This window comes from Thalassophryne amazonica, chromosome 19 (assembly GCF_902500255.1).
Source record: "Thalassophryne amazonica chromosome 19, fThaAma1.1, whole genome shotgun sequence".
In the NCBI taxonomy this organism is placed as follows: Eukaryota; Metazoa; Chordata; class Actinopteri; order Batrachoidiformes; family Batrachoididae; genus Thalassophryne; species Thalassophryne amazonica.
The window spans coordinates 41,646,189-41,718,277 of record NC_047121.1 but is presented as its reverse complement, the minus strand read 5'-3'; the positions used below and the strand labels follow the sequence as shown (position 1 = coordinate 41,718,277).

Below are 72,089 nucleotides of genomic sequence, written 5' to 3'. Positions count from 1 at the left end.
GATTGTTGTTGACGAGAGGTGGAGGTGGACTCTCCACCCTCCATGTTGCTGGGTGCAGCCACATCCACACCTGACTGTTTCTGTTCCTTGCCAGCAGTACCGGATCCGACGAGCGGAGGCAGTGGCCACCTGGGAATTCGGGACTTGGCGGCTCCAGTATTCCCGGGGTTCGGTGGCAGAGGAAATCGGGTTGGTTCCGGTTCGACTTGGACAGACGTCTCCTATCGTCGAGCCTGCCCACATGACACCGTTGTAATTGAACTCAGTCTCAATATTGTAATCGGTTGTGTTTGTTGTGCCTGTTTCACAACAGTAAAAACAGTGTTATTTGACTCCTCCATTGTCCGTTCATTTGCGCCCCCTGTTGTGGGTCCGTGTTCCTACACTTTCACAACACTCTCTCTCTCTCACACACACACAGACTGATATCAGCCTGCTGCTATGTAAAGTGCTCAACTGCACACCGACAGCAATTTGAGGATTAAGGACCTTGCCCGAGGAATCTTACTGCAGTGATTTTAACGTCTGACACGCAATCGAACCGAGGATCCTCTGGTCTCGAGTTTGCCATGTTAACCTGTGTGGGGTAGAGGTGGGAGGATCAATCCTAATATCGATAATATCGATACCAACGGTGGTATTGATATTGAACGATTCTCGTGTAAAAAGATTGATACTCAAGCTTTTTTCTCTCCCGCACGCACTGACTGCTGCGCACGCAGATTCATCAAAGTCTACTCTATGTCTGTAAGAGCAGTGCTGCACTGTGCCACACAACATGGAGCAGCGCACCCTTATGTTGTGGTTTGTCAGCCCTCTACCTCAGGAGATTTTGTTTTAAGTTGTGTTGAGTGATATTTTTTTATTGATTGTGATAATATTATTTTTGTGGCTGATTGGTTAGGATAGCAGTAAGAAAATATAGTATTCCATTAGTAATTTCAGGGCTCTGCCCAAACAACGGAATAAAGGCACTGCACTATCATGTTACCGTCTCAGCACCATCATGCTGATTTTCGAATTTAGGGTGTTCCCGTGCTGTAATTATGCTCAAATTTGTCAAAATTCGTCAGTTTTCAGCCGCATTTTCCTCCGTCTCATTGGTTTCCTGTGAAATCTCATGAAGCTGTGTAAATTATTTTTCAACATGCGAGACGTGCATTTCATTGGTCGAGTTAACTGTAACACAAAAAGTAAAGCGCTCGTTATTGGTGGAATATCCGACCTCATGGTAAAGCCCATTTTCACAGGGAAAGTTTGACATGAACAACTTCAACTGACTCTGTTTACATCGTGAATCATGTTGAAGTGCAAACTGTACACAATGCTTGCAGATCAGAGGACTGTTTCGCCATTTATTTGTGGCTGTAACCACCGTCCATGTACCAGAGGATGAACAACCGGAGATACGTGGGAACCTTCAGGGAAATACAAACGGAGACTGCAGTGGGGAGGGGGGCACACAGACCCTGACCAGTACTGAGACAGAAGAACGTGGACTCCAGGCCACATCAGCGCTCACCACCGACAGGCCAGGGAGCACAACAACAATGCTTCGGCCCCAGTCACCCCAACAAAGACAAGAAAAGAAAACAAGAAACAAGAAAACAGCAGAAAGAAGATCAAAATTCATGAGGAGCTGTGACTTTTTGATTTTTATTTTCTCTCGTTTTTGGAGTACTCCATACCAGACCTGATTTCTTTAACCCCATATCAGTTATAGTAATGTTTGATTTTCTGGCTACGTGCTCGTGTTAAATCAGTCCTGGCACCAGTCCAACATCTATGGTGTACAGTGCCTTGCAAAAGTATTCGGCCCCTTGATATTTCACACATTTTAATCTAATTATGCCATTTCAAATACAAAAAGTAAATCAGGCTTCTCAATATAAAAAAAAAATAAATAAAATTATCTTCCTTAAACTCAAACTCCAAGCAAATCTCTACAACTTGATATAAATTAATTAAAAATATAAACGCCAAGATGATGGGTTGCATAAGTAATGGAACCCACACACGTGCTGAATATGGTTTGCACTGTTTGTCCTACTTTCAGGCTTCAGGTTATATTCTTCAATGGATTTCTTGTATAAAACGTACGCTAGAGAAGTGCAAATGTGTGAGAAAAAGCCTTGCATTTTTCATGGGTCCACATAATATGTACAATGCTGTTTTTGCTTCCTCTGTAGCCTAATAGTTCATGGGTCAATCAGGATTTCGGTACCAAACAAGGGGACTAAACAACACTTACAGTCCAGCCTCAGTATACCGTGGCCTACACAAAAATGTATGATAGTTAGGAAGGGATCAATGAAGATTACACAGGGGTTAACTTTTAAAAATGCTCCAATCATATGTTATTTGTCTGATCATAAAAATTTCAAGAAGGTATAGTTTGGGTTGCCTGTGACTAAACGTTATGGGTAAAAACAGAAGTGGTGACAGAGGTCATGGTCTGTCATGGTAAGTTGGACTTTCTGATTGTATGTGTAGGAACCTTAGTACTTCAAGATGGGCAACCAAAAAGAGAGGAGAAAAAAAGGCATTTCTCACACTGTTCGATTTCTTGCAGAAAAACTGTTAAAGCTATAGCGCTTTTCAAATTTCACAAAACTGAGAAAATTTAGTTTCTACCAAAATCCAAGCATTATGGTTGTCCATTCAGCTGCTCCTGGTTTGTGTTCAGGGTTGCCACAGCGGATACAACCAGATCCGCATTGATACTTGGCACAGCTTTTACGCCGGATGCCCTTCCTGACACAACTCCAGCGTTACCTGGAGAAACACACACAGCCGCTGGTGTTCCAAAGAGGTCTCCCATTCAAGTACTAACCAGGTCCCGCACTGCTTAGCTTCTTAGATCTGACGGGATCAGGCTTACACAGAGCAGACTGGCTGCATACCGAAATCCAAGCATTATAATGTAGGTTTATTTTTGTATAATGTTGTAAAATTACAGCTTATTTTAATGAAGAGGACATATTTATCTGGAGGAAATTCCACAGTGAATATTGTCTTTTCCTTCATTGCTGTCATGCAAACTAACTACAGGAGGAAGCGCATATGTCCATGCATGAGGTTTTGAGCTTACCTGTGACCCATCTTACAGTGGCTTTCCCATTGGTATTTCACACATTTTAATTTGTTTATGGCATTTCAGATACAAAAGTAAATCAGGCTTCTCAATATAAAAATGTCTAAAATTATCTTCCTTAGACTCAAACTGAAAGCAAATCACTACAACTTGATATAAATGAATTAAAAATATAAAAGCCAAGATGATGGGTTGCGTAAGTAATCAGCTCCTTTGGTATAATACCTGTAAATAATCAGTTTTATTGCCAGTATTCTTCAGACAAGTCAGGGGATGGATACATGAACATTTCCAACTCACTGAATATGCCTTGAACTTTATCTACATCAGTTTTGAAGAAATACAAACAGTATGGCACTCTATGGTAAATCTGTGTGGAGTAGACAGTTCCCAAAAACTGAGTGACTGTGCAAGAAGTAGAAGAATGAGGAAAGCCACCAAGACACCCAGACAACCCAGAAAAAGTTATAGGCTGCTGTGGCTGTGATTGGAGAAATTGTGCATGCTTTGCATTTTGTATCTCCAGTTATACAGCTTCATGATGTAGTGGTGTAGAGGAGGATTTTCTCCTCCTCTACACCACTTTTCACTCCTCTACAGAGCCCTCGTGAAAAAGAAGACCTGAAAGTTCAGCTACAATTTGCCAGAAGGTACATCTGAGATGCAAGTCAAGGTTTGATGTTTAGGTGAAAGAAAATCTTTCTCTGCTTTTTCAGTGTTCCCCACCATGAAATAGAGGGACCACTGAAGTGGACTCCATGCATCTGCCCGTGCTTATTTGTTTAATTTGTCACCATGCCGTATCAGCTTAATAGGAGGGGGACCTCAGCCAAGTATTGGCTTGTTTTCCACTAATTTTATTAAGAGGAAGTGACGATGTGCCTCCCTTAAAATGCAAAGGCCATAATTAAAGAAGAGGCCAGTCCATCTACACCTCTTCACTAACATCAGGATGGATGACTGAACTCCAACAAAGTATAAATCACACTACTGTCGGTATGCAGATTTGTTTTAGTGTTGGCAGTAGTTTTGCTAACTGTTCTTCTTTTTGCTGTGTTCTGGATTAAGTGGGCGGAGCCCAGCCTTGTTGGTTTTTGGGGGGGAGGGGGGGCACAGAACTTCCCGAGCCCTACGCTAGAGCCGCTACTGCACTGCTATTAGGATGCACCATCACAGCAGCCACAGTTACAGCGGATGTGAATCATCTTGTCTGCTGATCTTACGACATCCACGGCAATCCACCAAAATCAGCTAATGCAAGTGCACTCGTACAAGCTATCTGAGGGGATAATTGGGTTAGAAGCCGCTAGATGGCAGGCACAGGTCACAAGGGATGTTAGGTAATTTTTTTTTTACACCTGACTTTTTGAGATGGTTAAGGATGTGTGTCTTCCGAGGCCACCGTTTAAGAGAATAGGTAGGATTTCAAGATGTCAAAGTAAGACCGATGTAATAAGACAGAAACATCTGTGCTGTAAAAGGTAAATAAGAGCAATTAAATAAAAAAAGGAGAAGAAAGAGATTGACTCAAAGCGGTGATGTGCCACATCTCAAAACTCAAATCACAGCCAAATGGTGCAACCCTCAGTTCTTGTCATGGAGTCATGCTGACATTTTGTCCAACCTGCTTCCTTAGCCTCCCCTGTGCAGCGCGTTGGCATTTCAACCCTCCCTCCCCTTCCCCACCGCCCCTCCCCTCCCCGCCTGCCAATATGCCCTCTCTCTCTCACTCACCGGCTCTCTCTTATTCTCTCTCTCTCTCTCTCTCTCTCTCTGTGAAGCCAATCTGATTTACCCCAGGGCTTCTGTCGGCAGAAAGAGGTGATAAACACTGAAACCATGACAACCGGCAATCCAGACACATGCCTGGGTTCCTGTATCCTAATGGCTTTTCCTGGCATCCTCTCCTCCTTTAATTCATCAAGTCCAACCTTCACCTGAGCTGATATTTAGACACTCGGTGCAGTTATTCCACTACACTATAAGCCCGCTGTCCATCTGGGGCCTTCACGATAAGCTCGCGCTGCGTTCGTCACCGCGTTTAGACAATGTTATCAACAAACAGAGCCCCGTGAGTGACTTACAGAATAAATATTTTCTCCATCTGGCTAAAACTAACAGAAATGTTTAGCATATTGCATTAAAGCACTCAGTCAGAAAATGAAAGGCTTGACTTGGCCCTTTAATTTTTTACAAACATATCTTATTGATCACTAATGGAGCCCTCGTGAAAAAGCCATGAATGATGCTTTCAGAGCAAAGTTGTGGCATGGGCATTGCAGCGTTGGTGTAAGCACAGAGCCATTGCTGTTGAAATTGCTGGACTGAAGTAATGGCAAGGATAAGCGACGTATTAGAAGCGCGTGAAAGTGCTTTTACGTGACTCCGGACATCAAAACTTTCCGTGCAAAATGACAAGCGTATGTAGTTATCGTTTGGATGGGCCTCTGCAAACCATGAACCTTCCCTTTACTGCCGACACGTATGGCCTTTTCATGGTTAGGTATTAGCACAGCAGCAATGTGAGGCCTCATAATTTCAAATTTCTACACTTATGTGCCCTTCTATAACTGAGCCCGAATTGAAGCTGAGATCAGGCACCCCAGGCCTCCCCAGAAAAATGTCTCTGTGTAAAAATGCAATGTCGAATGCAGCCAGCTGAATCATTGTAGGTATTATGAATTCGTCCCCCTCGGTCAGCTACACGGAGAGTCATTGGAGGCAGAAGCAGCTCGAGTCTTTACCTTAAGATTCCAAGTGGGCAAGGTTTCCATAGTAACCGACTTGAATGTGAATTAAAACATTAGCTTTTGATTAATTTCCTCCAGCTTCATGATGTGCATGCCGCCTGCAGCATGTGGTGCGCATATGGACAGGGGCGTCACTAGGTTTTTGTTTATGTTTTTGAAGGGGTGGTGGGCAGGGTGTCTGCCAGCAGATGTAGCCATTACAGTGTTCTAAGTATTTTAAAACACTTAGGGCCCTATTTATTAAAGGTTTGTGTGTGTGTAAAAATGTGGACAAAAACCATATGTAACGGAGGCCAGCAGGTGTCGCTGTGCAGATGTAGTTAGTAAAACCTCACTCCCAACAGCTCAAAAGGATTCTCTGGTCACAAGGCCAGAGCCCTGGGTTTTAGCCTTCTGGTTAGAGAGTCTGACTCCCATGCTGGAGATCGCGTCCCAAGGGGAGCAAATGGGTGGAGTCATTACAACGCAACGCAGAGTGCAGCCACTACACATAGCACTCAAAAACAAGAGAAATCTGAGCTTTCTGACGGCCGCCAATCCAGATCTGGATCACCTCCAAAATTCATTGGAGTCTTCCATGCCCTAATATCTACCTGTAGTGAAAATTTTGTCAAAATCCATGCACTAGTTTTGAGGTAATCCTGCTAAAAGACAAACAAATAAATAAATAAATAAACGCCGATGGTTTTATTACGTCCTAGTGTGCTTGCCTAAGTGAAAATGCAATTTTGGTGTGTCTACCCAAGTGTGTAAAATTCTGGGTGGGAACATGCAAATAGGTGAAGTTTCCACTGGCAACATGATTTATCAAGGTCAAAAGGAAATTTAGCAAATGCTGATGGTGCGTCTATATTTGAAACCTACATAGCGTTTACACTGATACCTCGCATTCATCAGATGGATTTCTAGTTCAGATGGACTTGAAATAAAACCAAGGATCCTCTGGTCACAAACCCACCTCTCTAATCTCTAGACCATCACTGCTCCAGCAGTGTTCTGTCTCTGTCTCCTGGCTGAGTAGGAAGTCTGAGTCATGACAAACAGATCAAGAAGCTCAGTGAGGAAATAGAATCACTGAGGAAGAAACTCTGATTTGCTGGAGTGCCACCTAGTGGAGCCTGGCTCACTCAGGCAGGACTACGAAAATTCAGAGTCCAAAGTGAATATGCTGTAAAGACTCTGAAACAGGAGAAGGATGACATACACAAGCAGATGTTCTGCTCCTTATTCAAGCTCCTGCCTGGTCATGGTACAGAAGAATTTCCTGGATGGGGGACCTGGGATGTTCTTGGTGATGGTGAGGGAGGGCACCATCAATCTTTTGATGAGGGCTTTGGTGTGGAGTCTCCAGTACAGATGGTGAGTCCCACATCAGAACCATCATGGATCATGGACATATTGGGAACATTTCTTAGAACTAAACCTTAATTTCTTTGACATAAGTGAGGTTCCACTGGTGTGGTGTGACTTCCAGGATATTGCTTATCGGAATGATGGTGATCCTGAACTGAGATGTTTCCTGACTGTATAGGAACCTTTAAGTACAGCAGATGTCGCTTTAATGAGTGAGGGACATGAAGCAGGTGTGAGGCTAACTCCTAGATGTCTCATATGTGAGTTATTGGGACCCAACATTAGTAGGTGTGTAGTCCACATTCCATATATATCCAAGGAACATACTTGATGAGTGTGCCTCTTATGGCCACATACTCCTGCCTTGGTGACTTAATAATTCAAATCAACTCAGTTTAAATCACATCATCACCCCAAGGTTTTGTCTGGTTTGAATGCCATAACAGATGCATTGATTGTGTTCTGCTTGGGGTTTCTTCCTGTAATCGCTGAGGGAGTTTTTCCTTACCACTGTCACCAGTGTGCTTGCTCATAGTGTGGGTAATTGAGGTCTGGACATTACTTGTGTACAGCTGTTTGAGGTGATTTATGGTTTAGCTCTGCATGTATGAATTAAAGTAATTACTGTATTAATCAATTTAAGTATTTATAAATACATGTGATTAAGCAGTTGTGGTTTTTTTTCAAGCATTTCAAAACAATGGATTATTTTCTATTCAATCATTAGCATGTTCTTATAAACATTTCTGAAACCAGGAACTATTTTCTGAAGCAACTGGTTCTCTTTGAGTTTTGAACATTTCTAAACACTGAAGCTTTGCCTGAAGCACTTAGCTCCTTCAGTGTTTTGAGTGTTTCAAACCGATGAATTATTTTTGTTTTGAACTGAAGAATCATTCACTTCAATAGTTCTTTCATTTAGCTTTTTAATTGTTTTGAAGCAGTAAATAATTGTCTGAACAAAAGATTCCCCAGTGTCCACTAATTGTCATCATCTGAGCTTTTGAGCATTTTAGAAATAATGAGCTATTTTCAGAAACAATTGTTTCATGTTTTAAGCATTTCAAAAGCATTGAATCATTAAAAAAAAAAACCTACTGGTTCATTTAATGTTTTCAGTATTACCAAAACATTGAATCATATTCTGAAACATTTCTTTCATATGCCAGTTCAAGCTTTTTAAAACAGTGATTCATTTTCTGAAGCAATTGTTTCATTTCAAGTTTTGAACATTTTAAGAGTGAACTATTTTCATTCATTTTTTTTCAAGCATTTTAAACTCAACACTATTTTTAGACATATAATGCTTCAACTATGGTTTCAAAATACTGAATCATTTTCTGAAATAATCGGTTCACTTCATGTTTCGAGCATTTCATAATGACATATTCTAAAGCATCAAATTCAGCTGAAGCTGCTACACAAATTAAGATAATGATTTATTTATTCATTGTTTCATTTCACTTTAGAAGCATTCTAAATGTGTAAATCATTTTCTGAAGCAATTCAACCATTTTAAATTCTACACTATTTTTTGACGTATAATGCTTCAACTATGGTTTCAAAATACTGAATAATTTTCTGAAATAATCGGTTCACTTCATGTTACGAGCATTTCATAACGACACATATTCTGAAGCACCACATACAGCTGAAGCTGCTACACAAATTAAGATAATGATTTATTTATTCATTGTTTCATTTCACTTTAGAAGCATTCTAGAAGTGTAAATCATTTTCTGAAGCAATTAGGTCATTTGATTTTGAACATGGGGAAAAATGACAAACACAAGTAATAAATGACTGAAAAGCAAATATCCAACAAGACAGATAATTCATGTCCAAAAAGTAGGCTAGAGGAGTGTACACTTTGAAAGTATATATAAAAAAGATTTCTTTCTGCCATTTCTATGTGTGCAATATTTTATGAGTGGTTTCAAGCCAAAATTCATGTGCCTGGCTGCACTTTTATCTGTGGGAGTCGGCGTGTTCTTTTAAGTCATGGATGTTGGTGTATATGTAGCGTGCTGTGAGAGCGCATGTGCAGCGGTGCAAAATGAGGAGGGAGCTTTGCACTTTTGCATGTGTCTCCCCAGACTCGTGCATGTGTGTGCATTTGCATTTGCATGTGTGTATGAGTGTGTGTGTTGTATCTCCCAGGAGGTGTGTCCTTGCCTGCAGTATAGTTGTTGAATCAGAGGTGAACTGACCCCTGCTTCAATCTGGAGCTAATGACAGAACCACCTGCCCTCTTCCCACCTCTCATCCTCTATCTATCCTTCTATCTCCCCTCCCTTGCTCCTTCTCCCTTTCAGCTCTCACGATCCCTCAGCTGATTGTCTCCTTTTCACTTTCTCCAGCACAACCCACCTGTTATTTCTTTGCTCCCTCCCTCTCCTGATTGCGTTCCGCTTTTTTCCCCTGACCTTGCCTGCACCTCTGATTGCTTTATCCCTCTGGGTAACAAGAGACTAAGGGGCGCCGGTGTCCCAGAAGAAAGCAAAACATGTGTAAGTGAAACATTATGTGAACAACACATCGTTTTAAGGAGATTTCCTGACCAGTGGATTGTCAGGAGAGAAGAACAAAAGAGCAAGCCACTTTTTTTTTAAGCTCCTGTCAGCGTGTATGTCTCCAGTGTGGACACATTTGTTCAGTGTGCGACCGTATCCCAATAGATAGCTTGGGGAAAAAGAACATACTGTAATTGGAGAGTCCTACAAAATGGAATGACCACTTCCTGCAGCATGTCCACAGCAGAGAGAGGGAGGGAGATCAGGATGTAAAAAACAGGGAATCACAGTAAGAATGGACTATAAACCAGTTTGAATTGACAAGAGCTCCTAAGAGAATCAAAGTAAGAAAGGAAGAAGAAAGGGAATGGAAAAAATAAAAGGAATCTATGAATCTGAGTGAAATAATGCAAAGGGGAGAAAAGCAGGGCTTTGGAACAGGGAGAAGGGGAAAGTGGCTGAAATGAAACAGCATGAATCCCCATCCATTTCAGCACTGGACAGCTCCTCAGACAGCACTAGGCCGGTATAAATAGATCCCCTACTTTAGAGGCCTGTCAACACTCCAAAAAGTGCTTTATGTGCTCAGAGCGCCTCATGCCCCTGGAGAGTAGATGCACAGGTATCTGATGGTGCCCGATAACCATCTTCTCTCAGTTCCTCTCCGTTTGTTTTCTTAATTTACAGAGCCTCCATGGTTCACTGACAATGCGTTTGTGAGAAAAGCAAGCGTTTTTCTCCCAGATTTTCAGCCAGGGGTGTCATTTGCATTCTGCAGTAACTACATTATATCGCCTCTGGTGTGGCATCGCATCACCTCTACTACAGCTAAGACGGGAAAATAATATGGCGAAACATACAATAATAAGGCAAGTTTCATTTATGCTGCACTTTCATAATGCTGCAAAGGGATTCACAGCATCAGTACAAAAACAGTAATCAAATGCAAAAATCCAATAAAACAATGTGGAATTAAAATGAAAACATCTGAAATGTATGATTAAAATGATAAATACATATTTTATCATACTTTAATTTGAGCAGCATCTGTCTAGTTATCTTGCTACTCATTTTAACTCCTTGTCAAGTCTGTTTTATCTGTTTTATTGTTCTTAAATGTTGTTATATGTCACTGTGCTTCTACGTATGTGCTGCTCCAACCTGATTGCCCCTTGTGGGATCAATAAAGTTGTTTTGAATTTGTCTGTCTGTTACCCTACAATTTATTTTATTTATTTATTTATTTTTGGTCCTTTGGCCAATTTCCACCAAACTTGATATGGTGATGACAGGCAACCCCAGATTTGCCCTTGAAAGATTTGTTTTGACAAAGGTCAAGTTTATTGAGTCAACTCTCAAAATGTATTTTTTCCACTCTGACGTCCACCAGTCCTGGCACACATGTAGAAGGGTTGGGGAATTACCCAGACGAGATCAAATTTTCCATAGATCAATCACTGGGGTCAAAATGGCTCAAATGGTCAAAATTTAAGTTTTTCTCTCTGATTTGTACCACATCTGGCATATATAGGAGATAGGTTCCAAAATTTCCCAGAAAGGTCAAATTTACCAAATGTCAGTCATTGGGGCCAAGGTCATATCTGCTTTCCATTTTGTTGGCCTACTCCTCCCAGGTCCTTTTGCAGTTTTCTCCAAAGCTTGGTATTTCAGTGAAGGTTGACCTCATAATTTCTCTATGCGTGATCCACCAAGTAGTTCGTCAATGCTGAGGACCCCAGCAGCTGGAGAAGGCCAAGGGGACACCCACCTTTTACCTTATTGTGGCAGATAGATGGTTACTTGAGAGAAGTCAGGATGGACTGGTTGTCTGCCAAGATGGTTACCATCCAGGCCCTGGGATGGTGCGGTAGATGTGGTAAAGCCACAGCACCAGCACATGCCCCTGGTCCTGACCTCACTTTCAGTAGGTAAATTGTTCCAAAACAAGGGGGCACATGAAGATAAAACCCTACAACCCCCTATCCACTTTTTCACCATGACATCACCTTGTAGTCCTATATTTTCTGAATGCAAATCACAGGATACCTGCAAATATCAATAAGTTAAACAAAATAAGATGGCTCACCACCATTCATAAAATTCTATTCTTAAGAAGACTTTGAAGTCTGATATTAGAGTCATGTGCTCCGACTTGTTAGTCAAAACTCCTGGATGTGGCTGAATGGCATTACCAAGCATTACCTGGCCACAAAACATGAATCTTTCTAATGTCAACAAAGGTATCAAAAAGTTATAAAATTTTCCCCTCATTAATAGACTATTAGAATCATCACTGTTAGCTAGTAAGGTTGTTGTCAACATTAGCAGGTTTTTGGAGTTTCAGTATGCAGAATGTGTTCTCTATTTTAAAGCAAATTTTCTCTGAGACCCATGAAGAAGCCTGCTGCACCCCAAGGAAGCTGCATTTTATAAAACTGGCATTTTAGAAAGCACTAAACCAGATGTGCACAACTAAATGGAAAGTTGTTCTTCTGCAGCACTTTAGTTCAATGACTGTGATGCCTTCACCTCTACCAAGAGAAACTCTGCGGTCTTATTTTCTGTGAACAACAGTATGTTGTTCACTTAAAAGTTGGAGCTTTTGCCTTTTGATGTGTCAATGTAGTGGGCTAAGTCAGATGTGAAGCTGGTCATTATAAATCTCGCCTGGGATACAAATCAGTGTTCTGAAGTGAAACGGCCTCTGGGTAGGGTTTCAATAGGGCACCGCAGTCTCATTTGAACTCTGCGTGATATCACAGGATTTGACCACTTATGGGGACAGCCATTCCCATTGTGCAATAAGCAGCATAACTTCACAAGGAAAAATGATGTATGTTTTGTTTTCGGCTGCAATCACTGAAGCAGTCGCGAAAATTGTTTTTTTTTTTTTTTTTTTTGGTTCCCAGTGGAGAAGGGAAGAAGAAGCGAATGGAAGACATCATGTCGGTAAGTGTTAGCCTAGACAGCTAACCAGAGTAGCTGTGCTCTCTTGCCTACAAAAGCGCGTCGACATGTTTGAGCTCCGGGTCATAAACAAACCGCAACACATGTCCACTTTCTCACCACATCGTCACTTATCCTTTGCATTTTTACTTTGTTTACGTGTAATTTGCCCAAAACTCAGAGAAAATGCCATGTTTTCTCCCCCGGAAGTAGAGAAATTACATCATATTCGTCATATTTTACCCCTTTAGCGCTCGCCCTCAAATGAGACTTCAGTGCCGAATTGCAAATTGCTTGCCCTCCAAAAAATCAGAAGTTGCAGTGCCTTGCAAAAGTATTCAACCCCTTGGTATTTAACACATTTTAATTTGTTTATGCCATTTCAAACACAAAAACTAAATCAGATTTATTGCCAGTTATCTTCAGACAAGTCAGGGGATGGATACATGAACATTTCCAAGTCACTGAATGTGTCTTGAACTTTATTTACATCCGTTACAAAGAAATACAAACAGTATGGCACTCTATGGTAAATCTTTGTGGAGTAGACAGGTCTCAAAAACTGAGTCACTGCGCAAGAAGGAGAAGAGTGAGGAAATCCACCCAGACACCCAGACAACCCAGAAGAAGTTACAGGCTTCTGTGGCTGTGATTGGAGAAATTGTGCATAATGCATGTTTTGCATTTTGTATCACAAGTTATACAGCTACATGATGAAGTGGTTTAGTGGAGGATTTCTTAAAAAGAAGACCTGAGAGTTCAGCTACAAGTTGCCAGAAGGTACATCTGAGATGCAAGCCTAGATTTGATGTTTTGGTGAAAGAACATTATGTTCATGTATCCATCCCCTGACTTGTCTGAAGAAAACTGGCAATAAAACTGATTATTTCAGGTGTTACACCAAAGGGGCTGATTACTTATGCAACCCATCATCTTGGCTTTTATATTTTTAATTAATTTATATCAAGTTGTAGAGATATACCTTGAGTTTAAGGAAGATAATTTTAGAAATTTTTATATTGAGAAGCCTTATTTTTTTGTGTGAAATATCAAGGGGCCAAATACGTTTGCAAGGCACTGTACACCATAGATGTTGGCCTGGTGCCAGGACTGATGTAACAAGAGCACGTAGCCAGAAAATCAAACATTACTATAAGTGATATGGGGTTGAAGAAATGCACGAACGAACCTGCCTGCATCTCCAATGGACAATAGTGTTGTTGATGATTCTTTTTCCAAGTCCAACATAGGGCGTAGCAAGTAACTAAACTATGCACAAGCAGGCTTCATAAAATTGTGAATTCATGCAGACAAGCACGCTTTGCATCTTGCGTCTGCCGGCCTGTTTCCATTGCCAGTGAGCATTAAGTAGCCTTGTGGGGAAGCTGTAATATGGCCTAATGCACCTGAGAGCCTTGAAATCTATAACCATCATCTACATCTCCCTGATATTACTGGAACTGTCTCTGTTACTGTTTCTGTTAGGAATCTCTTGGGCATACTTCACCCTCTGCTGCAGGGAGAAGTACGGAGAGAGAGAGAGAGAGAGAGAGAGAGAGAGAGAGAGAGAGAGAGAGAGAGAGAGAGAGAGAGAGAGAGAGAGAGAGAAAGGGAGGGAGGGAGGGAGGGAGGGAGGGGAGATGCACCTTACTGTGTCCTCAAGGTGATTCACCTTAATGCACGTTGAAATCAATGTGAAATTGAACTGAAAATTGAACTTTCAGCCCAGTAATGCCAAAGACACGTTGTTATTAAATCGCTTCCTATAGTCGTGAAACGGACCTGAGTGACATTTGAATTCCTGTTTTCAGCAGCGTGGCGTTCCTGACAGAGACTGCACCATTGGTCCACCGAGACCCCAGGCCGTAGGAGAGCCACTTGGAGGCGGTATTGATGGAACAGCAGGCTGTGATTAGCTGCCGTTGGAAGCTAAATTCACTGTTGGTGAGGGGGAAGGTTCAGTCTACTTGGCATCTGTTGCACCAACGAACTCCATTTGGAGAGGCAGAAACAGCAGGTCATTCACACTTCACACTTACACTCCTTTCATCTGTGTGTATAGATAGATAGATAGATAGATAGATAGATAGATAGATAGATAGATAGATAGATAGATAGATAGATAGATAGATAGATAGATAGATAGATAGATAGATAGATAGATAGATAGATAGATAGATAGATAGATAGATAGATAGATAGATAGATAGATAGATAGATAGATAGATAGAATCTCCTCCTCACCCCCACCCCACCTTGACCTTGCCCACTGTAGGTCAAGCTTTTTGGACCTACTTGGGGTTGGAGCCTGGATATTGGTGGATGCTTGATGGCGAGCCACAGTCCACCAGAGTGGAACTACACACCCAAATGCATGCAGAATATAAAGGCTTTTGTTTGCATATACATGCAATCAAACGATCCTCCAGCACGGCAGGATGAGCAGCTGCCATTTCCACAGTGGTACAAACTGAGTTTTGGTCACAAGAACCAAGTTCATATTATTGATTTCAGTATGAAAATGTTGCGCACGAGACTCGAAGTCTAGAACACTTTCAGAGTTGCAATGGGTGTTTTGGTGACTTCCCACACTTGTCCCCTTCTATGGTGTCTTGGAAATAACCATGTAGTTATCTCCGAACTTGCGAAAGAAAACAAAAATGATGGATGATTTATATTTACTTTGTCCAATTACTTATGAACTCTGAAAACAGAGATTGTGCAAATGTCCAACTACTTATGGACCAACATGTCCGGATCCTCATTAAACAAAAAAAATCGCTTTTTTCCCCAACTAATGCTCTCCGCGCGTGTGCGCTCCTCTGTGCGACCAAGCCAGCTGGCACGGGTCGCCATGGTAACGCGCACCCGTTCTCGACATTAAGGGCAAACGAAGAGATGATGAATGAACTAATGAGATTATGAATTATTGTCGGTATTTCTAAGCAGTCGGGGGTGGGGTGGGATGAAAAAAAAAGATCGCACACGTGAGGAGAAAGTTTATGTTTGCGACTTTCTCGCGGCGATCGCGTTTTTAAATTTGATTTTTACGCATGAGCCACAAAAGTTGCGCGCGCCAAACTCGGGCTTAACGTTTAATCTGCCGCTCTTTTGTTAACTATACTTGTGTTTGATCTTCTTCTCCTCCATCATCACGCGGACTCTCCCTCTCTCCGCGCGTACGGCGGTCCGGTGGTGCCGCAGCTCCTCCAGGCGACACTGTGGAGGCGCGGAGCTGCATCCTAAAGCCGAGCGCTTTTCCCGTCTTCCTCTCTCTCAGTTTTTATCCTCCACCTCATTGCAGTCTTATCACGTCCCCCCCACCCTTGCTCCCCCTCCACCCTCCATCACCCCCCCCCCCCCCCCGCCCTCCCTATCCGCCTCAGCCGCTACAGGAGGAGAGAGAGAGAGAGGAGTGCGGCTGAATGTGAGCGACATGTCGACAGTCAGCCTCTAAAGTGTTTTCTCGGTCATTTCCTAATTCTGTGGCGGCGGACTGAGTAAGTATTTACCCGGATCCCTGCGTCGCCGTGCGGATCGCAGAGGCGATTTTTGGAGCTGAGGAGAGAGAGAGAGAGAGAGAGAGAGGGAGGAAGAGACAGACAATGTGGAATGCGATTGGACTGCGTTGCCCTGCCAAGGATTTTCATACATAGCCTGGTAAATGTCTTAATAGGTTCTGTTAATGACTTGGCATTTTAATTAGTCACGCTTTAATTCTTTTAATTCTCTTTACAGTTTGCGCGTGCACTGATGTCGGGCTGTGTGTGTGTGTGTGTGTGTGTGTGTGTGTGTGTGTGTGTGTGTGTGTGTGTGTGTGTGTGTGTGTGTGTGTGTGTGTGTGTGTGTGTGTGTGTGTGTGTGTGTGGGTAATTGATTTTCTTGGAGGTGCTGCTGCGTTTGATCACTGATGCTGCTGGTGCTGATGCTGATGCTCGCGCGGATGGTGCGGCTCCGTGCGGGGAGCGCGGGGCCCGCGCGCGCGTCGAGCCAGTTTGGTGATGGAGGCGCCGCGTGCGCTCTGACAGACAAGGAGGACAGAGACACACTGGAATTATGTGACATGAATAATGTGGCGAGGAAAAAAAGGCAGTGACCGTCATCTGTGGCACGCTTGCGTCACTGTGGAGAGAGAGAGAGAGAGAGAGAGAGAGAGAGAGAGAGAGAGAGAGAGAGAGAGAGAGAGAGAGAGAGAGACGAAAAAAAGTCAGAAAAGAGTTAAAAAGAGAGAGAGAGAGAGAAAGAGGGAAGCCACACCTGTGTCGGGCATGATTTCACTTGGACTGGACAGACAAACAGACAGACAGACAGACAGACAGAGACAGATAGATAGATAGAGGTGCAATCTGCAGGCACCACATTAGTCCTTTGCTTTCTGATTACCATAATGATGCAGAGCCATGCTGAATGCTGACTAGTCCACTCTTGCTGATTGGAGAAAGAGGCTCGACTGTTGAATGTGTTTCTTATTAGAGAGATGGCTGTCCACTGGGGGGGGGGTGTCCAAACTGGAGTCTATGTGGACTTGTTATTGATTTCTACTATGCAAGGGAGGCTTCAGGCCCAGTGATAAACAATACATTTTACTTGGATGACTGTGTCTCATTCGCAGAGCTCGGACTGTGATGGTGCTGTATTCCAATTTGTCCAGTGTGGTTGAGTACTTTATTAGTTGAGATTTTTTTTTTTTTTCTGAATTTCTTGTGCTATGAAGTAGAGGTGGGCGATACTGGGAATTTTGGTATTGATCGGATACCAAGTAAATACAGGCCCAGTATCGCCGATATCGATACCGATATTTTTTCACATTTAAGCTTCACAGATCCAAAGGATCCAAAAGACCTAGGATAGGATTTCGCCAAACATTGTATGTGACAACAAAATACTTTATTATCACCGTCAACATTTTTGTTTAAAAAAATATCACTCAACACAACTTAAAACAAAATCTCCTGAGGTAGAGGACTGACCAACCACAATACAAGGGTGCGCTGCTCCGTGTTGTGTGACACAGCGCAGCGCTGCTCTTACAGACAGAGAGTAGACTTTGATGAATCTGCGTGTGGAGCAGTCAGTGAGTGTGGGAGAGAAAAAAAGCTTGAGTATCAATCTTTTTACCCGAGGATCGTTCAATATCAATACCAGCGTTGGTATCAATATTATCGATATTAGGATCGATCCACCCACCTCTACAATGAAGCTATAAAGTAACTTGTGTTACAGTGGAACAGTAATCTTTGTACTGTAGTTCTGGACATGCATGTGCATTGAAAAACTTGGATCTTCCTACAACATTACTACCCCACAAACTACTATGTAATACCTACAATACTTGCACACTTGGGTATTGGGTATTGTAAGACAGTATATAGTAACGGATAGGAGTATAAGACCCACCTTGTGTAATGTACATCAGTGGATGTGGGGAGATGTTCTACATGGGATTGTCAAGTATTCAACGAATATTTGATGAGTAGTATGAGTATTGTAATACCTACGTTTTCATGTGCATGTAGATCAAAAAAGTGCGTTATATATCCTACTTGGGATGCATGCTTTGGTGAGTATTATGGGTATCGTGAGCATTGTTAGATAGTGATATCATAGTGAGATAATATTTTAGACCCACATCTTGTAGCAAAAGCAAACATCAAAAAATGTGGGCTTTGTATACAATTACTGTGGGTATTGTGACTACTGTGGGATAACAGCATTATAGTGAGTTAGTAGTACAAGATCCTTATTTTTTAATGTGGACACACATCAAAATATGTGTCTTATATACTACTTGAGATTCTCAAGTACTCATTATTTTCTAATGAGTATTGTAGGTAATCTGGGATAGTAGTATAGTAATAGGACAGTCATATATAAAACCTTTTTAAAAAAATTTAAATGTGCATGCCCATAAAAAAAGTGGGAGTTGCACCATGGGATTCAAAAATATTCATCAGACTTTGATGAGTACTGTGGGTATTATAAGTATTGTGGAATAGTAGGATAGTATAGTGGGATAGTAGATTACAAGACCTACTATTTTTAATGGGCCCACACATAAAAAGGTGTAGCTGATGTACTACTCGGAATTCAAAAATATTCATCAGACTTTGATGAGTACTGTGGTAGTGATGAGTATTGGGGTAGTAGATTATAAGACCTACCTTTTTTTTAGTATGAAGTATTGTGGAATAGTAGGATAGTATAGTGAGATAGTAGTTTACAAGACCTACTATTTTTAATGTGCCCACACATAAAAAAGGTATAGCTGATGTACTACTTGTAATTCAAAAATATTTGTTAGACTTTGATGAGTACTATGTGTATTATATGTGGAACAGTTGGATAGTATAGTGGGATAGTAGATTACAAGACCTACTATTTTTAATGTGCACACACATTAAAAAAAGGTGTAGCTGATGTACTACTTGGAATTCAAAAATATTCATCAGACTCGGATGAGTACTGTGGGTATTATAAGTATTGTGGAATATTAGGATAGTATAGTGGGATAGTAGATTACAACAAAGACCTACTATTTTTAATGTGCCCACACATAAAACAGGTGTAGCTGATGTACTAGTTGGGATTCAGAAATATTCATCAGACTTTGATGAGTACTATGGGTTATTAGTATTGTGGGATAGTAGGATAGAATAGTGGGATAGTAGATTACAACAAAGACCTACTATTTTTAATGTGCCCACACGTTAAAAAAGGTGTAGCTGATGTACTAGTTGGGATTCAAAAATATTCATCAGACTTTGATGAGTACTGTGGGTTATTAGTATTGTGGGATAGTAGGACATAATGGTGGGATAGTAGATTACAGCAAGACCTACTATTTTTAATGTGCCCACACATAAAAAAAAATGTGTAGCTGATGTATTACTTGGAATTCAAAAATATTCATCAGGCTCGGATGAGTACTGTGGGTTATTATAAGTATTGTGGAACAGTAGTTTAGTAGTGGAATAGTAGATTATAAGTCCTGATCTATTACTTGGGATTCAAAAAAATTTCATCAGACTTTGCTGAGCATTGTGGGATGGTATAGTATTGGGATAGTAGATTATAAGACCTACCTTTTTTTTTTTAGTATGAACAAAGATCAAACGTATGACTGATCTCCCACTTTTGATTCTCAAGTCCTCATTCATTTTATGAGTTATGGGCATTTTGAGTACTGTAAGATAGTAACATCATAGTGGGATAGCAGTATGTTAGATCATATTACGGTCACATACACATAAATAAAGGCAGGCCTTGCATTCTATCTGGGATCCACAAACACACACTGATGCATTATTGTGGTTTGTTGTGCACGTATGGCAGCTACCTGTATCTACACGCAAAATGAAAGGCAGCTGTTTTTTTTTAGATGTGGTTTGACCTTTCTCACATTGTCTTCACTCTGTGCACACGCATATGTTTCTTGGCTTCGGTGCGTCTTCTCGGAGGCAGGCGTACATTGTGTGCAGGGTGAGAGAGGAGGGATTTGATGTGATCAATATCAGATTTCAGCTGGTTCGCTCTGAGCTCTCATCCTGAGTGGCAGCCTTGACTGACTTCTTACAGCTTATGCAATCCTCTCTTCTCCTTCCTCGCCCGTTTCCTTACCTACCCTTTGACCGTTACTCTTGCTCCATGCCTGCGCTTTCTCTCATTCCTTTGCCTCGTTCTGCCTCCCCTCCTCCTCCTCCTCCACCCCTTTTCGTTTCCACCTCTCCCTTCATCTTCCCCATCATAATCATTGCTGTGATTGCTCTTCCTCTCCAGGGCGGTGATGTTTTCACTGCTGCCTCCTTGTCTAACCCGCTGATGTTAGATTATTGCTGTGTGATTACAGCTACCATACCATCATGATCATTATTGCATTTTGCATAGCAGCGTTCAACACTGCACCACCAGATCAAGATGCTTTATTCAATTTAGATCTCATTAAGACGTGAGAGCAAATATCCTCATGCAGGACTCGTATCACGGCTGTTTTATTTATTTCCAACATTCCTGCACCCGTTTCCATTTTGTTGTTACTGTAGTGCCACTCTCATCATTACCATCCGGTCACATATTTGCTTGTCATTATACTGTCTTCACTGCAGCTCGACACGTTCCCTGCACTGTCATTATCACAGTAATGATCATGACAACACTTGATGGCTGTTGATAACGTCGAACACGTTTTTCTAATTGATAGTATGTGCTATTTTTTGCATCACCCCTCTGTTCACTGATTGCAGTTCATGTTATTAAATGGTGCAGTTCATTAGACGGCAGTACTCTGAATCATGCTGCATACGTTAAAGTGTGTGGGCGCCCAACGCTGGTCCCTGCAGAGCACCTGTCTGTTTTCTAATACAGGCTGCTGGAGAGCATCAGAGTTAAATAAGTGTGCATAGAGCAGGTAAATACGTAGGGCAGGCGCAGGCTTGGACACCCCTGCATGAAAGCAGTGTGCGGCTGACATTTCTGCTGCACATAAGACAGCACATGTTTCTCTTCTATTTGTGCAAATAAGCCACTCTGAAAATTATCAAATGCAGCAGCGACTGACTGTTGAATCTAAAATTTCCTGCTTTTTAAAACTGTGAGGTCAAACTGCTTTTATTGTGCTTTTACATGCCACACACATGCATATTTAATGTGATTCCGCTTGTAAAACTGTTTCCTCTGACCTGTCGTTAAGCTAAATTTCATTATTCCTATCTAATGCAATTCCTGCCTTTGTGGCGCTGCTCTCTGTGTGATTTAATTTTTACTTTCCACATGCTTTAGTATGCTTGTGATGTAATATCAAAGCAGTTCATCCACACCTTACTTCTGTTGTTGCCTCCCTGGCTGTTTGCACTCTTTTAATAATCTTGTGTGTGCGCGCCAGATTATCTGAATGCATGTATGTGCCACGCAGCACGGACAGGGGCCGATGCCGGGCCGGAGCCCCAGGCTGCTGAGCTGAGAGGGAGAAGCAGGAGGATGCAGTGGGTCACTTTGGCGGTGGCCCTGGGGTGCGTGCACCTGTCCGGGGCCTCGCACTCCCCCACCCCCACCCCCACCTCCACACACACCCCTCTAGTGGACAACTCCGAGGAGGAAGTAGACGAGCCGTGCTTTGAGCCATGCACGTGTGAGGTCAAAGAAGGCGTGCTGCACATTCACTGCGACGGCCGAGGCTTCACTAACGTCAGCCAGGTATCGCTTATCATCCCATGCACGTGAAACACGCGCACTCTCTCATTAACACCGCATATTTTTAAGCCTAACACCCCGTCTGTGTGTCACTTTTGGGTGTTTCTATCTTACATTTATGGAGTTAATAAGATAACTCATCAGAGCAGTATTTAATCTTTCAGGTGTCACAGTCGTGGGTCCGCCCTTTCAAACTCAACCTCCAGAGGAACTCTCTGAGACGTCTCTATAGCAACGGGTTTCAGCACCTTGGCAACGCAGTCTCGCTAAACCTCGGCAACAATGCGCTCCAGGATATCCGAGTGGGAGCTTTCCACGGGCTGGCCAAGCTCAGACGTCTGTACCTCCACGAAAACAAGCTGGAAGTCTTCAGAAACGACACCTTCTCCGGTTTAGAGGCCCTGGAATACCTCCAGGTAGGCGCGAGATGATAAACCATATCGATTATCTGTGGTTGGCAGGGTAATGGACAGATATGCCTCAGATTATTGTAGATTGCTGTGACAGTAGTGATTAATAGCAGCAGGTGGCCCCAGCAAAGCAATCTTCTTGACACCTGTGTGTTTTTAGATCATCCTCAAATGAAAGAGTTGCCATCTTCCTCGGCGTTCCCGCTGTGCTCTGTCTATTTTCCAGTTGAAGCAGTTACATCTTTATCACAGTGTTTCTTTTCTACCTGCAGGCTGACTACAACGTGATCAAACGCATTGACAGTGGCGCTCTAAGGTTTCTCTACAAGCTCCGGGTCCTGATCCTCAATGACAACCTGATCCCCGTCTTGCCTGCTCATCTGTTCAGGTTAAATTTTGATTTCGGTGCTCTGACTTGTGAATTCTGTAAGAACTGTAGAAATTGGAGTGTCAGACACAATTAGCCCATCTTTAGTGCTGAATTAATGTTCCTGTGTCACATTATTTCATGTAATAAAAGATGGATTAATCATGAAATAAGAACAGATTTCTCCGCAGTGGAAAGTGTGAACCTTTATTTTCACTTACTATCTCATTGTCCTTTCATCTAGCCTAGCTAACGATCCCCCTCCTCCTCCTTCTCCTTCTCCTCCTCCACCTCCTGCTGCTGCTCTAGATCTGTTTCTCTGACTCATCTGGACCTGCGGGGAAACCGTCTGAAGAGCCTCGCATATGCTGGTACGCTGGAGTATGTCGGCCGTTCCCTGATGGAGCTGCAGCTCGAGGAGAACCCCTGGAATTGTGGTTGTGAAGCGGTGCAGTTGCAGCAGTGGCTGGGGCAGATCCCGTACACGGCTGTGGTCGGGGACGTTACCTGCGAATATCCCTTCCACCTTCACGGCAAGGACCTGAGGGAAATCCCTCGCAAAGAGCTGTGCGCTGACCTCCCGGATAAAGAATTACAAGGAGAGGGAGGTGTTCCATCAGGTGGCTCACAGCCCCAACATTTGCCCCCAAACTCTAAGCCGAACTCTCATCCAGGGCGAGTCAGACCGACTAAGCCCTCCTCCATGGTCCACGGCTCCCGCCAGAATACTCACAGCTCGTCCACTTCGTCCTCTTCTTCCTCAGCAGAGCGCAAAGAGAGGGAGAGACACCCAAAGCCAACGAAAAGGCCTCGACCCTCCAGAACATCCCCCACCGCCCGCAGTTTGATGCCCAACCACAACCCCCCTGTAGCTGGCTACCAGACGCGACCCCCTATCCCCATCATCTGTCCGTTGGGCTGCACGTGCAACCTGCACATCACAGATCTGGATTTGACTGTCAACTGCAAGGAGAGCGGCTTTCTCAACGTGTCCCAGCTCACGCCTCGGCCGCTCAATGGACGCAAACTCTACCTTAGCGGGAATTTAATCCAGAGGATCTACCGCACGGATTTCTGGAACTTCTCCAGCCTGGACCTGCTTCACCTGGGCAACAATCGCATCTCCTATCTCCAGGAGGGGGCGTTTTCCAGTCTGACGAACCTGAGGAGCCTCTACCTGAATGGGAACAATCTGGAGAGGCTCGGCCCTGACATGTTTCTGGGGCTGCAGAACCTAAGGTAGGTTTTGTTTTTTTTGTTTATTTGTGTCACTGCATATTAAACCAAGATGAAATTCCATGTCATCTTTTGCTATTTACGCATTTCAGCGTGTGAAACTTATTTTCTGGGATTGTGCAAAGTTGAACATTGGTTTTGAAATGAAAGGTGCCATTCTTTCTCTTTCTTTTAGTCATACTGCTTGATGCCGCGCGTCAGTTGAGGCGCGAGCCGAGTAACAATGCAAGGCAACAAAAAAGTCCGGGTTTGTTTTTTTTTTTTTGTATTTGCACACAGAAAGTGTTGATAATGCAGCAAAAATATCTGGATGATAATGTTTCTGGAAAACATATCAAACTAATCTTGCTAAGATTTTTTTTTACAAATATTATGTACAGTTCTTTAAAAATATCTTGTCAGTAGATGCGTCAATAAACGAACCGTCGCCTGATAGGTCATCTTTTGTGTACTATATTTAAAAAAAACAGCAGAGCAATGACAAGTCGTTACACGACATCATCATATTCAGAACATCATTTAGCCTTTAACTCTCGGCTCCGCTGTCTCTATTTAAAAGATAAGGCCACGAAAATCTGCAGGCTCATTCATTTGACTTTCAATCAATAATAAAGACCCTCTTAGGACATTCAGAAAGTCTTCCTCTTAACCTCTCGTTAGCCTTTGTTAGTGACTCTTGTGCGACTGAGTGGCATAACTCATTTTAAACAGTTCTCTTATTTCTTCTTGTGGCAGCTATGAAATAACGGATGATCAGCACATGAGGAAAAGTCTCCAAGGATAATTAATTTGTTCCGAAATTCAGCCCAATGAGCAAATGGATGGAATTTGTATGAGTGAGAACAGATGGTGATTGAACATGATGATCCGGTGCGCACAGTCAAATGTGTGAAATGGATATCACCAGTGAAAGATTACACAGTGTTGCCGGACTGATCAGGGAAAGGACAAATTAAATAAGTATTCTATTATTTACTAGGGACGTCCCCAGTCGCACTGTCTTAGCCTCTCATTTGAGTCTTTGAATAATGTATTTTTGTAGTACTTACCGATACTGTAGAGGTGAAGAATGTCGATCTGAGGGCACACACACACACACACACACACACACACACACACACACACACACACACACACACACACACACACACACACACACACACACACACACACACACACGCACACACGCGCACAGCTTTCTTATTGGTTTCTGATGGGAGTTAGTGTACAAACAACTTCCAACAAGAGTTTAATCTGAGCTTCAATCATCAACTCTCGCTCTGTGTGAAAAGTGCCACATTTTCGTCACGGCAGCACAAATTCATTTTAATTCATTCCGTGATGGCTGCATGAAATTATAAGTTAAGGGGGGGGGGGGGTTATGGTTAGGGTTGGGGAAGGAGTAGGGGTAGTATTAGAGAGATAAAAAAAAACCCTCCCGAAAATTTGCCTCATTTCGTGACGGGAGCATGAAAAAAAAAACGTGAGACTGGGCTGGGAATGAAACACCGAAGTTTGGATTTGGTTTTAAATCCGTTGCCGCACTTTAACAAAGTGCTGTAACAGAGAAATTCATTCATTCATTCATCTTCTACTGCTTAGTCCAATTAAAGGTCGCGGGGGGCCGGAGCCTATCCCAGCAGTCATAGGGCGCGAGGCGGGGTACACCCAGGACAGGACGCCAGTCTGTCGCAGTAACAGAGAAACTAAACAGAAAAATAGACACTGGTCGCTCAGTGTTGTCCGTAGAGTTTTGTGATTGCACGTGAAGTGGTGACACGGTTTTAGCAATACTGGAGTAAACAAACCAAGGATTTGGCTTTACTTAGACCAACTAAGTGAAAAGACGAGAAATAAGCCCAACTAAAGTAAACAAAAACAAGTATAATCTGAGAAAGTGACCTCCCACAGCGCCATCTTGAGACAACCTTTATAAAAATTATGCCTGAATAGATATCCATGCTCTTGATCATCCCTACTGCTTACAGTCACTTTAGTTTTAGGATGTGACTTGTAAATTACTTAAACATTACCTGTAAAGACTGAGTTCAGTCTTTACCATTTTTCAGAATATAGTAATAGATTCAACACGCATGTTCTGTTGAGTCTTTAAATCTTGACTCAGCAGAGCTTTTCTCAGTTTTTTTTATAGGTTACCAAATGGTTTCATTTTGTGGATGTATAATCAAGTCCTTGTAACATAGTTATACAATTTTTAAAAAGGTGTTCTTACTTTATTAATGAATGTTTTAACATTTTAGTTTGATGTCTTTTATTGTGTTGTTGTTGTTGTAAAGCATTTTGTAATGTGTTCGGAAACCACTACAGCATTATTATTATTGTCGATATTATAATAGCCAAGTGGCATCTGTGTGTGCGTGTGTATTTCTTTGATCACGCCAAAACCGAGGACAGCTGACATTTGCTGTTTGGTATGCTTATGTATTTTTGGTCAAGGATGAATGCTGTGAAAATGGAAACTTGATAGGACAAATATGTTTGGAGAAATTAGCCTTTTTATCTTACCAGTATACAATGGATGATGTGTTTCAATACACCATGGGAGTTCAGGGTTTAAATGTTGTTATTGTGGTTCATGTTAGTTTAACAGTGTTGTTAGTGTTATTGATTTATTGTGTTTTTCTAGTTCAACTGGTTTAGTCAGTTTAGTTATGTCTCATGTTGCTGTTACCATGAGTGAGTTAAGTCTCATGTTGCCAGTACCATGACTGAAAAATGTATTGCTTTTGATGTCTTCTGCCACCCTCTCTGTTTGTCTAAAATTAGAAGCACCTGCTTGCAGCAGAATGTGGGAAAGACAAAAAGCTCTGCGTGCATGCGTGCAGCCAACACGCTAGTTATTATTATTATTATTATTATTATTATTATTATTATTATTATTATTATTATTATCCCTTTTTGGAATAACTTCATGCATTTATTTTTCTGTAGTTCAAAATGGATAGTATTTTGCAAATGTTTTGGCATGTTAGATGGGATGAAGAGCTCAAGACCATTACCCCAGAGAAGGATTTGGGGCTTATTGTGGTTCCAGCTCTGACCTTCAGCTCTCATTGCGAGGAACAAGACAAACAGACTTCTGTGCACGATTACATGCTCCTTCACATTAATGGCATGGTGACTAAATGGTGAAACTCTTCACATTATTGGTCAAATCCCATCTACAGTTTTGCCAGTGCAGCGTATTATCCAGTGTACAAGAAGGATATCAACCTTTTGGAGACTGTCCAGTGTAGGACGTTATACTGGTGCCTGGCTTCATGACCCATGTGAAATGTGCCTCATGAAGCTGAAGCTGCTGAATCTCCAATATAGAAGATTTCTTTGGTACCATAACAGGGTTGTATAAGCACACAAGTGGTGTGTATCAAGTCGGAGGTGGAGGGCTGCTATATCAAGATGGCCAATGATTTGGCCAGAGGAAATGATAAGATGCTGACAAAACAACAGGAAACTAAAAATTGTGAGATAGAATTTTTGTGTGACACTGAGAAGCACAAACACCAAATATCTCAATTATAATACACAGTGTCAAATCCTTACTAAAACTGTGTGTCTGCATAGAGGCTAAAGGTGTGTGATTTTCATCATTGTTATTCAGCGGTGCGTGCTTGGTCCTCTTTTAAAAATCTTAGTTGCCACAAATTTTAGGCACATACAGAAGTCTGCTTTGCACTCCCATCTTTAGCCCTTCACAGGATTATTTCTAGGGTTGGGACAACTTGTCGTAATAGTCGACTGTGACCAGCTAGTTCCCAACTACTCAACTATTTTTCTACTCATAGACTTGTCAGGTGATCCTGGCTAATTGCCATGATTTTCCAACAGCTTAAGGGAAAATCATTATAAAAACTGCTCTGCATCGTAAGGGTTTAATTATTCTTGCTTTTTTGTGCATTTTAATTGTTTTGTGCATTTTTTTGTTTGGTTTTTAATTTGTGATATGGGTATCTTTGTGGGCGGCACGGTGGTTTAGTGGTTAGCACTGTTGCCTCACAGCACAAAGGTCATGGGATCGCTTCCCGCCCTTTCTGTGAGGAGTTTGCATGTTCTTCCCATGGGTTTCCTCTGGGTGCTCCAGCTTCCTCCGACATCCAAAGACATGCAGGTTACGTGAATTGGAAACTTTAAATTGTCCGTCGGTGTGCATGCAGGTGTGAATGTGTTTCTTTGTCTATATGTGGCCCTGCGACAGACTGGTGTCCTGTCCAGGGCGAACCCTGCCTCACGCCCTATGACTGCTGGGATATGCTCCAGCCCCCCTGTAAGCAGTTGAAGATAAGTGAGTGAGTGAGTGTCAACTGAATTGGTGTCTAGTAACTGTTGAGGGGATGTAGGCTTATGGCTTCAATGTTTGTTTTACAGAGACGGAGTAAGGTGTACACTTCCATTGTTTGATTGATTTATACAGTGTTCAACTTGCAAAGCAAATGTTTGCCCATCCAGCCACCTTAGTTCCATCAGAGAGATGAGTTTCCACTGCTGGCAGCACTGTTGCCAAAGACAGAGCATGTCTGGACCCAGATACAGTGGATGAACATTTGTTCCTGTACAGTTGGCAAAAAGACATCGTTGCACTCAAGGCACAAATCAAGCAGGAACCAACCCAGTGTCCCAGAGAACCAACCCAGAGTCCAGGACTCACCAGCACCCAGCATTGCCTTCACTTAAGGGCTTGGAACAGATAATCTTGCATGACGTGTCGTACTACCACAAACATCGTCCCCAATTAGATCACTGACTTATGCTATGTTCTGTTGTTGCAATGGCAGTTTTTCACTTTCAAAATAGTCAATTTGAGAGTTTCACTGCTATGGCACAAGAAGCACATTTTCACAAAATGTGAAACTGAGACACCCACTGGAGAATTGGAGAAAAAAACTCTGTTGAATTATATAAATATCTATCATAGTTTATAATGAATATTTGTAGTGCCCCCAAATCAACAAAACAGACAAAGAAATAATAAGAGGACTGATCAAATTTTAGATATATAAAATTATTTACATTGCAGTTTGCAAATGTTATACGTTGTTTTAGGTCTGGTCAGCTCTGAGAACATGTGCTGATGCCACGCATTTCCACATCCACCCACAGTGTGGAACCACCTTGGGTCCCGGATAGAAAAAAATGGTCCATCCTCACTTCTTGAAAGTATCCATCTCTCTTCCACAGCCAGGTCAAACATGGGTGTCCCCTTGGCCTTCTCCAGCCATTGAGGTCCTCAACACTGAGGCAGCTTTTCGCTGGTTCTTGAATGGAGAAACGCACCGCATGCTAATGTGATGGAAGCCAGAAGGAGTCGCTGTGCCATAGTAGTCAGTAGGCCTCACTCCCTTGACACTCAGGCTAGAGCCTGGGGTTTTAGCCGACTGGGTAGAGTGTAGGCCTCCCATGCATAAGATCGTGAGTTCGCAGGGGACGGGAAGGGGAGGAGTCAGATTACAAACACAATACAGACAAGAGAGAGTACAGCCACCTGCTACACAAACACCTTCTCCCCATGCAAATCATACTCCCTGTAGTCTCCCTTGTGGTAAGGCTCCTCAACAGAGACCTCAGACATCTAGTCGTCACCTGAGACGGCTGGTATCCACTCATTCTCACAGCACAGGAAGTCTGGACTGGACAAACACTTCAGCCGCTTCAGCCTCCAGTCACTGTATCATTTCCATAAAAGGGAATGTTTTCATGCAGCTGTATCAGATCTTCTAATAAAGCCCAACGTTAGACAAAAACAATACTAGTAAAACATAGTCAAGTAGAAAATCTATTTCTTGCAAACTCACATTCACATATCAAACATGATACTAAATGCTCAGTATTGTAATATTTATGTAGTGGTGCTGTAACACGGTCCGCTCCTCTCCTTAGGTACCTCTACTTTGAGTACAACGAGATCCGTGAGGTCAATCCTGGAACTTTTGACTCCATGCCCTCCCTCCAGCTATTATTCCTCAACGCTAACCTCCTGCGGAGCCTCCCGCTGGGCGTTTTCTCCGGAGTTAATCTAGCACGGCTCAATCTGAGAAACAACCACCTTCTACAGCTTCCTCTGGAGGGCGTTCTGGAGCACCTCACCGGACTGGTGCAGGTTAGTCTGCTGGATTAGTTGGAAATTTTGCAGTTGTTCTCGTGTAGTAGTATTTTTTTTTCTTTTAATCTATTATTGTGTGTGTGGAAGTGAACCTAGAAAGGTTGGAAAGCACATTTAGGGCACATTACATGTGCTGTGTGGTGTGAGAGTGGCAGGCTGGAAAACGGAGATTAGTGAATTGGAACACCCGCTGTTGATTTGCTTAACAAAAAATGTGCATAATTATACCAAGTGTATTTACTTCAAATGTCAGACGATGAGATGAAAAGAACTAATAGATTGCCAACTCATATTATATTATCACAGCTTGATGAAGTAAACAAAACAAACTGGAATGTTGGACGGAGCCAAACTTGCATTTAAACCCTCTGGCAGCCCCCTGATCTCCGGGCCTTTGGCACAGCTGCACTTTTCTCCCGTCATCTGCATCATCTGTTGTTTTGAGAGTGCGCTGCCGTGGCATGTGGGACTGTGCCTCAGGTATTCTAATTGGGAAATTGCAATTGACTCAATTTGCATAAGTGGTCATAATAAATCAGCAACTAAACTGGAGAAAGCTGAACCCGTTACATTTCGGCGCGTAATTTTCATTGACACACCTCTTTGTAAACCCAACCTGCACGCTTTGAGAGAGTGTCAGATTGACAAGCGAGTGTTAGAACCTCGTGCCTTCCTGCAGCACTGTGCGAGAGGACACAAAGCGCAGATAAGAACCAAACCACAGCATTACATTTTCTCATCCGGCCTCCTCTCACTTTGGCAAATTTAGTGTACCAGGCTTTTCTTAGACAGCCAGAGTAGAAACAAGGCAAGGTGGGTGTGGATTAGCCGGAATGTCTTTGTGAATTTTACTTTGCACCGTGAAAATTCCTGATCCGAGGCAGTGTGGGTAACGCTGGCAGTTCACAGGCTGTTTTTAAAATGTTAGCTCAGGGGAAGGGCGGCAGGAGGAACCGTGCGGAAGTGTATTATGTTTTTTGTGCCGTTATATGCCTCTGATGTCCTGAAGCATAAAAGCTTTCACCAAATGCAAGCACACTGTGGACTGTATTCATAAAGCCCAGCGGTATCACCATTGTGGCGCTCCGATCTGCCGAACGGTAATTGAATTCTTTCATTTACCGGGGTTGTTATTACTCTGACAAAGCCACATTAGCGCTGCCCATGGACTGCAGAAAATAATGAGACAATGATATCACCTGTTGACTTTCGACGTGGCTGTTTGAAGCTTGGGAGGTGGGATTTCTGGATAATAAGCTGTAATTTGGGAGTTAAAGTTTACACAGTGAAATCAAAGGCTAACAGACAGAAGTGAGTGTTAACTAGCAGTGAAAACTGGGGCAGTTTTATTCATCATAACACAAGCGCAATGTGCACCTTAGATTCATTGTCGACATCAAAACCACTATTATACAGTCACTCCTACTCACTGTACGTGCACCGCAGTGCAGGGAAATACTTCATCAAGGTCGGAGTTACTTTAAAAAATGATGAAAAGTTGCTGAATTTAAATAAAGGATTGAAATGATTCAGTGTTCGCTTTGAGAAGATAAACGTGAGTTGGATGAATCATCCTCTGAATAGCTGCCAAACATATGTACAGTTGATTATGATTTCATGGTACTTCATCAGCAACCAGAGGAGCCTCTTCAGCCACAGGCTGCTCCTTCCCAAGTGCAGGACCAACAGACTGAATAACTCCTTTGTTCCTCAGGCCATCAGACTGTACAACCTCTCACTCAGGGGGAGGAGGAGTAACAAGAAGACAGAGGACGGGAAGGAGAGGAACAGTAGTAGCCAGTAAACCAGTAGTGAGCAGTATTTCTGGTATTTATATTTGTATATTTATATTTATATTGTTTTTTACTTTCACTTTTGATGCTCTTTGTGCTTCTTACCCTGTGTGCTGCTATACAATGCTGCTGAACCTCAGTTTCCCTGAGGGAGTCTTCCCAAGGGATCAATAAAGTTCTACCTAATGTAATCGAAGAAGAAGCAGAAGAAGAAGAAGAAGAAGAAATCATTAGTGCTGTTTGTGATTTTCATAAACAGGATTTCAAGGCATAGAGGTTGGAGGGAAAAGGGTGGATTGTCCCTATGTGTCAGGGGAGAGCTACAGCCCCAAGTGCAGTTGTTCAAGTATCTCAGGGTCTTATGCTTGAGTGGGGGTATGATGGAGCCATCTAATTTGACCCCATGCTGGACCATTGTGGTGAAGAAAGCCATAATGCAAGGCTCTCAATTTAGCAGCTGATATATGCTCCTTTCCACACCTATCGTCATGAGCTTTGAGTAGTGATCGAAAGAACAAGATCACAGATACAACCCCTGGCAAAAATTATGGAATCACCGGCCTCGGAGGATGTTCATTCAGTTGTTTAATTTTGTAGAAAAAAAGCAGATCACAGACATGACACAAAACTAAAGTAATTTCAAATGGCAACTTTCTGGCTTTAAGAAACACTATAAGAAATCAAGAAAAAAAGATTGTGGCAGTCAGTAACGGTTACTTTTTTAGACCAAGCAGAGGAAAAAAATATGGACTCACTCAATTCTGAGGAATAAATTATGGAATCACCCTGTAAATTTTCATCCCCAAAACTAACACCTGCATCACATCACATCTGCTTGTTAGTCTGCATCTAAAAAGGAGTGAACACACCTTGGAGAGCTGTTGCACCAAGTGGACTGACATGAATCATGGCTCCAACACGAGAGATGTCAATTGAAACAAAGGAGAGGATTATCAAACTCTTAAAAGAGGGTAAATCATCACGCAATGTTGCAAAAGATGTTGGTTGTTCACAGTCAGCTGTGTCTAAACTCTGGACCAAATACAAACAACATGGGAAGGTTGTTAAAGGCAAACATACTGGTAGACCAAGGAAGACATCAAAGCGTCAAGACAGAAAACTTAAAGCAATATGTCTCAAAAATCGAAAATGCACAACAAAACAAATGAGGAACGAATGGGAGGAAACTGGAGTCAACGTCTGTGACCGAACTGTAAGAAACTGCCTAAAGGAAATGGGATTTACATACAGAAAAGCTAAACGAAAGCCATCATTAACACCTAAACAGAAAAAAACAAGGTTACAATGGGCTAAAGAAAAGCAATCGTGGACTGTGGATGACTGGATGAAAGTCATATTCAGTGATGAATCTCGAATCTGCATTGGGCAAGGTGATGATGCTGTTATGTGCCGACGCGGGTTGAGGAACGGACCTGCGTCTGACTGAACCCAGCGCTAAATAACCAGAAAGCGGTTCCAAAAAACAAAACAATTTTATTATCCCCCTCTTGTGCAAAACTCGGTGTACAACATAAAGTGCGTTTGTCTGGCGGAGTGAAGGACGGCGCACTCTCCAGCGCCCAAAGGGATCGAAGCCCGGCGCTTCTGGACTCACATTCACTGCCGAACACCCCCCAGGTGGACACGACAAACTGACTCTGTGAAGGATAGAAGAGGTGAGGTAAGTCAACAACTGCAACTAATATCCTTCAAAGGCACACACTATCAGCAACACATTCAGGTCTGAATTTAAGCTTTATGTAAATGAGCAGCTTCTCACAACAGGTGGAGGATCATCTGTCCGCACGCCACGGCCGTGAGAAGCGAGCTGCACAACTCTCATCAATATTCACATATACTGCGTAACAAAATACCAAATTACTGTTAACACTTATTCAGACAATCAATCACCTCTGATGTGTGCTGACAGCATGTGTCCCTCACCCGTCCTCCTTCACAGGCACGATGTGTCAAACCTAGGAGCGGTCCTCAGCATCTCACAAACGAACGTCACAAGGTCGAGTTCCCGGCAATTCTGCTTGAATCACTCATGGCTTAAATGCAGAACGCCATCTCATTATTTGCTTCAGCTGAAAGTCTTTAAGGTTGCACGTGAGCATCATCCACAGGTGCTGCACATCATGCTGATGAGGGTGAAGGACTCATCTGCCAGCACCTTCTCCACAGACAAAAACCAGTTTGCATACCACCTGGAGAGCAAAGAAAAGAAAAGAACACCAAAATGTCCAGCCAAACCCCCCAACACACAACAGATGCTGGAACTTTTGTTTGGTGCCGTTCCAATGAGATTTATAAAGATGACTGCCTGAAGAGAACATGTAAATTTCCACAGTCATTGATGATATGGGGCTGCATGTCAGGTAAAGGCACTGGGGAGATGGCTGTCATTACATCATCAATAAATGCACAAGTTTACGTTGATATTTTGGACACTTTCTGATGTTTGAGGATGATGAAATCATTTTTCAAGATGATAATGCATCTTGCCAGAGAGCAAAAACTGTGAAAACATTCCTTGCAAAAAGACATATGGGGTCAATTTCATGACATAGGGTCAATGTCAACGAGCAGATGTGATTTGATGCAGGTGTTAGTTTTGGGGATGGAAATTTACAGGGTGATTCCATAATTTATTCCTCAGAATTGAGTGAGTCCATATTTTTTTCCTCTGCTTGGTCTAAAAAAGTAACCGTTACTGACTGCCACAATCTTTTTTTCTTGATTTCTTATAGTGTTTCTTAAAGCCAGAAAGTTGCCACTTGAAATGACTTTAGTTTTGTGTCATGTCTGTGATCTGCTTTTTTTCTACAAAATTAAACAACAGAATGAACATCCTCCGAGGCCAGTGATTCCATAATTTTTGCCAGGGGTTGTACAAGCAGCAGAATTGAGAATTCTCTGTTGGGTATTCAGGCTTACGCTCAAGGACAAGATGAAAAATTTAAATATCTGAATATCTGGACGGGACGCAGAGTAGAGCCACTTTTAATTTGCACTGAAAAGAAACAGCTCAGGTGGTTTGGACATCTGGTCAGGATACAATTGGTCATCTCCCTAGGGAGGTCTTCCAAGCATTTGCAAGTGGGAGGAGGCCCTGAAAAAGTCCTAGGACATGCTGGAGGTTTTATATCTCCCAACTGGCTTGTGAATGCTAGCAATCCCCCAGGAGTAGTTAGAGAGCTTGGCTGAAGATAGGGAAGTGAGGGATGAGCTGCTTAGTCTGATGCCAGAAAATGGGTAAATGAAGAACAAATGTTTTGAATCATTCCAGTTGATTTGCACTCTCTAGTGTTGAACTGGATTTAACAGGGTTTCTGAATTTCATATTTAAAGGCTACAGTCAGCATCTGGTGTTTAATAACAGCAACATAGTCTTTTCCAGACAATTGGCCCAAAGTGCTTCACAATATTTTTGAAAAAAGATTAAAGTTCATCATTTAGCAAGATTTTTTGATAATTAATATAAACAACAACAACAATAATATATTATTATTATTATTATTATTATTATTATTATTATTATTATTATTATTATTATTATTATTATTATATACAATATGTAATATATTAATTACAATCAAATTATAATTATAATAATGTCATTTTTTTTCTATAATTTGAGATGAATTTGTTTTGATTGGTTTCGCATTCCACCATGAGCCGGAGCCAGATAAGCAGCAGGAAATGAATGAACAAAGGAACGAATGAATGAATGATACTCCAAGTACCACAGAGTGATGTTCTATATCGAACATAACCTTGCCTCCTGTGTATCACAGAAGTGCTACATAATAATGAAAATAATAAATTGTCTTCCTTTGTGTGGCAACTTGCTTGTTTGACCCCCAGTAGCTACACAGCATCTCATGGGTGCTGTGGAACCTGGGCGCACTAAAGGGCCTGATCAGTCAGAGAATGGTGGTGTTGAGAAAACAGGACGTGGTTCTACAAATTACCTGAGGATCTTTTTGGAGGAACAACTTAAATGTCGAATTAACAAAATAGTGGACTGATTTTCTTAAAATCTGACCGTATGATAGAAACATGACCCCTGTAGGGCCTTGAACATAAGCACAGCTCTTCAGTCATCTGACCATTAGCAATGTTTGAATGCCAGTAGCTTTGTGCTAAATATGCATGTTTAACTGCATTTAGCAGAAAAGATGGAATTTTGTATCATTCATTTGCATTGATGCAGATGGTGTCAGAGAGAGAGGTTAGGTCTGGAATTCTGCTTTAGCATCAAAATCCAATAATGCCACTTATCCTTCTGGCACTGCACAGAAAGACAGCTCCGTTTTCAGAACAAAAGAAAAATGATCTCTGAAGAAGAAAAAATATGGGAAGTACAATATGATCCTTTTGTTATTTTTGTTTCATTATTGAGGAAATTAGTGTCACCTTAATATTGATTCATGACAGTATTTGTTGGTTTTGGAAAAAGGATAGGAGTTGGGCTGCCGATATATAGACCTAAGTTTGATTCTCAGTTGTGGTACATGTCTGTGTCATCCATCTGCATTGTTCCCATCTGTCCGTCCCTCCATCCATCCATCCATCCATCCATCCATCCATCCATTTTCTAAAAACCCACTCATTCCAGTTAAGGGTCACAGGGGGTGGAGCTTGTCCTGATGGTTATTGGGTGAGATGTGACGAACACCCTGGGCAGGCTGTCAGTTTATTGCATGGCCAACACATATACATAGAAAAACTCTTTCCCACTTTCAGTCATTTTCAATCCATATAAACATGCAAACTCCACACAGAAAGGACCAGGTTGGAAGCAAACACAAGAGTTATTTACTAGACGACAACTGTGCTAAGCACTAAGCCACCATGATGCCCTGCCCCAGTCCACCCAGCTGTAAATGGCTACTGGCCTTGGAAGAGAAAGTAATGTGTGATGAACTGGTGTCTCATCCACAGGGAGTTGTAGACTCTCATCCACTTCACACTACGGTACGCAAGGATAAGCGCTGGCACCAGTGGGCCTTGTGGCATGTGTATGACTTACTTCAGTGAGAACCCCCATCTTACAAGTATTGATGCACCAGATCAGTCAAGGGCCCTTAGTGATTTTCTGCTCTGGTGGGGATTTGAACTGCGGATCCTTTGCTTTCACGCCCACCGCTTAAGCACTAGACCAGAGGTCACCAACCCTGTTCCCAGAGGGCACCTGCCCTGCATGTTTTCCAACTCTCCCTGTTCCACTCCCAGGCAGTTAACTCTATCAGAGTGAGCTCAGCCAATCAATAGCTGGAAAACACCACTTTTTAAAAAAAATCAGGTGTGACTTTAGTAGGTAGACGTGGAATCATGCAGGGCAGGTGCTCTCCAGGAACAGAGTTGGTGACCCCTGCACTAGACCATCACCTCCCCCAAACAAACAAGTCCAAACAAACATGCAGACAGGATTTTGGATTAATTTGGCAACAAAAGATAAAGAGAGCATAGGCAGTGGCTGAGTATGTTTCACGGTAAGTGGGTTCCATTTGAGAGAAACCATTTACGAAACATAGCAGAGAAACATAGCACTATTTTAATTTTATTGATTGATAGATTGTCACAAGTCCAGACAGCCCTGCCAAAAAGAATTTTCTATGAATCGAGTCATGAAACATGAAGAGATCAAGGGTGAAGGTTGAGTGAGGTATACAATGAATGAGGCCTGTGAGAGAGAGAGAGAGAGAGAGAGAGAGAGAGAGAGAGAGAGAGAGAGAGAGAGAGAGAGAGAGAGAGAGAGAGAGAGAGAGAGAGAGATCGACTGCATTTATGTATATAGCACTTTTCCATCTGCATCAGGTGCTCAAAGTGCTTTTACACATCAATGCATCACATTCACCCCGATGTAAGGCTGCTGCCATGCAAGGCGCCCACTACACACCGGGGGCAACTAGGGGATTAAGGACCTTGCCCAAGGGCCCTTAGTGATTTTCCAGTCAGGCTGGGATTTGAACCAAGGATCCTCTGGTCCCAAGCCCAACGCTTAACCACTAGACCATCACCTCCCTTGTACTGAAAAACTCAAATAACAAAGTTACAGGTCCACACAACTCTGCTGAAAGGGGTTTATATGGAATTAGTTACAAAAGATGACGAGAGCAAGTGTGAGGATGTGCACAGAGAATGGGGCCTGTGTGTGTGTTTGAGAGAAAGAGAGCATTTCCTCAATACGAGGTCTATTAGAAAAGTATCCGACCTTATTATTTTTTTCAAAAACCATATGGATTTGAATCACGTGTGATTACATCAGACATGCTTGAACCCTCGTGGGCATGCGAGAGTTTTTTCACGCCTGTCGGTTACGTCATTCGCCTGTGGGCAGTCTTTGAGTGAGGAGTCGTCCACCCGCTCGTCGATTTTTTTCATTGTTTAGGAATGGCTCAGAGACTGTTGCTTTGTTTGATAAAATTTTTTTCAAAACTGTAAGGCACAACTGAGTGGACACCATTCAATAAATTCAGCTGGTTTTCGGTAAAAATTTTAACGGCTGATGAGAGATTTTGGTCTGGTAGTGTCGCTTTAAGGACGGTCCACGGCGCCTGACGGCGATCTACGCTTCAAGGCGGCAGCGTCTCGCCGTTTCAAGTTGAAAACGTCCACATTTCAGGCTCTGTTGACGCAGTAAGTCGTCAGAGAACAGAGAACTTTCAGAAGAAGTCGGCATGAGGAGTTTATTCGGACATTCCATTGTTAACGGTCATTTTGTAATGAAAGAACGTGCGGGCAGAGTCGCATGTCGGGCTGGACCCGACCGCGGGGGGTCGCGGCAGGAAAAACACCTCTGTTGGAAATCTTAACGGGCAAGTTGGAACATGCCCAAGCTGTTAAACAATTTCTCAGTTACTCACTTGTTGAAAGCCATTAAAAGCCGCCTGAATTCTACAAATGGTTTTCAACACGGAGGTGTTTTTCCAGATTTGCCGAGTCGTCACGGAAATGACTTGGCGAATTTGCGCGTACGTCTTTCATTAAAAAAATGTCCTTAAACAGTGGAATGTCCGCATAAATTCCTCATGCCGGCCTCTTCTGAATCTTCTCTGTTCTCTCACGATGTCCTGGGTGAATTAAGCCTTAAATTAGGATGTTTTCAGCTCGAAACAGGCCGACGACAGCGCCTGGAAGCGCTGCAGGACGTCCCGCTCCGTAGGAAGTCCTTACACCGACAGAAACACCCCATAATCTCTCATCAGCCGTTAAACTTTTCACAGAAAACCAGCTTAATTTCTCGAATAGTGTCCACTCGGATATTCCTCACAGGTCCAGAAAAAATTTTGATAAAGCAACGCGCGCCGTCTCGAGCAGCATGTGAAACAAAGGAATTCAGCCGAGAGGGCGGGACCACATCTCACTCAAGGCCTGCCCACAGGGAAATGACGTCACCGACACGCGTGAAAAAACTCACGCATGCGCACGAGGGTTCAAGCATGATTGGTGTAATCGCATGTCATTCAAATCCATATAGTTAAAAAAAAAAATAAAAGGGTCGGTTTATTATCTAAGAGACCTCGTAAAATTGACTAAATTAAAGAGATACGGGTGAGCCCCGTTAACTCGTGCACGCGTAAGTCACCATTCAGCTTTACTCATAGTCAAGTTGTGGACCACAAAAATTTAGACTACCTATAAAGTCAATTTTTATTTGACCATTTCTGGGAGGGATCATCAGTGTGGACAATGGTTTCTTCTTCCTCCTCGATCGGGCTGCTGCAGGCAGTGATGAGAGCGGACGATTCTGTGTGCGGCGGGCACGTGTATCGATTCTGGCCCAATCTGAACTGGCAGTAAGGATCTAAAGAGTCACATCAGGAATCTTCTACACAGACGTTGCCCTCATCGCTGACCTGCAGGCAGCTGGAGGAGGAAAAAAAAGATTCTGAACCCACTCCAGATGAAGAAATCATCACCATCCTGGATGCTTCCAATGGTTAAAACTATTATAATATGGCAAAGTAAGCTAATTTTGTTTTTTGGTCAACTTTTCTTGCCGTTTCAGATAACTTGTGGTCTAATTTTGTGGACCCCAACTCACTCACCTGTAGGCAACAAGGTCACAAGTCCACACAACCCAGCTGAAAGAATTCTATATGAACGTAGTAGAAACAGACACTTCTTCCTTCTCTCTCTGGCTCTCTCAACATGTGTAGTTTTAAAGTTAAATAGTGCTTGAAATCCACGTGCATGCTTCTCAGTTGCTTTAATTTCCAACGTCTACATCTGGTGAGCACAGACACTCCCACTGTTTGTTCGCTAATTACGAGGAACAGTGTAGAAAAATTCTCACTGTTAAAAAAGAAAGGGGACAGCGTCGCAGAGCGTGTTTCCAGATCCATTTTCGTTGCCAAGTGTTGTAGTTGCAGATAAGTAAAACACAGACATCATGCTCTGCCTACATATTTACTGCACAAATTGAACTTAAAAAAAAAAATCCAACTATCCAGCACAGGAATCAGTGCTTGTTTTCCCCGCAGAATAAAAGATCAAGGGCTTGTTTCTTGCATCACCATGTTGCACTGATGTTCAGCAATCACACGGAGGCAAAGACGCCAATTTCTCCTCTGACATGGAGCCTCAGTGGACCACCGCCTCTTGCACTTCACCATTGCTGTTACGATCATGCACTCCCCCCGCCTTCACGAAACACAAACAGCTGGATAGAAGACATTCATGTCCCTTCTCCAGGGGTTGATGGGGAAATCACTATCCGAGGTAAAAGTCGACGAGGCAGGTCGAAGGAGCACAAGCACAGTGTGGAAGTAAATGACAACCGTAAGGTGCTCAGCTCAGAATGATGAAATTTAAGAGTGTCAGAGAATCCAGGAGTTCTTTCTTTTGATGCATTTCAGTGGCTCAGTCATTAACCAGGAAGGCATTTTTCAGAAGCACATTATTTTAAGCACAACTGAGCACATACTACCGATTTTTTTCCCCTTCTCCAAATGGATTCTTCTCATTTTTACTGAAAAGACAACGAACTGCATTGATCAGCAGAGCAGGCGCTGTAAACTGACGCTCAAGGGCATCAAGACGCCAGCGAGTGCAGAGAAATCCCTGCATCACAACTTCCAGACAGACTTTTATTGACTCGTACGCAGACTGACTTCTGACGACTGACAGAACGCTGTTGTTTGTGCAAAACGATCAGTTATTAGCCAGAGAACAAGATGGGAAGATTCCGATTCTTTCCCTCCACCTGATGGGATTTTTTTGTGTGGCTTGATCTTTGATTTCTATCATAATGATAAAACCACAAGACGTCGCTGAGTCCATTGTGGCTACAGCGTGACACCGTGCCGTTGCCAAATTCATTGTAGAGAACGTTTCACTCATCGCTGCAGCATTTAAATCAGACACCTGTGGGTGAAATTGTCTGTCTACACTCTGAAATAGAACGCAAGGCTAAAATACCCTCAGCTGTATGAGCATTGTGTTCTTTATAATTTGCAGCTGTTTAATTAATTATTAAGATATATTACGTAAGATACATGTGTAATATGTCGCCGACATGACGAGCGAAGCTGTTCAGCATCTTCCATGTCATTTAGGTCCTTCAGACTTTTTTGAGTAAATGCTTCGGTAGAGCATGAGCATGGCTAAAACCTTCTGGGCATGGGCGCAATTTGGTGGAGGATAGGGGGGACATGTCCCCCCCCACCACCTTTTCAACCAGGGGGGACAGAATATGGTATGCCCCCCCCACCTTCTGACATATATGTGTGTACTTGAAACATGCTATTCCAGTCTTATGTGCAAACCATGTCGGTCTTATGTGCAAAACCATGTCAGAATAGTATCTTTGTTTCTGCAAGTTTGTATTTTTAGCAGCATTGACTTGTTTACAACACCTGTTTCTTGTTTGTCACATTCGGAATTTTCTTGGACTGCATTTGCCCAGATTTGAAACCAGAAATAGTTGCCTCTAGGGACTAATGTCTACACATAAGTATCAATGCTATCAATATGCTAATTTACTAAATTCTGAAAGTTCGAAAAGGAAATCAGAAATAAATTATGATCTGTTGTTTTTTCAAACTTATGCAAAAACAAATCTTGAGAAAAAAAATACAGTATGCAATAGTTAATAATTATTAAGAGCCTGTTCTTTCATATTTATGAATACATTTTACCACATTGCAGTTGTTTTTTTAACGAGAACTCAACCTGTCATTCTTTTTGAGTTCTACACATGTGGTGATACCTTATTTACACCAGGATGTTAATAAAATCAATGCTGGCTATTCTCAGAATAAAGTACTTATATCCAGTTTCAAATTGCATAAGTCAAATGGTGTATCACTTTATATTCTTCTCAAAACATTAAAATTACTGTTCTGGATGCTCAGAATGCATCTGAGCTTATCTAGAAACCGTTGGCTTCTCGGGGCCTAAAGCCCCCGGCCTATGGGCTTCGGCCCTGCGGGCCTCGGACTTTGTCCCCCCCCCCAGTTTCTAGTTCTAAATTGCACCCTTGCTTCTGGGGGAGGGGCTTTATGTTAGAAAGATTAAAAACAAAATAAGATTATAAAATCAAACCTTCACTGTGCCTTGTGATAGAATCACTACGGTGCAAAATGGCGGCTGCATTTCTTGCACCTCAGCAACCAATCCGATGTCTCTTTATAATGTCATCTTTATAATGTCTGTGTTCGTCTGCCGTCAGTTTGTGGCTTTTTATGGCGTTTTACGACAACGGTTTGTTGGTTTTCCCCACTGAATTTTTGTGCCATTTCCGGACTGTGCCTTCGTCGTACAATTTGTACATGTTCAACAAAGCCCCTCTATCAAACAGTCAATCAAAAATAATATTTACATTTTAAGAGCGGAACGTGTGCAACTCAGGGAATATTTGTAGATCACTCTGTGCATTTGCATATATTAATGAGACAAGTTTAACTCCACAGGAAATTGGCTTTGCGTTAGCAGAAGTTAGAATGCACACTAACATCTGCAAAATGTCTTGTAAATGATTCCAGAGGTGTTATCAGGTTACAAAAACAGCGTTTTCTGTTTTAGAAGTGTTTACTTCTCACTAGCTTTTACATAATATATGACACGAAGGTTATATTTATACACAAACGAAACTGAGTTTTGCAGCTAGCTACCAGCAACGTCACCATGCTAACGTCCGCAAAATGTCTTGTAAATGAGTTCAGAGGTGTTATTAGGTTCCAAAAACAGCATTTTCAGTTTTAGAAGTTTTTATTTTTTGCTAGCTTTTACATAATATATGACACAGTGGTTACACTGACACACAAACAAAACAGTTTTGCAGTTAGCTACCAACCTGTGGCATCACCATGCTAACATCTATTAAATGTCTTGTAAATAATTTCAGATGTGTTAAGAGAAACGTGTATATAAACACACAAAACAAAACGGTTTTGGACAGGCCAGAGTTTGAATTTGAATTTTTAAGGCTGATTTTTTTTAAGCATCAAAATCAGAGTTTGAAGTTGAATTTCCAATGTTGAATTTGTTTAGTATCAAAAAATTTAACCTCAAAAAAATTCAACTTAAAAAATTCAACCTAATAAAATAGAAAAGCAGGGAGAAGTAACTGATCCCTGTCTCAATCATCCAATGTTCCCTGAGACAGGGATCGATTACTTCTCACTGCTTTTCTATTTTTTTGAGGTTGAATATTTTTGTTTAGGTTGAATTTTTATTTTTTAGGTTGACGTTTTTGAGGCCAAATTTGTTGATGCTAACAAATTCAACCTTAGAAATTCAACTTCAAACTGATGGCACAGATTTACTTCCATATAAAACTACAGATTAAAACAGAATGTGACATTTTAACTTCTTAAAATACCTCTTAGAATAGGTCAAGGTTAGCCATCTTTGAAATTGTCCAATGTCTGCGTCTCAAGAATGTTCCCTGTCAATTTGAAGCCTGCCAGTAATAAGACTGGACTTATGCTGAGCACAGACAGATGGACAGATGGACGCAAAGCCTTCGCAATACCTGACAGCCATATTTGATGGCCTCATGTAAAAATGAATAAATAAATTAATGAAGCAATTGAGATCGACAGACGGATCGGTGCAGCATCTGCAGTGATGCGGTCGCTGTATCGGACCGTCGTGGTGAAGAGAGAGCTGAGTAGGGGGGCAAAGCTCTGGATTTACCGATCGATCTACGTTCCGATCCTCACCTGTTGTCATGAGATTTGGCTCATGACCGAAAGAACGAGATCGCGAGTACAAGTGGCCGAGATGAGTTTCCTCCGCAGGGTGGCTGGGCGCTCCCTTAGAGATAGGGTGAGGAGCTCGGTCACTCGGGAGGAGCTCGGAGTCGAGCCGCTGCTCCTCCACGTTGAAAGGAGTCAATTGAGGTGGCTCGGGCATCTTTTCCGGATGCCCCCTGGACGCCTCGCTGGAGAGGTGTTCCGGGCACGTCCCATTGGGAGGAGGCCCCAGGGAAGACCCAGGACACGCTGGAGGGACTACATCTCTCGGCTGGCTTGGGAACGCCTTGGGGTTCCCCCAGAGGAGCTGGGGGAGGTGTGTGTGGATCGGGAGGTCTGGTCGGCTTTGCTTGAGCTGCTGCCCCCGCGATCCGACTCCGGATAAAGTGGAAGAAACTGGATGGATGGATGGATGGATGAAGCAATTGCTAATGAAAATGTTTGACTACAAAAGGCTTCAAAAATCTTAATTAACCAATTGCTTATTAAAATGATTCTCCTTTTCAACTCTCAAAACAGTAAATTAGAATATTGCTTCAGAAAATGATTCAATGTTTTGATGCACTGGATGAACCAATTCGTTGTTGTAGCTCCATTTAATGGGCAGTCTGACCCATTTATTAAATTTTTGGGTAAGTGATTACAGTGCACCTCCACCCAGGTATAATGTGGAATATGTCATTTTAAACCTATACAATATTGTTGCTATCGACCGGTTTTGTTATGACCAGTCGATTAGGTTTCGAGTAATCCTGCTAACAGACACAGACGTAAACACAGCCTATTGAAAATCAAACCAACTGAAAGTGTTTGCTGTAACAAATCTATATAATTGTTTTCTTTGTTTGTTGCAAGCACCTGTCAAGCGAAACTTAAGGTTTATCGCCTTCTTTCATAGCAGAGCTATGATTGACAGGTTGTCAACACATCACACAGCAGGTGAGCAGGCACTGGGCACATTGGACAGGCGCTCGCTAAGGAGACGGAGTAGAGCCCTCGGGATTTACATGAAAACAAAGTACCGACGAAGAAAAAAAAATGCTCCGGTAATTTCACACAGATACAGAATTGTACTTGTCAAAATTATGAAACTATGGGAACAAGGTGACATTTAGCTCATGCACAGTTTTACTTAAATGTCACAAAGCTCGAGTTTTCATTCAGGCTAAACCGCAGCCCTGTGCGCCTCCACACCGTGCAGGATTCTGGAGGTGTGCACTTTGGAGACGGCCTTTAATAAAGTGTAGGATGAAGTTGAATCACGGGGGCTGACGGGGGGATCTTTGGGGTCCAGTGACAATAATGCTGTTATTAAAGCCACCCAGCGGCTGCACACCTCTGCAAGCATCCTGTTGTGCATCATACGGCGCACTGAATCATCTCAGCAAAGCATCCACCTGTTTGCGTGGAGGATTGTTTTGCCAAATTAGCGCGGTGACGTTGGCGCGAGCTCCTTGGAAGGAACTGCGATACGATGAATATCTGCTCTCATTGCCAAAATTGCTGCTGAAGATATGGAACAGATCCTTTCAGCAGACAATGCAAATGTGATTGTGCATAATCCACTTTAGGCTTTTTAAAGTGAGGAAAACTATTTGAATTTGGTTTAGGGCATGCCATCAATATTCCACAATGAGATTTACACACACCTATTGGATTATAACACACGGGGGATTTGCATCACATTTTGTCTGTTTTGTTTAAAAAAAAAAGGGATGCTGTCGTGCACACACGTCACAGGTTTAATCAGTTTTATGAATAACCATTTCTGAAAACTCAGAGGGTCTGCATACTAAAAATATTCACACAACCCAACTACAACTTTTATGTCATGACCGTTCAGTAAATGCACACACTTTCACCTTTTGATGGTGCTTAAATGGCATCATTTCCAACATTAATCGCTGCCGTGCATCACGTGCGTTTCTCAGAGCCACTGGCCTTCATGCAAAGTCGTGCTGCATTTTATTATGCTAATGTTCCAAAACTCATTTTCTATACATGTACTCTCGTCCTTGAAAATGTCATTTGTCTTGTTGTCATCTTCTTAGTGTGCGGCCCACGAGCTCGTTCTTCTACAGTTGCATCACAAAGGCATTGTCTGTTGCACAACCTCCTTGCTGTATCTCAGTAAGAGGTCAGTAAAACATTTGAACAGATTTAACAGAATATCAAGAACCATAGTTGAATACCACCTTTCAGTTTTTCCCTGCACTGGTAACAGTGTGTGGTTTGAACAGCAGAAATGTGGATGGATGGGTGGGTGAGTGAGTGAGTCCATCCAAGTCAACTTGTGTGGACTATAACACAAAAACAATAAAATCTATTATCTTGTAACTCACCGTGATAAAAGAACCTATGACCAAGACAAACCTTATTGCATCTGGTGAACTTTGATACAATAGATCAATCGAAAGAGGAACTTTCCTTTGGCATTGTAATATTCCAAAGATGTCTGCCACCTGGATAGTTAGGGGGATGCTTGATGAACTAACATTTAGTTTTTCTGCCTCCAGGACACTGGACACATTATGGCCCCCTTGTTACTGGGGCTGGATTCAGTCTGGTGTCACCAACCAAATGGTCCCCTCTAAAAATTGGTCCGCCCTGCTGTCACTGTGCATGCGTCATTTTGGACCAGAGCAGCATGTCTGAGACAAACTCTACCCAAAGTGATAAAAGGGAATAATGTGATTAATAACCATCAGATGACAAAGTAAAACCTCTCAAATCATTCTAAAGTCAGTTTTAAGCAGAAACTAGGCGATATTCTGTGTGTCGCTACTGACGCTCTGAAATGACGTAGGCACAGCAGCACGTCAGACTCAGACGTGCTGCTGTGGCGCTTTGATCGTTGAGATAGATGATGACTGGAGTGCAGTTTTAAGCAGAAACGAGGTGATAATCGGTGAATTGTTGCTGACAGTCCGAAATGACGCATGCGCACTGAAGGCAGGGCGGACTAATTTTTAAGGGGGACCGTTCGGTCGGTGACACCGGTGTTGCTGACCAAACGGTCTCCCCGATGACGCTGTTCACGGATTATCACCTCATTTCTGCTTCAAACTGCACTACAGTCATCATCTATGTCAGCGACAGATATGTGAAGCTTTTGTACAACAACCATTTAGACATAAATTCAATATTATTTCATCATAATAGGCAACAGAAGCGATCAGAGCGCCGCGGCTAAACAAGCTCTTAGCTGATGTGTTCACTGCGCATTGGACATTTCAAAGCTTCATGGAAATTTGCCTCGTCTGCTTAAAACTGACTTTCAAATGAATTAAGAGGTTTTACCTTTATCATCTGATGGTTAATAATCACATTAATCTATTTGATTGTTTTTGGTGAAGACAGTCCCTCTCAGACGTGCTGCTGTGGTCCGAAATGACGCATGTGCAGATGCAAAAGGCGGACCAATTTTTTTTAGGGCAGACTGGCTTGCTTTCTGGATGGATAACGTTTAGACATGTTTTTCAAATCCTGCTCACCCTACACATTTTTTCCATTCATTTTCATTTATTTACATAGCGCCAAATCACAACACACATCCATACTCAATCCAGTGAGATGTGTTTGGAAGTGAGAGTGCGGGAGTGTGTGCGTGTTGTTGATCTGCACATAACAGCGCGGGAGCATGGATGTGGCCATGACAGCGTGCGGGTGTGGATCTGGACATGACATGACAGCGCGAGTGTGTGGTCTGGACGTGTGTGACACATGCAAGGGATCACACCCGGTGGAATTTCTTTGCGAGGAGGCACCTCAGAGAAAGAAAGTTTGCTGTCCTCGCCGTTGCAGTCACAGTGGAGAGGATGCTGTGGGCACACAGACGTAGTGAGGAAGTTTGGTGTCATGATCCCTGAGCTAGCCAGATTGTAGCCACATTTGCATTCGGACCTCAGCAAATCCCAGTCAAAATCAGGCTCATATCTGATTGGATTGTTTTTGATCCAGCTCATCCTTCCTCTGTCTGGATTGCCCACCCCAATCTGAACAGGGTCTATGCGCTCATTGCTGTGTTCTTCCTATATAGTTAGCAACCATAGGGAGAAACACGATGACCACTATGTGGGTAAATACAGAAGGAAGCATACAACAGAAATGGAATGTAAAAGTGGAATTGAAGAATAGATAGAATGTGTGGCTGGGGCCAAACTCATTTGTCTGTCCTGCAAATTAGAGATACCAAAGTCAAAACACTGTTTCAAACCCTTTGAAATAACCATGCTTTGAACATTGTTCAAAGCCCATATTATAAAGAAGACACCCCGAGCCGTGCTGAACGGAGCCTCACTACATCATTAAATGTATTGAAAAAATGTTTCCAAATGTTCCCGTCGCTATGCCCCATCTGGTGGTGAAACATAATAACATATAAATACCAGAACTAGAGTCATACTGTTTTGAAATTTAATATTTAAAGGTTACAGTCATATCAGGGTCTGTCTGTGCACACGCACGTTGCTTGTGTTGGCAGTGCAGAAGGGAAATAACTAATTTTCATATGTTGATAATAATTTGATGCCACAATTAAGACTATACAGGTAGCGTAAAAATCTGCTTTGGGGGATCAGCTTATGATCATCAAAGGTCATGCATTGTAAGAAAATTAGCCTGGTCATCTATTTTTATTTCTTTTCTGCAGAGTGATTCTTTTATATTTGTTTATGACAGAGCGGTAATTGGTTTGCTGTTTCACAGTGACAGCACACTGTGGTGTTTGTGTTTCTGTAGGTGGACTTGCAACAGAATCCGTGGGAGTGTAACTGCGAAGCAGCTCCACTGAAGCGTTGGCTGGAGGGGCTGAGTGCTGTAGTGGTGGTCGGAGAGGTGGTCTGCCATTCACCTGAAAAGACCAAAGGCGTAGACCTCCGCTCCCTGTCTATGGAGCTCCTTTGCCCAGAGCTAGAGCCCCAGGAGGACCAAGAGCAGGAGCAGCAGACAGCCACCTCCGCGGCCCCAGACAGAGCTGTATCGGTTGGCTACCCCGGCTCAGGGCTGGGCCCCCTGATCCCTCCGGGAAAAGACTCAATCCCTCTGTCGGTTTTAGTGCTCAGCCTGCTGGTGCTGTTTGTTTCAGCGTTCTTCGCAGCAGCGGCACTAATTGCCTATGCCCTGAGGAGGAGGGACAAGCTGCCATTCCGTCGCCAGGGAGAGGTTGATTTGGCTGGAATCCAGATGGAGTGTGGCATCTTTACGGAGCAGACTCACCACCACCATCACCACAGCATTCCAGAGACACCCTCCCTACCTCCATCAGAACACAACCACGTGTACGACACCATTCTGCCCCCAGAATCAGCACCTAAAGGCCCCGGCCCTGCTTCCGACTCACATATTTGTAGCAACCCCATCTACAAAGAGGAGCAGGCCACGGGGGGCAAACAGAGGCAACAGCAGCAGACGTTTCCAGCTTCCAAAGACATTGAGGGCGGATATTCCTCAACAGCAGAGAAGGAGCGAGAATGGACTCTGGAGGTGTCCTCGTCCCCCATCAGCACCATTGCTGGGGCGATAGGACCCCTTGCCGGCCTCCATGGGAATGGGATCCTCTGCCCCACAGTGATCGACAGCCAGGGTCCGACTCCTAAAGTGGAACTGGTGGACTGCCTCTTCAGAATACCTACCCCAGAGTTCAGAGACCTGCCCGACAGGTACGCGCGGCCACCACCGCGCTACCCTCACTCCCAGGACTCCACACAGGACTCCACTAAACCGGACCAAACCGCGGTGGTCACCACAGCCAGCTCGCCAGCAGACAGCAGTAACATGAGGCAGAGCGAGCAGGGAGCAAGACTGAGGACAACACCAGATTACATGGAGGTTCTCGACCGGTCTTACCAGTTTTAACGCTCCTTCATCTCGTCTTTCTCCTGCTCCTCTCATCTCCTCATCACTTCCCTCTCTGGTGATGAATTATCTCATAACAAAGACTCCTGTACAGAGGCTGACATGACTTTGAGAGGAGCCCGTGGCAGGAGCGGCAGTAGTATGTTTAGAAGAAGCCGAGGTCAGTTTTGCATTTTCCCCACTTCTGGTGCATAGGTTGGTAACTGATCCCAGATCTGAGCCTGCAGGCAAATCCTCAGCTGCAGCTACTGAAGTATTTGTTCCTCCAATAAGCCTCACGGTCTGACAGAGCTGAGGCGGCGGGTTCCTTTTTTTCTTCCTCTGCACCACAGAGGGAGAAGGATACAGCAGTGAGCGTTAGTGTTCATATTATCACTCATAAAAAGACCCGTGTGGAGGTGAAATACACCAGCTTTTGCAACATCAAACATAAACTGTAATGGCTGCAAGGTGTGGACGCGCTGGGCGAAGGAACGACAAAGCGACAGGGAGGGAAATGACCGAAAACAGCCAAGTGCCTTAGCAATGAACAGCCAGCAGTGTGGTCAATGCTTATTTTTCTATGAATACAGATCTATTTATCTAAACAAAGTGGTTTAACTAGTCACGAATGGATGGGAAGCCGATGGACGACTGAGACGCCAACCAATCAACTCCGCTGAATAATTGCATTTCCCTGGATGAGCCAAAAAAATAACAACGTGCCCAGTCAGTGTTGGATTTGTTTGTATGCAGTTCAGTTCATTTCCACCTCATCCAGTTAACTTGGTTTGCTTACACCCAGTTGAATTTGAACAGGGGCTGCAGATGGGGGGACATGTCTGGACTAATCGGGAACAGCTTGGGAGCTGTGTGAAAGGAAATGAAGGTTCAACTTGAATTTGTGTGGAAGAAAAGACAGGGAAATTATTAATATTATTATTTTGTGGAATGTAAGTGAAAGCCATCGTAGGACAGCGAGACATTGTGGCAACGGATGCACTTTGGATTACTAAACCGCCCGGACTTAATGGGGCTACAAGGACCTCTGCTTCCCGTTTACTTTCATCGGCCAAAGGCGCTGAGGTCAATGTATTGATTTTATTTCTCAAAGGAAATTTTAATGGCATTAAATGACGGACAAAATCCAGGATACGAAGGCCTTTTTTTGTTTGTTTTTTTTGGAAAGAGAAACATTTCAACCAATTATCGCTTATTATCTTTTTCTGGAGGTACCTTTTTATGCTTTCATCTCCTCCCAATAGTAGAGGCAGTTGTGAATATATTTATTCTTAGTTTTTTGCGTGTTGAAGCTCTCCTGTTAAGGGATCATGTTATATTAATGTATAGGATGATTCTGCATCTGATTCAGCCTTCTTACCGCCGACCCGCGAAAATACAATAAAGGGTGCTACAGAAAACCTTGCGAGGACAGCAACTGTGTGACAAAAGCCCACACACGCACACACACACACACACACACACACACAGACCCCGATAAATGCACACTCACTTTCACTCCCCATTACCCTAATGTTGTGGCATGCAAGAAACAGCTCGAGGTACGCTAAGCCTGGACGTTTGTCCGCCAAACATAACGATCAGGCAAGGTTTGAGAAAAGCTGAGTGCCCACAGTGTTCCACACGCTAAAAGATCGATGATGGCAGAAACAAGGCTTTTTGATACTTTCAGCCAAATGAACCAGCAAATGATACTCTGTCTTGAAATGCTGGAACATTAAGTGAAACAACTGTTTCAGAAAATGATTAACTGTTTCAAAAGAATTAAATATGTGTGGCCTGTGTGGCCTTGACCTTTGATCAGTTTTGTCCATCACTGAACCACTTTGTCCTTGATGAATACACCGTTTTTCATCTATATTTGCTCCAAACTGATCCTCAATGTCATGAGAAAGGTGATATATGACTTTATATTAATATTTAACAGCAGCCGTAGTAGGTGTATCCTCAATCATTTCCTTGGAATACACATTCTAAAATGTTCTCTCTCTTTCTCTCCTTCAAAAAGTTCTCTGTATCACAACATCACAGGAGAAAGATTTTTCTTGCATTATCTTTCAACATAATCTCCTTTGTCTTCAATGTACATGGTCCACTGATGTTCAGACTTTGCCCCATATGTACTACCCCTGGCAAAAATTATGGAATCACCGGCCTCAGACGATGTTCATTCAGTTGTTTAATTTGGTAGAAAAAAAGCAGATCACAGACATGACAAAACTAAAGTCATTTCAAATGGCAACTTTCTGGCTTTAAGAAACACTATAAGAAATCAGGAAAAAAGATTGTGGCAGTCAGTAACGGTTACTTTTTTAGACCAAGCAGAGGAAAAAAATATGGAGTCACTCAATTCTGAGGAAAAAATTATGGAATCATGAAAAACAAAAGAACGCTCCAAAACATCACTAGTATTTTGTTGCACCACCTCTGGCTTTTATAACAGCTTGCAGTCTCTGAGGCATGGACTTAATGAGTGACAAACAGTACTCTTCATCAATCTGGCTCCAACTTTCTCTGCTGTTGCCAGATCAGCTTTGCAGGTTGGAGCCTTGTCATGGACCATTTTCTTCAACTTCCACCAAAGATTTTCAATTGGATTAAGATCCGGACTATTTGCAGGCCATGACATTGACCCTATGTGTCTTTTTGCAAGGAATGTTTTCACAGTTTTTGCTCTATGGCAAGATGCATTATCATCTTGAGAAATGATTTCATCATCCCCAAACATCCTTTCAATTGATGGGATAAGAAAAGTTCCAAAATATCAACGTAAACTTGTGCATTTATTGATGATGTAATGACAGCCATCTCCCCAGTGCCTTTACCTGACATGCAGCCCCATATCATCAATGACTGTGGAAATTTCTCTTCAGGCAGTCATCTTTAGAAATCTCATTGGAACGGCACCAAACAAAAGTTCCAGCATCATCACCTTGCCCAATGCAGATTCGAGATTCATCACTGAATATGACTTTCATCCAGTCATCCACAGTCCACGATTGCTTTTCCTTAGCCCATTGTAACCTTGTTTTTTTCTGTTTAGGTGTTAATGATGGCTTTCGTTTAGCTTTTCTGTATGTAAATCCCATTTCCTTTAGGTGGTTTCTTACAGTTCGGTCACAGACGTTGACTCCAGTTTCCTCCCATTCGTTCCTCATTCGTTTTGTTGTGCATTTTCGATTTTTGAGACATATTGCTTTAAGTTTTCTGTCTTGATGCTTTGATGTCTTCCTTGGTCTACCAGTATGTTTGCCTTTAACAACCTTCCCATGTTGTTTGTATTTGGTCCAGAGTTTAGACACAGCTGACTGTGAACAACCAACATCTTTTGCAACATTGCGTGATGATTTACCCTCTTTTAAGAGTTTAATAATCCTCTCCTTTGTTTCAATTGACATCTCTTGTGTTGGAGCCAAGATTCATGTCAGTCCACTTGGTGCAACAGCTCTCCAAGGTGTGATCACTCCTTTTTAGATGCAGACTAACGAGCAGATCTGATTTGATGCAGGTGTTAGTTTTGGGGATGAAAATTTACAGGGTGATTCCATAATTTTTTCCTCAGAATTGAGTGATTCCATATTTTTTCCTCTGCTTGGTCTAAAAAAGTAACCATTACTGACTGCCACAATCTTTTTTCTTGATTTCTTATAGTGTTTCTTAAAGGCAGAAAGTTGCCATTTGAAATGACTTTAGTTTTGTGTCATGTCTGTGATCTGCTTTTTTTCTACAAAATTAAACAACTGAATGAACATCCTCCGAGGCCGGTGATTCCATAATTTTTGCCAGGGGTTTTATATATATATATATATATATATATAGACGTTTTTCATAAAATCAAATCACCTTGTCCTTGGGTGACCTTCAGTTTTTTCATCACAGTTGGTCCAGATCAGATCAAAACTCTTACATGCACAGATCTATGGATATGATTCAGTGTTTTCATGTTCAAAACACTATATTAAACAATTCCAATTGAAAATGATTCACAGGTTTGAAGTAATCCATCACCAAAATGAAACAGGTTCATTTTATTTATATAGCACATTTAAAACAGCTACTGTTCAATTTATTTCAATTCAATTTATTTTCATTTATATAGCGCCAAATCACAACAAAGCTGCCTCAAGGCACTTCACACAAATAAGGTCTAACCTTACTAACCCCTAGAGCAAGCACACAGGTGACAGTGGTAAGGAAAAGCTCCTTCTGATGATTTGAGGAAGAAACCTCAAGCAGACCAGACTCAAAGGGGTGACCCTCTGCTTGGGCCATGCTATCGACACAATAGACAATGCAGGAAATTACGCAGGAAATTTTGGGAATCCATGCTGGTGCACAAGACTATGCTATGGTTCTATGGTTCAAATTAAAGGGAGTACTGGGGGAGGCGAGATGGGTCTGCCCTCCTAATTAAGACCTGGACCCTCCCAAAATAGGTAAAAGCAACAGCTTGGATGGTCAAAATATTTGCTTATGGTTGTAATTGGCCTTTCACACCATGTGCACAGACGTGACAAAAAGATGGGTCGCTACGCGCGGTGTGAAAGGCCCATTACCTGTAATTGTAAATGCAATAACATTTTTCACATATTCATGCCTGTAGTACAATTTCAGACACCCCCTCAAGTGGACCATACCATTTCTTAACACAGCTTATTTAAAGTCTGTGTTCCAGTGTTTGGCACAAGCTAAAGGATACTGCGGAAGGTGAATATAAGTCATGAGCTAGTTTGCTTAATACGCTTTCTTACCTTTAGCTGTTTTGAATTAGAGTGCGCCAAGTGTCTCCAGATGAATGCTAATGTTAGCTTGTTAGCTTGTCTAAAGTTACAGTTTAACTAACCTTAGCTAGATAAAGCTAACATTTGCATTACCCATGAGCTCTTAACGCTGGCTAATCTTAGGTCAGGATCTCCCAGTTGTCATTTAATAATTTGTACTCTGGATAACTGAAAGGCCATTTGAAGAACGCTAAATCAGCACAGGTCACTAAGCAGATGTAATGACTTTTTTCAAAAGTTTCTATAATAAATATTAGTTTTTAGCCTTCTTAAATATGTGGATGGAGGCACATCAAATCGCCTGGGGACTATTCCACAGTCCAGGGGCCAAAACAAAGAAGGCTCAGTCTAATCTCTGCTTCAGTCTTAAAAGAGGATCAGTCAACAAACACATTAGAACATCAGAGAGACCTGTAACAACTGCTTCAGAAAAAACTTCAGTGTTTTTAAATTACAAATAAGAGTTCAGCAGTTGCTTTAGAAAATAATTTACTATTTTGCAATGCCAAAAACATGAAAGGAAACGATTACTTCAGACACACATTCAATGTTTTGAAATGATCAAAACAATAAATTAAGTGTATTCACTATTTTGAACTATCTGAACACTAAATAAAACATTTGTTCGAGAAAATTGTCTTTTGAAAATGCATAATAGCGCTATTCAGAAGAAAGGGAAACACGCTTCCAAAATGCTTGAAAACCAAATAAAATACTTCTGAAAATTATTCAGTTTCTCTAATTGCTCCAAACACAACGAAGCAGTCCTGTTACATGACAGACTATTTTAAAACGTTTGATGCACTAAATTAAACAACTGCTTTAAAAAAAAAAATCTAGTTATCAAATGTTTGCTACACTAAAGCCAATGAATGCCTCAAAATGATTCAGTTTTGAAATATTTTGGACAATTCAAATTCCTTTGTTTATAAAATACACAAATATTTCAAAATGTCAAAAACTACAGTAAGCGACACAAATGTTTCAGAAAACAATTTACTCTTCTGAAATGCTCAAAATATCCGGGAATTTTGGTATTGATCTGATACCAAGTAAATACAGGCCCAGTATTGCCAATATCGATACCGATACCAGTACTTTTTCATATTTAAGCTTCATAGATGCAAAGGATCCAAAAGACCTAGGATAGAATTTTGCCAAACATTGTACGTGACAACAAAATACTTTATTATCACAATCAACATTTTTGTTTAAAAAAATATCACTCAAAACAACTTAAAACTAAATCTTATGAGGTAGAGGGCTGACAAACCACAATACAAGGGTGCGCTGCTCAAAGATCTAAAACTTTTTCCACATACACAATATCACCATTTCCCTCAAATATTGTTCACAAACCTCTTGGAGGTGAACTTGCTTGATGTGGAGGTCCTGGGCTGGTGTGGTTACACGTGGTCTGCGGTTGTGAGGCTGGTTGGATGTACTGCCAAATTCTCTGAAACGCCTTTGGAGACAGCTTATGGTAGAGAAATGAACATTCAACGAGCAACAGCTCTGGCTGACATTCCTGCTGTCAGCATGCCTATTGCACGCTCCCTCAAATCTTGCGACATCTGTGGCATTGTGCTGTGTGATAAAACTGCACCTTTCAGAGTGGCCTTTTATTGTGGGCAGTCTAAGGCACACCTGTGCACTAATCATGGTGTCTAATCAGCATCTTTATATGGCACACCTGTGAGGTGGGATGGATTATCTCAGCAAAGGAGAAGTGCTCACTATCACAGATTTAGACTGGTTTGTGAACAATATTTGAGGGAAATGGTGATATAGTGTATGTGGAAAAAGTTTTAGATCTTTGAGTTCATCTCATACAAAATGGGAGCAAAACCAAAAGTGTTGTGTTTATATTTTTGTTGAGTGTATATATATATATATATATATATATATATATATATGTGTGTGTGTGTGTGTGTGTGTGTGTGTGTGTATGTATATAGCATGTAGCTGACAGTACGCCCCCCCCCCGCCCCAATCACAGAATTCCTGGATCTGCCCCTGACTGAACACCACGTTTTTGTTCTGTTTGTGAAATAAGGATATGTGACGCTAGTGGCAGCATAGCAGAGGTCATTACGTGATGTCTCACTTTATGTAGCTGTTGTTCTTTTTCTTAATGATTTTTTGCCTCCTCCTCTTTTGCTCCCCTTCCCTCTCCTTGTCCGATTTGCTCTTTTTCTCACTCTCTTTTTATGTTGTGCTTCCTCATGTCCTCTACTTCTCCTTGCCTCTTTTCTTGCTCAGCCTCACAGGACAGACAGCAGTGAGAGAGAGAGAGAGAGAGAGAGAGAGAGAGAGGAGAGAGAGAGAGAGAGAGAGAGGAGAGAGAGAGAGAGAGAGAGAGAGAGAGAGAGAGAGAGAGAGAGAGAGAGAGAGAAAGCGAGAGAGAGATGCTGCTCTATATGCTGCATGGTGCACAGGTCACGTGCACGTTTGTTTTTGCTCTCACCAGCCTTCAGTGACGAGTGCAGTTCTTCAGACGCCTCCTCATTCAGTGTTCAGAACTCTGTTGCACACATAATCCCGCTGTGGGTGCTGTGCGTGCGTGCACATGTGCATCCTCCTGTTTGCAACAGTGCGTGTGTGTGTGTGAGTGTGTGAGTGTGTGTGTGTGTGTGTGATGGAGTGTGTAAGAGTGTGCCATCAGTCCAGCCTTAATCCTCTAAGCTGTGTAGTTCACTCATGCCACATCAGCCCCATTGTGTCTGCACACAAAGAAATCTCGTTAAAACTAAATGCCAGTTAAAGCAACAAACAACTAATTATAGCATCGTTCTCTTTGTCCTCGTCTCACTTTTGGGTCCCTCCCCACCTCTAACCAATTTCTCTCCCGTAACCGAAAAAGCTCTGGGTTTTCGTGAAGCTGTTCCAGCTGTGCACTTGGTGTCTACACGCGTGTTTTCCTGCGCGTGACAATCTGACAGCTTTGCCATGGTTCATGTGTTTGGGTCCTGTCAGAGCTGTCCTGTCACTGCGTGGAAAAAAAAAAATCATTCATTTCCCAGAGTTGAGGATGAAAGAGTCTTTAGACTTCAAACGCCTGTGGGCCTCTGTGGCTTAGATTGCCTCTCGCGCTTCCACCACCACGGTGTCATTTATTCCTTTAAGAAACGCCTGCTGCCGTGGCATCGGTTAAGCAGAGATGGTCGACATGTGGCGAGGAGCTGGACAATTAGCCACATTAAAACACTTATTTTGCATCATAAATTTAGGCCGAGCAGACCCTTCTCGCTGTAAACATGCCGGCTATTACAAATGCACAGTTGGGCACGGTTTGATGTCAGTGAAAAGCGATCTGTTTAAAAGGCGCCGTGCATAGCTGCACAAGCTTTGGTGTTTGGGCATGACAAGCAGAGTCGTAGTAAAATAGCCGCTGCTGTGGATGCATGCACATTTTCTTACATGCAAATGTGCACACACACGCACACATGAAACATGCTGCAGCGCAGTGTGGTGTTGGTTGGTTGCTCTGCATTGCAGTAATCGGCTCCGTTCTTCACCGCTCTCATCCACAGACAATCATCAGCCCTCAATGGACGACACCAGCGAGGGAAATACCTACAAAAAACAGGAAGGCAGGAGGGAGGATGCCGGAGGGAAAGGATGATCAGACAGGAGGGAGGGAAAGAGAATAGAGAGGAGGACACAGATTTGAAGGAGGGTATAGGAGGCAAACACGCAATTGTTAAGAGGCCTTTTGAAACTTTAACCCAAATGAAACACAAAGGAAGCAATTGCATCAGAAAATAGTTGGCTGTTTTGAAGCATATGAAACTGTAAATAAATAATTTGCTTCGGAAAGTGACTGAACATTGTTTTGTATCTGGAGCAAATGGTTCATTTAGTGTTTTGACACTCCGAAACACCAAAACATGAATGAACCATTGGTTCCACTCCAGAAAAAAATTAAATCTAATCATTTAAAATTACGACAACAGTATTAACACTTTATTTATAATACATTGAAATGACTGGGGTTGTGTTTTGGAGCAATACTGTATGGATAAATGCATTGCTTGACTAAATACTTCATGTTTTGAAAGACTCAAAATTCAAACTCGAGCAGTTGCTTGAAAGATGAGTTAAATGGTAAGTGGACTGCATTTATGGGTGATTCTTTAACTACGGGCACTATTGGCCTTGTAAATGTAATTTCCACCACACCATTGCCTTACAATATAAAGCGCCTTGGGGCAACTGTTTGTTGTGATTTGTTGCTATATACATGTGCTCTGATGTCACTGTTTATCTCCATAGAAACTACCCAAACAATCTTTCATACAAACTGTTTTAAGGGACATTACAGTGTTGTGGTGGAAATTACGGCAATAGTGTGGGACAACTACATTTTGTTTAAAAAAAATCACAACAGTTGTATGACATTGAATATCCCAATTATGTTTTGATTATTTTACTGATATTTTATTCAGAGACATTTTAAAACATTAGAAAAAACATTTCTTTACCATTCATTTTTATCATTGAAGATCAAAAGTCTGGGTGTGGGACAAGCACAAAATGGCAATATTTGCATATAATGATGCTGAAAAAGCCATCATAGACTACTAGAACAAATTTCTTAACACTTTCATTGTAAAGATAACTATAAAAGTGTGAAATTTCCCCTTTTTCTGTTTTTCATACAATATGATCAAAGGACATAATAAGTGCCCGTAGTCTAAGAATCACCCTTATATAGCGCTTTTCCATCTGCATCAGATGCTCAAAGCGCTTTACAATTATGTCAGGGTGCTGCCATACAAGGCGCTCACTACACACCGGGAGAAATAGGGGATTAAAGGCCTTGCCCAAGGGCCCTTAGTGATTTTCCAGTCAGGCGTGGATTTGAACCCATGATCTTCTAGACTTAAGCCCAACACCTTAACCACTAGAGCATCACCTCAGTTATTTTGAAATGTCCAACACTTGAGCAACCAATTGCTTCAGAAAACTATTCAGTGTTTTATTTGATACAGAAAATAGTTTTCAATTTTAAATGTCTCAAAATATAAAATCAAGAAACTGCTGGACAAAAAAGTTTATTGTTTTGAAATATTTGAAAGCGTGAATGATTTGTTTTAGAAAATTATCCAGTATTTTGAAATACTCAAAACATTGAACCAATCACTACTGACAATGGTTCACAATTTCAAAAAGCTCAGACAATAAATTTGATCAGTGCTTCACTGTTTGTTCAGTGCTAATAGTGCTCACTTAATTATTTGAATACATACTGTTGTTTTGAAATGCTCAAAACAATAAAAAAGCTATTGCTTGAAAAAAGTTAACTGTTTAACAGTTAATGAACTAGTTACATCTGCATTATGAAACAGTTGAAATACTAAATGCACAACACGGGCAGTTACAGAAAATTGTTCACAATTTCAAAATGCACAAAGCGCTAAATTCAACAGCTGCCTGGATAAATGTTTCATTGTTTTTAAATGCTTTTAACAGTAAATTAATTTCTGGACCCAATGCTTCTGTTTTGAAATGCTCAGAACACAAAATCAAGATATTGCTTCAAAACACTTAATAGTTCATGAACCATTTGCTTCTGAAAATGATACACTGCTTTGAAACACTGAACATACTGAATCTCTCTGTGTAATAGAAAATCATTTACAATATAAAATGCTCAAAACACAAAGTTTGACTTGGCTGATAATGAAGCAATTAGTTGTTTTTTGTTTGTTTGTTTGTTTATCTATATTATAATAGCCAAGTGGCCTCTGTGTGCGTGTGTGTTTGGCTTCAATCATGCAGAAACTGGGGAGAGCTGACATTTGCCGTTCGGGATGCTTATGTATTTTGGGTCAAGGATGATTGCTGTGAAAACGGAAATTTGATAAGACAAATATTATTGGAGACATTAGCAATTTTAGCTAACTGGTAAACAATGGACGTTGTGCTGCAATACATCATGGGAGTTCAGGGTTTTGGAGTTTTAAATTATGTTATTGTGGTTCATGATAGTTTAACAGTGTTGTTAGTGTTATTCATTTATTGTGTTTTTGTAGTTTGCTTTATTCAGTTTAGTTCAGACTCATGTTGCTGTTACCATGAGTGGGAAGTGTATTGAATTTGATGTCTTCTGCCACCGTCTGTGTTTCTGCATGTCTAAAATTACAACTACCTGCATGTGGCAGAATGCAGACTAGGCAAAAACCTCTGTGTGTGTGCGTGCGTACATGTATGTAATGTCGAAACTAGAGAGAGCTGACGTGTCGTTTGGTATGCTTTTGTCTTTTGGGTCAAGGATGAACAGTGAAAAATGAATTGAATAGGATTAATATTTTTGGAGAAGTTATGGATATTAGCTAACATCGGTAACTACATTCTGGACTCACATGCAATTCCAGCAGGATGCGGTAAATCATCTTTAGATTAAAAGTATGTGTGTGCGTGCATGCATGATTTGAGTACATAATATAAATACAAAATAGAAGCAATAATAAAATAATAATAATAACTAGGACTGCAAGCAGTCATATACGGGCCCTCGTTCCGCGCGACCGCCTACCCAGGCCAGTGGGTGCCCTTGTGACCACATGTGGGCATGTGCATGCACGGGTAACCACTCATCACACAGTTATAATTTTAAACAAATCACACAATGCATCAAGGAGTTATGACATGTTGATTGTTCATCCACTAGGGGGCACTCAGTGTACAAACAGAGGGGCTGGGTGTGTTCAGGGGCCAACCGTCATCATACATGTGAAGTTTCAAGTCAATCAGGCAAAGCATGAAGGAGTTATCATGACTTGATGTTCTATGGCAAAGGGTCAAAATGGCGGCACCATAGCGGCCACACCCTTCAACATAGAGAAAAGCTTTCGATAACTGTTGTTCAGTATCATCTTTGGATGCTGTCAAAGAAATTTGAAGTGCATTGGACAAAATCCCTGGGAGGAGTTCGTTCAAATACAACATGTGGAAATCACGCCAAAATGAGAAGAAAATTCAAAATGGCTGACTTCCTGTTTGGAGTAGACTCATAGTGCAAGAGACTTTTTTGTACGTCTATGAAAGTCACACGTGTACCAATTTTCATCTCCCTACTCCAAAAAAAACCCTATGTGGAGGGGTTTTTGAAAGTTTCAAGGGGGCGCTATTGACGCATTTTGCCCCGCCCATGGGCGACGCCCCTATGAATTGTAGGAGGTTGTCATGCTCAACCTGTGTATCAATTTTCATGATGATGTGACAAAATTAAAGCCGTCAAAATGAAGAACGTAATTTCATGACGAATGGGCAATATTCGGCACGCCACCACACGGACGCTGTTACTCATAACTTCACGGCGTTCATCGCCTACCTTCACCAATTTGTTCTGCATGTTTTAGAAGTGGAATGAAGTTGATTGGGTTAAGTATGTGACATCAGGACCTCTTAAAGTAAAAATAGGACATTTCCCATCACCACCGGGGGGCGCTATGGCACAGGTGGGAACTTAAGATATGTAGATGTTCAGGGTGGAGCCCTCATCATGTCCATCAAGTTTGAAGGATCTACGATGATGTATGTGGGCGTGACAGCCGTTCGAAGTGAAATGGGGTGCTCCAAAAAGCTCGCCAAAGTTTGACAACCCCTAGCAGCCACGCCTTTTGACTTAATTAGAATCTTTTGATAACTTTTGATCACCATTGTGTTGTGATGATTTTGACCAAATTTGAAGACGATCGGATAAAATCCCTAGGACGAGTTCGTTCAAATGTAAGTAGTGGAAATGGCCAAAAATGGCAAAAATTTGCTCAAAATCGAAACTTAAAATCAAAATGGCCTGACTTCCTGTCGATATTTCACCATGACAGTAAGAGACTTTTTCGTGCGTCCTGGCATGGTAAATACGAGGTCTGTCAATAAAGTATAGGTCCTTTTTATTTTTTTCAAAAACTATATGGATTTCATTCATATGTTTTTACGTCAGACATGCTTGAACCCTCATGCGCATGGGTGAGTTTTTCCACGCCTGTCGGTGATGTCATTCGCCTGTGAGCACTCCTTGTGGGAAGAGTCGTCCAGCCCCTCATCGGAATTCCTTTGTCTGAGAAGTTGCTGAGAGACTGGCGCTTTGTTTGATCAAAATTTTTTCTCAACCTGTGAGACACATCGAAGTGGACACGGTTCGAAAAATTAAGCTGGTTTTCTGTGAAAATTTTAATGGCTGATGAGAGATTTTGAGGTGATTCTGTCGCTTTAAGGACTTCCCACGGTGCGAGACGTCGCGTAGTGCTCCCAGGCGCCGTCGTCAGCCTGTTTCAAGCTGAAAACCTCCACATTTCAGGCTCTATTGATCCAGGACGTCGTGAGAGAACAGAGAAGTTTCAGAAGAAGTCAGTTTCAGCATTTTATCCGGATATTCCACTGTTAAAGGAGATTTTTTTTAATGAAAGACGTGCGGACGGATTGCAGCGTCGGCTCGCAGCCGCTGCGACGCTCCGCCACAGGAAAAACACCTCTGTTGGGAGCCTTAAGGACAAGTTGGAACATGTAGCTGTTAAACAATTTCTCATATACTCACTCCACTGAAAGCCATCAAAAGCCGCCTGGATTTTACAAATGGTTATCAACACGGAGGTGTTTTTACTGTGCCGCCGCACCGCGCCGGCTGCGTCCCGACGCGCGGACCTGTCCACACGTCTTTCATTAAAAAAAATCTCCTTTAACAGTGGAATATTCGGATAAAATGCTGAAACCGACTTCTTCTGAAACTTCTCTGTTCTCTCACGACGTCCTGGATCAATAGAGCCTGAAATGTGGAGGTTTTCAGCTTGAAACAGGCTGACGACGGCGCCTGGGAGCGCTGCGCGACGTCTCGCACCATGGGAAGTCCTTAAAGCGACAGTATCACCTCAAAATCTCTCATCGGCCGTTAAAATTTTCACTGAAAACCAGCTTAATTTTTCGAACCGTGTCACTTCGATGTGCCTCACAGGTTTAGAAAAAATTTTGATCAAACAAAGCGCCAGTCTCTCAGCAACTTCTCAGACAAAGGAATTCCGACGAGGGGCTGGACGACTCACAGGCGAATGACGTCACCGACAGGCGTGGAAAAACTCACGCATGCGCACGAGGGTTCAAGCATGTCTGACGTAAAAACATATGAATGAAATCCATATAGTTTTTGAAAAAAATAAAAAGGACCTATACTTTATTGACAGCCCTCGTATGTGTACCGAATATCGTGAGGCTACGACGAAAAAAGCCTAATGCGGAGGGGTTTTTGAAAATTTCTAGGGGGCGCTATTTCGCGATTTTTCTGCGACCATGTGCGACGCCCCCAAAATATCGAATTTCGGATCCGGCCGGACGACTTTGGAAAGTTTGGTGAGTTTTTGAGCATGGGAAGAGGCCGAAATTTCGATTGCAAGAGTGATAATAATAATAATAATAATAATAATAATAATAATAATAAACAGCACAATTACAATAGGGTCCTCGTAGGACATTGCCTACTCGGGCCCTAATAATAATAATAATAATAATAATACTGATAATAAAAATGATAATAATTGTGTGTATATGGTAACAAGAACCTAAACACTTTATAAATACATTAAGACAATAAATTAACAGAGAGAAATTACATAATTAACAGGAAATAAAAGGGTTGAGTTCTTCTTCTAAACATTGTTGAGGTCTAATGTCTAAGGTTCTAAAAACATTCTAGACTCACACTCCACTCCAACTCATTATACAAGCTTTGCTTAATTTATTACCGCTCTTGAAAAATGTCACTTACCTATTTTATAAACACTACCCAATCTAAAGCCTGTGGATCCCTACGGGCAAGATGCAAGTTTGCTTTAATACTGAAATTATGGTGTCAAGTATTGCTTTGGAAAATGACTGAAATTTGAAATATTGTAAACACTGAATATGCCCTTTGCTACAAAATGTGATCACCATTTCAAAATGTTCTAAAAACTAACATTGACAGTTGCTTGAACAAACAGCTAACTGTGTTTTTTAATGTGCTAAAATTAATCAGTTGACTAATTGCTTGTGTTTCAAAATTCTCAAAACATTAAATCAAGCAATCACTTGAAAATCATCATATATTCTTAAAACTGAACCAGATCCTTCTGAAAATTATGCAGTGTTTGAAACACTCAGAATTCTGAAGGAATGCTCTAAAAAAGGAGTCGTTCCATATTCAGAGTGCTTCAAAATTCTGAAAGTTTTTTAAATGCTCAAAATACTAAAGAAAGCATTGCTTGAGAAGATTATTCTGTTTCAAAACACTGAATATACCAATTGTGTTGGAATGTTTGAAACACAAAATAAACCCATTTCTGCAGGAAATGGCTCATTGTTTCAGAACACTAAAAATACAAAGTGAAATCCGTAACGATGACAAAAGTCCTTTTGCTACAAACGCTGTCTCTTGATAATTTGGCTCGGAACTATAACATTCACCGCTGCTTCCAGATGGAACGCCAAATGTTTCGACTACTGTGGTTCACTTTCACTTTTGGTTCACTGCTCCTTGGAACAGTTCATCCATCTCTTCTACTTCCATTAAACGCTGCCACGACTCAGTACATCAGTGAAGGAACAAAGAGTCAAATGTTCATTTGATTTCTGGCGGTCGAAACACTGTGTAGGTCAACACGGCCAAACTGCCTGTTTGACAGAGGAGACTCAAATCTTTTCATTGACTTTGAAGAGTTGTGGGTTTTTTGTTTTTTTTTGGCGTATGGTTGGTACTGTAGCGAGGCATCACTATTCCTCACTACACGATCATGATGGTGGGAGGAGGTGAGGAGAAGGAGAGAGCGATCAGCAAGCGGGTGTTTCCAGGCTGCTGGAGGAGTTGTTAATTTGTGTTAGAGGAGAGGAGAGAGGCAGCGATGAAAAGTGTGCTCATGTGTGAAGCCGAGACAGACACACTGTTCGCCTATTTGTGATTGCACGCTCCTAGTGTCTGCTTTTCTGCCACGCAGCGCCGACCACATGATTTCTGTAAAGAAGTCAAACTCAATTATGCAGCTGGTAAACAGTTATGGAAGATTTCTGCGCCTCGTGACAATTCTGATTTATGGCGTCTTGCAAAAATGGCGGATTACTTTGGCATGGTGGCTATGTGCTATTTTCAGTAAGCTGATACATGTCTGTTACCGTGTCATACTGCCGCTACCGTAAGCCGTACGGATACACTAAGATGGCAGGAGCTGACATTGATCATCGCATTGCGGCACTTGCGTTTGTACAGTTTTACGCCTCTTTGATTGAGTGTTTGTGTGAACAAACACGATATTTAAAAACACGACAATCGCCAGACACAACTGACCGCTTTTGCCCACCCCCCTCCTCTCTCGCGTTTTAACCGTCAAATATCCTGATTGTTAAAACGTGGCAGATCTGTTTAAACCCAGATTTTATGTCCCCTCCAACACATCTAAAAAATGTGTTTGGTGCTGCAAGAAGACACCATTTACCACAGCGTGCAGTAAACAAGGTCCTCTTGCTACAGGCACAGCTCAGAAAGTGCTTCATCTAATAGAAAGCAAGGAGGAAAAAAAATGGAGCAGGAAAAGCAGATAACTTGTCGATTGTGTCCTTCAAAGCCACGCAAAAAATAAATTGTAAGAAATTACAACTGTTTGAGTTTAAATAGAATTTTTGAGATCTGATTTCTACACTATTGTTATTCCAGGCAAAGTAAAAGTACAGTCATCTGATTTTTTTTCTTTGATGTTCTATTATTTTAATAGTGTAAACTAACAGAGTACCCCATTAGAGCCCCATATGATAATTTTTTGTAATTATTTTACCAGGTTAGTCCCATTGAGATAGAGATCTCTTTTGCAAGGGAGACCTGGACAGTTATAAAGTTTCCAATTCACCTACCCTGCATGTCTTTGAATGTGGGAGGAAACCCATGCAAACACTGGGAGAACATGCAAACTCAACACAGAAAAGACCTAGGTGGGAATTGAACCCATGGTCTTCTTGCTGTGAGGCAACAGTGCTAACCACTAACCCACCATGCCAAAGTGAAGAAGTGTCCTGGATCCTGAATGTTATCAGGTGCTATGAAGCCCCAAAACTGCATTTCCCAAGTTATAGTCTACACAAACAGACAAACTAATCTTGACACACGAATTTGATTCCTGCACTAGCATACAACCTTGCGTGCCAATGAGTAAACTCATTGTAAACTTGTCATTGACATGCGGGGGCATGTCAATGACAAGCATTGGCACACAGAGACACTCAGTCTTTGAGAATAGGTTGCACCAATATTCACGACTAGTTCACGCAAGTGGCATGAAATGTATGTGCCAGAAATGTTGAACATTTCAAAATTTTGTTTGCACATGGAACACAGCCTTGCACAGTTTACACAGAGTTTACGAGGAGTTTACTCATTGGTGCGCAAGATTGCATGTCAGCAAATGGATCAAATTTAGTGTGGTAACATCAGATCGGTTCATTTTGCCCTCTTTTGGGTCAGTGTGAAGACAGAAATCACACTCAGGCACAGACTAATAAGTGCACCAAGACTCTTGAAAGGAGGCGGTCTCAGCCACAACAAATTAAGACAACGCTAGCAACTGCAGAAAATGCTTATGAAAAAAACCTGCATCAATTCAACAACAGGTAATAACATTAAAAAAAAAAATCTTGCAAATTGAGAAACTGCAAACACAGAGAACGCAAACAAAAATATAACCTACAACACATGTAAAAGCTTAATTTGATAGTGTCTGCCTCAAATTCACATAACGTATGCCAAAGCACTGATTGCTCTGAGTGACAATACCATATGCTGGGGTCAGGGCTCCACTAGCTATTGTGGACTTAACCATATTTGTCAGATCTGAGCATTTCATTCCAAATGTCTGAGATAATATGGCTTACTGTACAGTTAATTGTACTAATGGACCATCTCAGAAGTCTGTGCTCCAGTATTTCTGTTAAATAAAATTTTTGTATAATTTAATTTGGATGTAAGCACTAGTTGTGCTAATTAGCAAGTATTGATATCTTGATGGCATTACCTACAATGATACTGCCACAGTTATTGAGGAAATATACCAGTCATAGTTTTTAATACCCACACCCAAGCCACTCATTATGAAAACCACCACCCAATCTGCAAAAAATGTGCATTAATCAAATACAAATTCAGGTGACCTAGTCTGTTACCCTAAGCTAGCTCGGTAACTTCCAAGGTGGGCATGTTCCAGCTTCCTTCATACCACCTAGGTTGCACCACTTTTGCCCATGTTCTTCCTCTTTACCCATTTATGGGCCAGTCCGAGAGTTAGGGTTGGAGTCACTTACAAGATTGTGACATATTAAGACACCTCATTTGGGCTTCAAACCCCTGAGTGATACCTTAGAGGGTTTTTCCCACTATATATAGGCAGTCTATACTTTGGACCAGCTACTGCATCCATCTTAGCAATCTTGCTAAGTTAGGGGAACCATAAATAACTGTATAACCACAAACAGATAGTGTTTGAATTAAGCTAGTGCAATTGTTTATTAACACTAGATTATTCACTGGATTTTTGTAGCCTTTAGCTAGCTAACACCTGATTTACAGTGCATCCAGTAAGTATTCACAGCGTTTCACTTTTTCTACATTTTGTTATGTTACAGGCTTATTCCAAAATTTAGGAAATTCTTGTTTTTCCCCTCTAAATTCTACACACAATACCCCATAATGATAATCTGAAAAAAGCTTTTTTGAGATTTTTGCTAATTTATTAAAAATAAAATCTAAGAAATCACATGTACATAAATATTCACAGTCTTTGTCATGAACCTCAAAATCGAGCTCAGGTGCATCCTGTTTCCACTGATCATTGTTGAGATGTTTCTACACCTTAATTGGAGTCCACTTGGGGTGAATTCAGTTGACTGGACATGATTTGGAAAGACACACACCTGTCTACATATAAGGTCCCACAGTTGACAGTGGATGTCAGAGTACAAACCAAGCATGAAGTCAAAAGAATTGTCTGTAGACCTCTGAGACAGGAATGTCTTGATGTGCCAACCTGGGGAAGAGCACAGAAACATTTCTGCTGCTTTGGGGTGGCCCAGTAACATGGACCCATATAGCCCCCCCCAAGCCTGTTGGTACCAGTGCTTACCCCAGGTTCTGCAGTGTGAAGCCGATCAGAATCTTCAAATCTTTGATCTTCAACTTCCCCGACATGGGTTTGCCAGTTCGATGCAGGTTAGCTTCCCAGCCTAGGCCAGTACCTATTCTATTCATAGGTGGGTGCACAGGAGCAATGTAGAAGAAATGTCTTGTTGAAGGACACAGTGTGCCCAGGAATCAAGCCCAGGTATACATACTGGTAGTGCAACTCATTATTCCACTGAGCTTCCTGCTCTACATTAAAGTGGACAAATGATTCAAATTTGGTTTTGAGTTTAATTTAAATTCATGAAGACTGTAGGGCTTTGACTGTCTCTGTGCCCTTCTAGTGGTATCAAGGAAATGTGGTACCGCTAATTACCTTTCTTTTTTTGAGTAAATTCCCCAGTTTTTAACATCTATAATAAACACAGAGGAATTCCTGTATGGAGATGGGGTATATACTTACACAAAACAAAAACCTCAAAGCAACATTCTCTGGAGCAACTCAAGTCATGATCCTTTCATCGGGTTTCACTGAACGTGTCTCCCCAGATGTTTCATCCCCTGTCAGGAGCAAGCCAGGAGTGGAGGATTAGAGCGTACCTCTGGTTGTGCCTGGTGGCTGCCGATGCTGCTGCACAGCTTCCATCCCGTCCTAAATACCCCAGCTGGTGGTTTTACTATTGAGAGGCAGTGGGCCACACAACTGTCGACTTTGCACTTCATTTATGATAAACTTAAGTCTGCTTTAATCTCTCCCCGTCACCATGTGTTGAACCAGTGTTTGGAACAACATGTTTATCTGGCGGGGAGTGCGAGTGCAGCGGCAGCCAGGGGAAGCCATCCGTTCGCAGAGATAACCCAGAATGTGCTTGCCTCTCTCCTTCTGAGTGCCGTTTTGAAACTGGGAGTGTTACTGTGTGCGTTTGTCAGAGTGCAGGGGCATAACAGTGATTAATGGGTGCTGCACAGAAAGAAGTCAACATATGGGCCCACTCTTTACTTTGCTTTTGCTTTAGTGTTATTGACTCAAATATCGAAAACTGTACACTCACATTCATCTGTTCTCTAGACATTCTGGGTGATGTACACCATCCTGATGCCATTTGAGACTGCGGTGTTGTCACCGTGTGCTACCAGAGGCAACACAAAGAGTAAATACCAACAAATATAATGCCAAGTGGTCTTAGTTTCACACCCAGAAAGTCAACACTGACGGCATTCTAGCTCTGTGACTACTTATTGCGCTCCCCATCCAGCCTGATGGAGCTTGAGAGGTGCTGCAAAGAGGAATGGACAAAACTGCCAAAGATAAGAAAGGTGAGAAAGATAGGTGTGCCAAACTTGTGGCATAATATTCAAGAAGACTTGAGGCTGTAATTGCTGCCAAAGGTGCATCAACAAAGTATTAAGCAAAGGGTGTGAATTCCTATGTACACGTGATATGTTAGTTTTTTATCTTTAATAAAATTGCAAAAATTTAAAAAACTTTTCTCATGTTGTCATTATGGGGTTCTGTGAGCAGAATTTTGAGGGGAAAAAATAATTTATTTTGGAATAAGTCTGTAATATAACAAAATGTGGAAAAACTGAAGCACTGTGAATACTTTCTGGATGCACTGTATCTTGGCAGTGATGTTCAGTTTCCCAGTCCTTGGCCTTTGAAATCAAGAGATGACTGGGCAGTGCTTGAGGCAGTTATGAGGTCACCTGAACAAAGGTTGTTTGGTGATGAAGGAGAATGAAGGTCCAAATGTTTATGATCCTGTCCTACTGTATGGTGAGACTTAGATGCTAGCCAGTGGCAGTGACCTAAGGTGATGACTGGATGTCTGTGGTATAAGTTTTCTTATGGGGATCCTTGGGTATCGCCGGAATGACAATGTGTCAAAGTGATGGTTACTTCAATGAGACTCAAATGGTGAGTGCCAGTCGTATTATTAGGCTACATCAGCTGTGGCAATTTGGCCATAAGGCACATTTACCTGAGCATGATTCAGCATGCAGGTGCCTCAGTGTTGAAGACCCCAGCAACCACAAAAATGTCAAGGAGACATTCGAGTATCACCTAGCTATGACAGATTTAGATTTCAGGAGGTGGTGATGGACCGGTTGTCTGTCTGGGTGATTACCATCCAGGACCCTAAGTGGTTCCATAGTGTAGTGGATGCAGTGACATGCGATAGCAACATTACTTCCACACCTGTCCTGACCTTTTGCAAGTGTTTTTAAGTTCTCTTCTGTATGGACTTTGTGTGTGCTCCTCTTGCATTTATTGGTTCTTTATTTTGTTTTGTTGTTTTTTTTTTTACCTCTCCTTGTGAGTCTGGTATTGCAGCAGGAAAGACATCCGGTGTAAAATTTGGGCCAAGTCAGTTTGTGGATCATGAAAATCAATGTTGCAAATGAGAGATGCATTATCCACTGTGGTAAGCCTGATGAGCGAGAGCAGCCGGAAAAAACAAGATATGACCAATCATTTAAGCTGTGCATTTATAAGACTTCAGCCTCTGGCAATAAACCAGGCATCTGGTATATCATTTTCAGTTCAATTCATCACATTAAAGTTTGACATTAATGGAAAAATTGTTGATCATAAAGCTTTTATTGTGGTTTTCAAAGTGCTATCAACACAGTGAAAATAATTATTTCAGTTCAGCAGTTCTTAATCACAATATAACCTTTGTGCATACAAGACAAGACAAAGCAAAAGCGATCCTGTCCTACACTGACAGCAGAGACCTCCGGTGCTTCTACACAGCAACAAAGGAAATCTTTGGTCCTTGTTGTGGAGGTATCAACACCCTTCAGTATGCCAACGGGCAACTACCTTCACACAAGATCAAGCTATCCTTGCAAGGTGGAAAGAATACTTTCAGACACTCCTGAATTGTCCATTTATTGCAGCTGATGACCTGCTCTGTAATGTTCCCCAGCACTCTGTCAGGCACTGGATGTCACTCTCTCCCTCCTATATCGAGTGTCAGAAGGTGTTGATGCACATGAAGGTAGGGAAGACCCCCGGACCCAACAACATTGCCTTATAGCTCATGGGGGCATTGCCGTGAAGACCAGGCTATTCAGGTTGATACTGCACATGTGGGACATGAAAGATGTACCTATGGAGCTGAAGGATGCCCCTATAACTACCATCTTCAAGAAGGGGGGGTCACTCCATCGAAAACTACGGTGGCATCTCCCTCCTTACCATTGCTGGAAAGATCTTTGCTTGGGTTCTGCTCGACAGGCTCCTGACCGTCGCTGAGGAAGTCCCTCTGGAGTCACAATGCAGCTTCCGACCATTGCGCGGCACCACTGACATGATCTTCTATGCCTGTCTGCTTCA

General features: G+C 42.1%; 1 protein-coding gene across 2 annotated transcripts; it reads left to right on the top strand.

Moving 5' to 3' along the window:
* The first annotated feature begins 16,048 nt into the window (after positions 1-16,048).
* LOC117532084 (SLIT and NTRK-like protein 3) lies at positions 16,049-51,232 on the top strand. 2 transcript variants are annotated; one of them, XM_034195322.1, is made up of 7 exons: positions 16,049-16,156; positions 21,565-21,845; positions 22,007-22,258; positions 22,525-22,640; positions 22,929-23,858; positions 29,751-29,970; positions 48,719-51,232. In XM_034195322.1, exons 2-7 carry the CDS (start codon positions 21,630-21,632, stop codon positions 49,832-49,834), a joined length of 2,850 nt encoding a protein of 949 aa, XP_034051213.1. In that variant the 5' UTR covers positions 16,049-16,156; positions 21,565-21,629; the 3' UTR covers positions 49,835-51,232. The 2 variants fall into 2 exon arrangements, with proteins under 2 accessions (XP_034051213.1, XP_034051212.1); XM_034195321.1 differs by having other exon boundaries at positions 16,056-16,316.
* Positions 51,233-72,089: the final 20,857 nt, after the last annotated feature.

Excerpts from the sequence above, each read along its gene's own strand:
- LOC117532084 (XM_034195322.1), top strand. The coding sequence starts at position 21,630 with ATGCAGTGGGTCACTTTGGCGGTGGCCCTGGGGTGCGTGCACCTGTCC. Across the intron at positions 22,259-22,524 it reads AGGCCCTGGAATACCTCCAG|GCTGACTACAACGTGATCAA; the intron begins GTAGGCGCGAGA and ends TTCTACCTGCAG. Across the intron at positions 23,859-29,750 it reads CTGGGGCTGCAGAACCTAAG|GTACCTCTACTTTGAGTACA; the intron begins GTAGGTTTTGTT and ends TCCTCTCCTTAG.